This window comes from Ranitomeya imitator, chromosome 5 (genome assembly GCF_032444005.1).
Source record: "Ranitomeya imitator isolate aRanImi1 chromosome 5, aRanImi1.pri, whole genome shotgun sequence".
NCBI lineage: Eukaryota > Metazoa > Chordata > Amphibia > Anura > Dendrobatidae > Ranitomeya > Ranitomeya imitator.
Window position 1 is genome coordinate 314612718 of NC_091286.1, and position 72089 is coordinate 314684806.

Here is a 72089-nt window from a genome sequence, read left to right on the forward strand (position 1 = left end):
ATGGCAACAACCAAGCAGCAGGACCGCTACCTCAGCCTTTGTGCAAGAAGGAACAGGAGGAGCACTGCCAGAGTCCTGCAAAATGACCTCCAGCAGGCCACAAATATGCATGTGTCTGCACAAATGGTTAGAAACAGACTCCATGAGGATGGTCTGCGTGCCCGACATCCACAGATGAGGGTTGTGCTCACAGCCCAACACCGTGCAGGACGCTTGGCTTTTGCCACAGAACACCAGGATTGGCAAATTCGGCACTGGCGCCCTGTGCTCTTCACAGATGAAAACAGGTTCACACTGAGCACAAATTGACAGACATGACAGAGTCTGGAGACGCCGTGGAGAGCGATCTGTTGCCTGTAACATCCTTAAGCTTAACTGGTTTGGCAGTGGGGCAGTAATAGTGTGGGGTGGCATTTCTTTGGAGGGCCGCAGAGCACTCCATGTGCTCGCCAGAGGTAGCCTGAATGCCATTAGGTACCAAGATGAGATCCTCAGACCCTTTGTGAATCCAAATGCTGGTACGGTTGGCCCTGGGTTCCTCCTAATGCAGGACAATGCCAGACCTCATGTGGCTGGAGTGTGTCAGCATTTCCTACAAGATGAAGGCACTGAAGCTATGGACTGGCTCACCCGTTCCCCAAACCTGAATCTGATCGAACACATCTGGGACATCATGTCTCGCACCATCCACCAACGTCACAAAGTCAGGAGACCATCCGTCGCCTCATCAGGAGCATGCCCAGGCATTGTAGGGAGGTCATACAGGCACGTGGAGGCCACACACACTACTGAGCATCATTTCCTTGTCTGGAGGCATTTCCACTGAAGTTGAATAAGCCTGTAACTTCATTTTCCACTTTGATTTTGAGCATCATTACAATTCCAGACCTCCGTGGGATATTAGTTGTGATTTGCTTTGATAATTTTTAGATTTTATTGTTCTCAAGAATCTCAACACATTCTACTATGTAGTAAATAAAGATTTACAACTCGAATATTTAATTCAGTGATATCTAGGATGTGGGATTGTAGTGTTCCTTTTATTTCTTTGAGCAGTGTATATATATGGGGCTGGGGCCATCATACTGTATATATGGAGGAACTGGGGCCATCATACTATATATATGGGGGCTGGGGCCATCATACTATGCATGGGAGAACTAGGGCCATCATACTATATATGGGGGAACTGGGGCCATCATACTATACAGTATTTGGGGAAACTGGGGCCATTATATATGCAGTGATTTTAATTACATCTGATCACATCATGTTCCGACCAACCCATAAATGCAGGTGTTTATATTCACCCATGCATTCAGAGATTAGCCATAGGTAAGTGCTCACAGTGGGCAGTTAGGTCAGGGACCCTTTTGATTCATGAGATTACCTTGACGATGGTGGATGGGCTCACATTATTTGGCTAAATATTGTGCTAAACGTCTCATGTGTATTTTGCCTTAATTTCAAAAGCCATTTTGCTATTCACACTTCATGTATTTCACATTGACGTGCTTTAAGCCCTTTCTGCCATTGGACGTACTATTCCATCCATGTGGCGTTGGCCCTAATTCCCACGGACGGAATAGTACGTGGGAATTATCGCAGCTGAAATCCGGCACTATGTGCCAGGAGCGGTCACGGACCGCTCCCGGCACATTAACCCCCAGCACACCGCGATCAAACATGATCGCGGGTGTGCCGCGGTTCAGGGAAGCATCACGCAGGGAGCAAGCTCCCTGCGTGCTTCCCTGAGACCCCCGCAGCAACACGATGTGATCGCGTTGCTGCGAGGGTCTCTTACCTTCCTCCCTGCAGCAAGGTCCGGATCCAAAATGGCCACGGCATTTGGGTCCTGCAGGGAGGGAGGTGGCTTACCAAGTGCCTGCTCAGAGCAAGCGCTTGGTAAGCATGCAGTGCTGCAAGTCAGATTGCTGATCTGAAAGAGTGCTGTGCAAACTGTCAGATCAGCGATCTGTGATGTCCCCCCTGGGACAAAGTAAAAAAAGTCAACAACAAAAATTTCCACATGTGTAAAAAAAAAAAATAATAATAATTCCTAAATAAAGAAAAAAATATATATTATTCCCATAAATACATTTCATTATCTAAATAAAAAAAAACAATAAAAGTACACATATTTAGTATCGCCGCGTCCGTAACGACCCAACCTATAAAACTTTCCTACTAGTTAACCCCTTCAGTAAACACCGTAAGAAAAAAAAAAACGAGGCAAAAAACGCTTTATTATCATACCGCCAAACAAAAAGTGGATTAACACGTGATCAAAAAGACAGATATAAATAACCATGGTACCGCTGAAAACTTCATCTTGTCCCGCAAAGAACGAGCCACCATACAGCATCATCAGCAAAAAATAAAAAAGTTATAGTCCTCAGAATAAAGCGATGCAAAAATTTCTATAAAATAGTTTTCTATAAAATAGATTTCTATTACATTAAATTTCTATAAAATAGATTTCTATAAAATGGTTTTTATCGTATAAAAGCGCCAAAACATAAAAAAATGATATAAATGAGGTATCACTGTAATCGTACTGACTAGAAGAATAAAACTGCTTTATCAATTTTACCAAACGCGGAACGGTATAAACGCCTCCCCCAAAAGAAATTCATGAATAGCTGGTTTTTGGTCATTCTGCCTCACAAAAATCGGAATAAAAAGCGATCAAAAAATGTTACGTGCCCGAAAATGTTACCAATAAAAACGTCAACTCGTCCCGCAAAAAACAAGACCTCACATGACTCTGTGGACTCAAATATGGAAAAATTATAGCTCTCAAAATGTGGTAACGCAAAAAATATTTTTTTGCAATAAAAAGCGTATTTCAGTGTGTGACGGCTGCCAATCATAAAAATCCGCTAAAAAACCCACTATAAAAGTAAATTAACTCCCCCTTCATCACCCCCTTAGTTAGGGAAAAATAAAAAAATAAAAAAATATATTTATTTCCATTTTCCCATTAGGGTTAGGGCTAGGGTTAGGGTTAGGGTTAGGGCTCGGGTTAGGGTTAGGGCTAGGGTTAGGGCTCGGGTTAGGGTTAGGGCTAGGGTTAGGGTTAGGGCTAGGGTTAGGGCTAGGGTTAGGGTTAGGGCTAGGGTTAGGGCTAGGGTTAGGGTTGGGGCTAGGGTTAAGGCTACAGTTAGGGTTGGGGCTAAAGTTAGGGTTAGGGTTTGGATTACATTTACAGTTGGGAATAGGGTTGGGATTAGGGTTAGGGGTGTGTCTTGGTTAGAGGTGTGGTTAGGGTTACCATTGGGATTATGGTTAGGGGTGTGTTTGGATTAGGGTTTCAGTTATAATTAGGGGGTTTCCACTGTTTAGGCACATCAAGGGCTCTCCAAATGGGACATAGTGTCCGATCTCAATGCCAGCCAATTCTGCGTTAAAAAAGTAAAACAGTGCTCCTTCCCTTCCGAGCTCTCCTGTGTGTCCAAACAGGGGTTTACCCCAACATATGGGGTATGAGCGTATTCAGAACAAATTGGACAACACCTTTTGGGGTCCAATTTCTCCTGTTACCCTTGGGAAAATACAAAACTGGGGGCTAAAAATAATTTTATTTTCACGGCTCTGCATTATAAACTGTACTGAAACACTTGGGGGCTCAAAGTTCTCACAACATATCTAGATAAGGTCCTTGGGGGGTCTAGTTTCCAATATGGGGTCACTTGTGGGGGGTTTCTACTGTTTAGGTACATTAGGGGCTCTGCAAACGCAATGTGATGCCTGCAGACCATTCCATCTAAGTCTGCATTCCAAATGGCGCTCCTTCCCTTCCGAGCCCTCCCATGAGCCCAAACGATGGTTTCCCCCCACATATGGGGTATCAGCGTACTCAGGACAAATTGTACAACAACTTTTGTTGTCCAATTTCTTCTCTTACCATTGGGAAAATAAAAAATTGGGGGTGAAAAGATAATTTTTGTGAAAAAATATGAATTTTTATTTTTACGGTTCTGCATTATAAACTTCTGTGAAGCACTTGGTGGGTCAAAGTGCTCACCACTAGGGTTGACCGAAACAGGTCGGTCATTTTCATAAGTCGCCGACTTTTGGCAAAGTCGGGTTTCATGAAACCCGATCCCTGTGTGGGGTCGGCCATGCAGTACGCGACTTTCGCGCCAAAGTCGCGTTTCAATGACGCGAAAAGCGCCATTTCTCAGCCAAAGAAGGTGGACGCAGAGTGTGGGCAGTGTGATGACATAGGTCTCAGTCCCCACCATCTTAGACAAGGGCATTGCAGTGATTGGCTTGCTTTCTGCGGCGTCACAGGGGCTATAAAGGGGCGTTCCCGCCGACCGCCATCTTACTGCTGCTGATGTGAGCATAGGGAGAGGTTGCTGCCACTTCGTCAGAAGCAGGGATAGCGTTAGGCAGGGTACATTAACCCCCAAACCGCTTGTGCTGTAGCGATTTCCACTGTCCAACACCACCTTTTGTTTGCAGGGACAGTGGAGGCTACATTTTTTTTTCCTCAGCACTGTAGCTCATTGGGCTGCCCTAGAAGGCTCCCTGATCGCTGCATTGCTGTTTGTACACCGCTGTTCAAACCAACTGCTTTTTTCAAAGCACAAATCCTGTTGCTCCTTCCTTTTTGCACAGCTATCTTGTTTGTTTGTCCACACTTTTGACTTTTTTGTGCAGCAGTCTACTCCTTGTTGTTGCTGCCTGCCATACTTTGCTGAGATTACTGCAGGGAGATAGTAATTGTAGGACAGTCCCTTTTTTTTTCGTTATATCTCTTCAAGCCACTTTCTGCCACAGAAAATATACTCTAATACAGTGGCCCAGATTTATTCACCAGTCTCCCTGAAGAAAAAAAAAAAGGGTACAGATTAAAGTTGGCAAATCTGTATCAGTGGCAGTCCTGTGTGTGGCATCTGTGTCTCATTTTCTGGCACAGAAAACATACAGTCTAACAGTGGGCCTGATTTCTTGCCAATTCTCCCATAAATAAAAAAAAATAGTGGGAGATTAAGATTGGCAATTTTGCCTCAGTGCCAGTGCTGTGTGTGGCATCTGTCTCTAATTTTGTGCCACATTAAACCTAGTGTGTAATACTGGGCAAGATTTCTTTTAAACTCTCCCTGAAAAAAAAAATAGTGGGAGATAAAGATTGGCATTTCTGCTTCAGTGCCACTCCTGTGTGTGCCACCTGTCTCAAATTTTGTGCCACATTAAACCTAGTGTGTAGTACTGGGCCAGATTTCTTTTAAATTCTCCCTAAAAAAAAAAAATAGTGGGAGATTAAGATTGGCATTTCTGCTTCAGTGCCAGTCCTGTGTGTGCCACCTGTCTCAAATTTTGTGCCACATTAAACCTAGTGTGTAAAACTGGGCCAGCTTTTTTTTAAATTCTCCCTGAAAAAATAAAAATAGTGAGAGATTAAGATTGGCATTTCTACTTCAGTGCCACTCCTGTGTGTGCCACCTGTCTCAAATTTTGTGCCACATTAAACCTAGTGTGTAATACTGGGCCAGATTTCTTTTCAATTCTCCCTGAAAAAAAAATAGTGGGAGATTAAGATTGGGGGGCAGCTAGAAGAGTACCCGGTGTCCATAATTGGTGAGACCAAACCAGTTTTTTAATAGAGCACAGTTTTCGGCGTGAGCACTATTGTTTGTTGTATTGTTTTGTCCATGTTTTAATAGTATTAGTAAAAGTTACGTTTTATTTTATTGGGTTATACTCTTCTAGCTGTTTCCTATTGTCTACCTCAAGAGTTGTGCAACAGCTTGGTATTCTAAGCTGTAGCTGCTATAATATGAGATTAAGATTGGCAATTCTGCCTCATTGCCAGTGCTGTGTGTGGCATCTGTCTCTAATTTTGTGCCACAGAACATATACTGTATAAGAGTGGGCCACATTTCTTCAATATTCTCCCAGAAAAAATAAAAAGGGGGAGATTTTTATTGGTAGTGTCTGCATCAGCATCAGTCCTGTTAGTGGCATATCTGTCTGCCACTGAAGCTGTGTACTGTTATACACTGGGCCTGATTTTCCCTGCAGTCTCACCCACCTATAAAGGGATATATAAATCCAACAGAAGTTTGAGTTCACCTTGTAACTGGTTTTACAGTAACAAATACCGTTAGTTTGGTTACATTTTTCAAACAATGAGGAAGTCTGGAGGAAGAGGTCGTGGCCGTGGGCGGTCATTGCCAGCTGGTAATGATGGTAGTGGTGGTGGAGCATCAGGTGGTCGTGGGAAAAGCAATATAGCACCTAAGTCTCGAGTTGTTGAGCCAGGTTCGTCGTCTGGCTACACAAGGCCTCGAACGCTCCCTTTTCTGGGAGTAGGAAAACCGCTTTTAAAGCCGGAGCAGCAAGAACAAGTTTTGGCTTTCCTTGCTGACTCAGCCTCTAGCTCTTTTGCCTCCTCTTCTGAAACTGCTAAATGTAAAAGCAGCGCGTCATTAGTGGATGTTCACGGTCAGGGACAAGTCGCTTCCTTGTCTTCTTCATCAAGAACAACAGAGAAGGATGCGTCAGGCGACACAACGGGTTACTCCATGGAGCTCTTAACACGTACCGTTCCTGGGTTAGAAAGTGAAACAGTTAACAGGCCATGCCCATTACAAGTTGAATCGGACATGGAGTGCACAGATGCACAGCCACAGCCAGATTACTATGCTGTTCCTTTGACTCAGACCATAACATTGCCCTCGCAGTGTACTGATCCAGAATCAGACCCTGATGAGACTATGGTGCCTGTTGTGAATTCTGTGGCAGAGCTCCCTCCTGTGGTCACAAGTGGTACTTCGGCTGATTCTCTCTATGAGCTTCCGTTGGTGGAGGAGAGTGGTACTGCGGCTTCTGAGTTTCCTTCCTCAGGTGTGTGGTGAAGTCGTTAGGTGCTGCTCTATTTAACTCCACCTAGTGCTTTGATCCTGGCCTCCAGTCAATGTTCTAGTATTGGACTTGTTTCCTCCTGGATCGTTCCTGTGGCCTGCTGCTCTGCATAGCTAAGTTACGCTTTTGTTATTTTGTTTGCTGTTTTTTTCTGTCCAGCTTGCTTATTTGGTTTTTCTTGCTTGCTGGAAGCTCTGGGACGCAGAGGGTGTACCTCCGTGCCGTTAGTCGGTACGGAAGGTCTTTTTGCCCCCTTTGCGTGGTTGTTTGTAGGGTTTTGTGTTGACCGCAAAGTTACCTTTCCTATCCTCGCTCTGTTCAGAAAGTCGGGCCTCACTTTGCTAAATCTATTTCATCTCTACGTTTGTCTTTTCATCTTAACTCACAGTCATTATATGTGGGGGGCTGCCTTTTCCTTTGGGGTATTTCTCTGAGGCAAGGTAGGCTTATTTTCTATCTTCAGGCTAGCTAGTTTCTCAGGCTGTGCCGAGTTGCATAGGGAGCGTTAGGCGCAATCCACGGCTGCCTCTAGTGTGGTTGGAGAGGATTAGGGATTGCGGTCAGCAGAGTTCCCACGTCTCAGAGCTCGTTCTATGTTTTTGGGTTATTGTCAGGTCACTGTATGTGCTCTGACTTCTATGTCCATTGTGGTACTGAATTATCTAATCATAACAGTACTGGAGGCCAAAAGTACTAATGATTCTCAATGGAGGGAAAAGAGAAGTTCTGAGACCATTTTTTTTTCTCTGCACTGTGTTTTGCCTTTTTTTTCCCTTAGACATTTGGGTGGTTCAGGACACAGGTGTAGCGATGGACATTAAAGGTCTGTCTTCATGTGTGGATCAGCTCACGGCAAGAGTACAAAATATTCAAGACTTTGTGGTTCAGAATTCTATGTTAGAACCAAGAATTCCTATTCCTGATTTGTTTTTTGGAGATAGAACTAAATTTCTGAGTTTCAAAAATAATTGTAAACTATTTCTGGCTTTGAAACCTCGCTCCTCTGGTGACCCAGTTCAACAAGTTAGGATCATTATTTCTTTTTTACGTGGCGACCCTCAGGACTGGGCATTTTCTCTAGCGCCAGGAGATCCTGCATTAAGTAATATTGATGCGTTTTTCCTGGCGCTTGGATTGCTGTACGATGAACCTAATTCAGTGGATCAGGCAGAAAAAAATTTGCTGGCTCTGTGTCAGGGTCAGGATGAGATAGAGGTATATTGTCAGAAATTTAGAAAGTGGTCCGTACTCACTCAGTGGAATGAAGGTGCGCTCGCAGCTATTTTCAGAAAGGATCTCTCTGAAGCCCTTAAGGATGTCATGGTGGGATTTCCTGTGCCTGCTGGTCTGAATGAGTCTATGTCTTTGGCCATTCAGATCGGTCGACGCTTGCGTGAGCGTAAATCTGTGCACCATTTGGCGGTATTATCTGAGCATAAACCTGAGCCTATGCAGTGCGATAGGACTTTGACCAGAGTTGAACGGCAAGAACACAGACGTCAGAATGGGCTGTGTTTCTACTGTGGTGATTCCACTCATGCTATCTCTGATTGTCCTAAGCGCACTAAGCGGTTCGCTAGGTCTGCCACCATTGGTACGGTACAGTCAAAATTTCTTTTGTCCGTTACCTTGATCTGCTCTTTGTCATCTTATTCTGTCATGGCATTTGTGGATTCAGGCGCTGCCCTGAATTTGATGGACTTGGAGTATGCTAGGCGTTGTGGGTTTTTTTTGGAGCCCTTGCAGTGTCCTATTCCATTGAGAGTAATTGATGCTACGCCTTTGGCCAAGAATAAGCCTCAGTACTGGACCCAGCTTACCATGTGCATGGCTCCTGCACATCAGGAGGTTATTCGCTTTCTGGTGTTGCATAATCTGCATGATGTGGTCGTGTTGGGGTTGCCATGGCTACAAGTCCATAATCCAGTATTAGATTGGAAATCTATGTATGTGTCCAGCTGGGGTTGTCAGGGGGTACATGGTGATGTCCCATTTCTGTCTATTTCGTCATCCACCCCTTCTGAGGTTCCAGAGTTCTTGTCTGATTACCGGGATGTATTTGATGAGCCCAAGTCCGATACCCTGCCTCCGCATAGGGATTGTGATTGTGCTATCGATTTGATTCCTAGTAGTAAATTCCCAAAAGGTCGACTGTTTAATTTATCTGTGCCTGAGCACGCCGCTATGCGGAGTTACGTGAAGGAGTCCTTGGAGAAGGGGCATATTCGCCCGTCATCGTCGCCATTAGGAGCAGGGTTCTTTTTTGTGGCCAAGAAGGATGGTTCGCTGAGACCTTGTATAGATTACCGCCTTCTAAATAAGATCACGGTTAAATTTCAGTACCCTTTGCCGCTGTTATCTGATTTGTTTGCTCGGATTAAGGGGGCTAGTTGGTTCACCAAGATAGATCTTCGTGATGCGTATAATCTGGTGCGAATCAGGCGAGGAGATGAATGGAAAACTGCATTTAATACGCCCGAGGGTCATTTTGAGTATCTAGTGATGCCATTCGGACTTGCCAATGCTCCATCAGTGTTTCAGTCCTTTATGCATGACATCTTCCGAGAGTACCTGGATAAATTCCTGATTGTGTACTTGGATGACATTTTGATCTTCTCGGATGATTGGGAGTCTCATGTGAAGCAGGTCAGAACGGTGTTTCAGGTCCTGCGTGCTAATTCTTTGTTTGTGAAGGGATCAAAGTGTCTCTTTGGTGTTCAGAAGGTTTCATTTTTGGGGTTCATTTTTTCCCCTTCTACTATCGAGATGGACCCTGTTAAGGTCCAAGCCATCCATGATTGGACTCAGCCGACATCTCTGAAAAGTCTGCAAAAGTTCCTGGGCTTTGCTAATTTTTATCGTCGCTTCATCTGCAATTTTTCTAGTATTACTAAACCATTGACCGATTTGACCAAGAAGGGTGCTGATGTGGTCAATTGGTCTTCTGCTGCTGTGGAAGCTTTTCAAGAGTTGAAGCGTCATTTTTCTTCTGCCCCTGTGTTGTGTCAACCAGATGTTTCGCTTCCGTTCCAGGTCGAGGTTGATGCTTCTGAAATTGGAGCGGGGTCTGTTTTGTCGCAGAGAAGTTCTGATTGCTCGGTTATGAAACCATGCGCCTTCTTTTCCAGGAAGTTTTCGCCTGCTGAGCGAAATTATGATGTTGGCAATCGAGAGTTGCTGGCCATGAAGTGGGCATTCGAGGAGTGGCGTCATTGGCTTGAAGGAGCTAAGCATCGCGTGGTGGTCTTGACTGATCATAAGAACTTGACTTATCTCGAGTCTGCCAAGCGGTTGAATCCTAGACAGGCTCGTTGGTCGCTGTTTTTTGCCCGTTTTGACTTTGTGGTTTCGTACCTTCCGGGCTCTAAAAATGTGAAGGCGGATGCCCTGTCTAGGAGTTTTGTGCCCGACTCTCCGGGTTTATCTGAGCCGGCGGGTATTCTCAAAGAGGGAGTAATTGTGTCTGCCATCTCCCCTGATTTGCGGCGAGTGCTGCAAAAATTTCAGGCTAATAAACCTGATCGTTGCCCAGCGGAGAAACTGTTTGTCCCTGATAGGTGGACGAATAAAGTTATCTCTGAGGTTCATTGTTCGGTGTTGGCTGGTCATCCTGGAATCTTTGGTATCAGAGAGTTAGTGGCTAGATCCTTTTGGTGGCCATCTCTGTCACGGGATGTGCGTTCTTTTGTGCAGTCCTGTGGGATTTGTGCTCGGGCTAAGCCCTGCTGTTCTCATGCCAGTGGGTTGCTTTTGCCCTTGCCGGTCCCGAAGAGGCCTTGGACACATATCTCTATGGATTTTATTTCAGATCTTCCCGTCTCTCAAAAAATGTCAGTCATTTGGGTGGTTTGTGATCGCTTCTCTAAGATGGTCCATTTGGTACCCTTGTCTAAATTACCTTCCTCTTCTGATTTGGTGCCATTGTTCTTCCAGCATGTGGTTCGTTTACATGGCATTCCAGAGAATATCTTTTCTGACAGAGGTTCCTAGTTTGTTTCGAGGTTTTGGCGTGCCTTTTGTGCTAGGATGGGCATTGACTTGTTTTTTTCCTCGGCTTTCCATCCTCAGACTAATGGCCAGACAGAACGAACCAATCAGACCTTGGAAACATATCTGAGATGTTTTGTTTCTGCTGATCAGGATGATTGGGTGTTCTTTTTGCCTTTGGTTGAGTTCGCCCTTAATAATCGGGCCAGCTCGGCTACCTTGGTTTCGCCGTTTTTCTGCAACTCTGGGTTCCATCCTCGTTTCTCTTCAGGGCAGGTTGAGTCTTCGGACTGTCCTGGTGTGGATACTGTGGTGGACAGGTTGCAGCAGATTTGGACTCATGTAGTGGACAATTTGACCTTGTCCCAGGAGAAGACTCAACGTTTCGCTAATCGCAGATGCTGTGTGGGTCCCCGACTTCGTGTTGGGGATTTGGTTTGGTTGTCTTCTCGTCATATTCCTATGAAGGTTTCCTCTCCTAAGTTTAAACCCTGTTTCATTGGTCCGTATAGGATTTCTGAGGTTCTTAATCCTGTGTCTTTTCGTTTGACCCTTCCAGATTCTTTTTCCATCCATAACGTATTCCATAGGTCATTGTTGCGGAGATACGTGGCACCTATGGTTCCATCTGTTGATCCTCCTGCCCCGGTTTTGGTGGAGGGGGAGTTGGAGTATATTGTGGAGAAGATTTTGGATTCTCGTGTTTCAAGACGGAAACTCCAGTATCTGGTTAAGTGGAAGGGTTATGCTCAGGAAGATAATTCCTGGGTCTTTGCCTCTGATGTCCATGCTCCCGATCTTGTTCGTGCCTTTCATATGGCTCATCCTGGTTATCCTGGGGGCTCTGGTGAGAGTTCGGTGACCCCTCCTCAAGGGGGGGGGTACTGTTGTGAATTCTGTGGCAGAGCTCCCTCCTGTGGTCACAAGTGGTACTTCAGCTGGTTCTCTCTGTGAGCTTCCGTTGGTGGAGGAAAGTGGTACTGCAGCTTCTGAGTTTCCTTCCTCAGGTGATGTGGTGAAGTCGTTAGGTGCTTCTCTATTTAACTCCACCTAGTGCTTTGATCCTGGCCTCCAGTCAATGTTCTAGTATTGGACTTGCTTCCTCCTGGATCGTTCCTGTGGCCTGCTGCTCTGCATAGCTAAGTTCCGCTTTTGTTATTTTGTTTGCTGTTTTTTTCTGTCCAGTTTGCTTATTTGGTTTTTCTTGCTTGCTGGAAGCTCTGGGACGCAGAGGGTGTACCTCCGTGCCGTTAGTCGGTACGGAGGGTTTTTTTGCCCCCTTTGCGTGGTTGTTTGTAGGGTTTTGTGTTGACCGCAAAGTTACCTTTCCTATCCTCGCTCTGTTCAGAAAGTCGGGCCTCACTTTGCTAAATCTATTTCATCTCTACGTTTGTCTTTTCATCTTAACTCACAGTCATTATATGTGGGGGGCTGCCTTTTCCTTTGGGGTATTTCTCTGAGGCAAGGTAGGCTTATTTTCTATCTTCAGGCTAGCTAGTTTCTCAGGCTGTGCCGAGTTGCATAGGGAGCGTTAGGCGCAATCCACGGCTGCCTCTAGTGTGGTTGGAGAGGATTAGGGATTGCTGTCAGCAGAGTTCCCACGACTCAGAGCTCGTTCTATGTGTTTGGGTTATTGTCAGGTCACTGTATGTGCTCTGACTTCTATGTCCATTGTGGTACTGAATTACCTAATCATAACAGGTGCCCCGTCACGAACGCTATACCACCGGCTTACACGGTGACACAGACGAAGTTGCACACGAGATAGAAGAGGAGGTCATAGATGACCCAGTTGTTGACCCCGATTGGCAGCCATTGGGGGAACAGGGTGCAGGCGGCAGTAGCTCTGAAGCGGAGGAAGAGGAGCCGCAGCAGGCATCAACATCGCAACAGGTTCCATCTGCCAGGCCCGTATCTGGCCAAAAACGCATGGCAAAACCAAAACCAGTTGTAGGACAGCATGGCCATCCGGTTAAAGAAGCTCAGTCTGCAATGCCTGAAAAGGTATCCGATGGTAGAAAGAGTGCAGTCTGGCATTTTTTTAAACAACATCCAAATGATCAGCGCAATGTCATCTGTCAAAAATGTTCAACTACTTTAAGCAGTGGTCAGAATCTTAAAAGTCTAAATACAAGTTGCATGCGTAGACATTTAACCACCATGCATTTGCAAGCCTGGACTAACTACCAAACGTCCCTTAAGGTTGTACCACCCTCGGCCAATGAAGCTAGTCAGCAACGCTACATCCCTTCCCTCACTGTAAGCCCACCATTTCCCGCACCACCTGCAGTAAATGTGCAGGTTTCGTCGCCAGGCCAAAGCAATCAGGGAATCACCAGTTTCGTAGTAGGAAACACTGCATGTAGGGCACCAACAAGAATACCATCTCCAACCCTCTCTCAGTCTGCCATGTCCACCGGCACCCCCGCTAGTTCCACGATCTGCAGCTCTCCAGTCCAGCTCACCCTACATGAGACTCTCATTAGGAAAAGGAAGTACTCATCCTCGCATCCGCGTACACAGGGTTTGAACGCCCACATTGCTAGACTAATCTCATTAGAGATGATGCCCTACCGGTTAGTTGAAAGCGAAGCTTTCAAAGCCCTGATGGACTACGCTGTACCACGCTATGAGCTACCCAGTCGACACTTCTTTTCGAGAAAAGCCATCCCAGCCCTCCACCGACATGTAAAAGACTGCATCGTTCATGCACTCAGGCAATCTGTGAGTACAAAGGTGCACCTCACAACAGATGCATGGACCAGTAGGCATGGCCAGAGACGTTACGTGTCCATCAAGGCACACTGGGTTAATGTGGTGGATGCAGGGTCCACAGGGGACAGCGATATTGGGACAGTTCTGCCTAGCCCACGGTCTAGGAAACAGTTGGCTGTAGGCGTTCGCCCCCCCTCCTCCTCCTCGTCTGTTGTGAATTCTGTGGCAGAGCTCCCTCCTGTGGTCACAAGTGGTACTTCGGCTGGTTCTCTCTGTGAGCTTCCGTTGGTGGAGGAAAGTGGTACTGCGGCTTCTGAGTTTCCTTCCTCAGGTGTGTGGTGAAGTCGTTAGGTGCTTCTCTATTTAACTCCACCTAGTGCTTTGATCCTGGCTTCCAGTCAATGTTCTAGTATTGGACCTGTTTCCTCCTGGATCGTTCCTGTGGCCTGCTGCTCTGCATAGCTAAGTTCCTCTTTGCTATTGTTTGCTGTTTTTTTCTGTCCAGCTTGTCAATTTATTTTTTTTCTGCTTGCTGGAAGCTCTGGGACGCAGAGGGTGTACCTCCGTGCCGTTAGTTCGGTACGGAGGGTCTTTTTGCCCCCTTTGCGTGGTTTTTGTAGGGTTTTGTGTTGACCGCAAAGTTACCTTTCCTATCCTCGCTCTGTTCAGAAAGTTGGGCCTCACTTTGCTAAATCTATTTCATCTCTACGTTTGTCTTTTCATCTTACTCACAGTCATTATATGTGGGGGCTGCCTTTTCCTTTGGGGTATTTCTCTGAGGCAAGGTAGGCTTATTTTCTATCTTCAGGCTAGCTAGTTTCTCAGGCCGTGCCGAGTTGCATAGGCAGCGTTAGGCGCAATCCACGGCTGCCTTTAGTGTGGTTGGAGAGGATTAGGGATTGCGGTCAACAGAGTTCCCACGTCTCAGAGCTCGTTCTTGTTTTTTGGGTTATTGCCAGGTCACTGTATGTGCGCTGACCTCTATGTCCATTGTGGTACTGAATTACCTTTCATAACAGTACTGGAAGCCAAAGTACTAATGATTCTCAATAGAGGGAAAAAAGAAGTTCTGAGACCATTTTTTTTTCTTTGCACTGTGTTTTGCCTTTTTTTTCCCCTAGACATTTGGGTGGTTCAGGACACAGGTGTAGTGATGGACATTAAAGGTCTGTCTTCATGTGTGGATCAGCTCACGGCAAGAGTGCAAAGTATTCAAGACTTTGTAGTTCAGAATTCTATGTTAGAACCGAGAATCCCTATTCCTGATTTGTTTTTTTGAGATAGAACTAAATTTCTGAGTTTCAAAAATAATTGTAAACTATTTCTGGCTTTGAAACCTCGCTCCTCTGGTGACCCAGTTCAACAAGTTAGGATCGTTATTTCTTTTTTGCGTGGCGATCCTCAGGACTGGGCATTTTCCCTTGCACCAGGGGATCCTGCATTAAGTAATATCGATTCATTTTTCCTGGCGCTCGGATTGCTGTACGATGAGCCTAATTCTGTGGATCAGGCAGAGAAGAATTTGCTGGCTCTGTGTCAGGGTCAGGATGAAATAGAGGTATATTGTCAGAAATTTAGAAAGTGGTCCGTACTCACTCAGTGGAATGAAGGTGCGCTCGCAGCTATTTTCAGAAAAGGTCTCTCTGAAGCCCTTAAAGATGTCATGGTGGGATTTCCTATGCCTGCTGGTCTGAATGAGTCTATGTCTTTGGCCATTCAGATCGGTCGACGCTTGCGCGAGCGTAAATCTGTGCACCATTTGGCGGTATTACCTGAGCTTAAACCTGAGCCTATGCAGTGCGATAGGACTTTGACCAGAGTTGAACGGCAAGAACACAGACGTCTGAATGGGCTGTGTTTCTACTGTGGTGATTCCACTCATGCTATCTCTGATTGTCCTAAGCGCACTAAGCAGTTCGCTAGGTCTGCCACCATTGGTACGGTACAGTCAAAATTTCTTCTGTCCGTTACCTTGATCTGCTCTTTGTCATCGTATTCTGTCATGGCATTTGTGGACTCAGGCGCTGCTCTGAATTTGATGGACTTGGAGTATGCTAGGCGTTGTGGGTTTTTCTTGGAGTCCTTGCAGTGTCCTATTCCATTGAGAGGAATTGATGCTACGCCTTTGGCTAAGAATAAGCCTCAGTACTGGACCCAGCTGACCATGTGCATGGCTCCTGCACATCAGGAGGTTATTCGCTTTCTGGTGTTGCATAATCTGCATGATGTGGTCGTGTTGGGGTTGCCATGGCTACAAGTCCATAATCCAGTTTTAGATTGGAAATCCATGTCTGTGTCCAGCTGGGGTTGTCAGGGGGTACATGGTGATGTCCCATTTCTGACTATTTCATCATCCACCCCTTCTGAGGTTCCTGAGTTCTTGTCTGATTACCGGGATTTATTTGATGAGCCCAAGTCCGATACCCTACCTCCGCATAGGGATTGTGATTGTGCTATCGATTTGATTCCTGGTAGTAAATTCCCAAAAGGTCGACTGTTTAATTTATCTGTGCCTGAGCACGCCGCTATGCGGAGTTATGTGAAGGAGTCTTTGGAGAAGGGGCATATTCGCCCGTCATCGTCGCCATTGGGAGCAGGGTTCTTTTTTGTAGCCAAGAAGGATGGTTCACTGAGACCTTGTATAGATTACCGCCTTCTAAATAAGATCACGGTTAAATTTCAGTACCCCTTGCCATTGTTATCTGATTTGTTTGCTCGGATTAAGGGGGCTAGTTGGTTCACCAAGATAGATCTTCGTGGTGCGTATAATCTTGTGCGTATTAAGCGAGGAGATGAGTGGAAAACTGCATTTAATACGCCCGAGGGCCATTTTGAGTATCTAGTCATGCCATTCGGACTTGCCAATGCTCCATCAGTGTTTCAGTCCTTTATGCATGACATCTTCCGAGAGTACCTGGATAAATTCCTGATTGTGTACTTAGATGACATTTTGATCTTCTCGGATGATTGGGAGTCTCATGTAAAGCAGGTCAGAACGGTGTTTCAGGTCCTGCGTACTAATTCTTTGTTTGTGAAGGGATCAAAGTGTCTCTTTGGTGTTCAGAAGGTTTCATTTTTGGGGTTCATCTTTTCCCCTTCTACTATCGAGATGGATCCTGTTAAGGTCCAAGCCATCCATAATTGGACTCAGCCGACATCTCTGAAAAGTCTGCAAAAGTTCCTGGGCTTTGCTAATTTTTATCGTCGCTTCATCTGCAATTTTTCTAGTATTGCTAAACCATTGACCGATTTGACCAAGAAAGGTGCTGATTTGGTCAATTGGTCTTCTGCTGCGGTGGAAGCTTTTCAAGAGTTGAAGCGTCGTTTTTCTTCTGCCCCTGTGTTGTGTCAACCAGATGTTTCGCTTCCGTTCCAGGTCGAGGTTGATGCTTCTGAGATTGGAGCAGGGGCTGTTTTGTCGCAGAGAAGTTCTGATTGCTCGGTGATGAAACCATGCGCCTTCTTTTCCAGGAAGTTTTCGCCTGCTGAGCGAAATTATGATGTTGGCAATCGAGAGTTGCTGGCCATGAAGTGGGCATTCGAGGAGTGGCGTCATTGGCTTGAAGGAGCTAAGCATCGCGTGGTGGTCTTGACTGATCATAAGAACTTGACTTATCTCGAGTCCGCCAAGCGGTTGAATCCTAGACAAGCTCGTTGGTCGTTGTTTTTTGCCCGTTTTGACTTTGTGATTTCATACCTTCCGGGCTCTAAAAATGTGAAGGCGGATGCTCTGTCTAGGAGTTTTGTGCCCGACTCTCCGGGTGTATCTGAGCCGGCGGGTATCCTCAAAGAGGGAGTAATTGTGTCTGCCATCTCCCCTGATTTGCGGCGGGTGCTGCAAAAATTTCAGGCTAATAAACCTGATCATAAAGACACAAAAGCGCACAGAGAGGTCAAAAAATACTCTGTTGTAATAAAAAGTCACAGTAATAAGCAAGTGCTAGTCAAAAAATGAAAAAATACAGGGTATTTAGTTAATACGTTTTTTTGCAAAAAAAAGTATGTTAAGCTGCTCCACCAATCGCCAAGGTATACCCATAATAGAGCAGTCCTGTCTAATGTATATAATCCCTATCTGATGTATTTAAAAACCTGATCATCTGTATAGTACTTGTTTTAACAGGGCTCAGAGAGAAAATATCCACGTAGAACATGCGAGATGGAACAGCTACAATGCAAATGACCCACAGAGGAGTGGTGAACTCCCCAGTCTTGTAGAAAAAAGAGAACAATTATAAAACCAAAAACACATGGGCCACCTGCATAGCGAACAAGTCTGTAGAAACCTGTTCACACCACCAAAGAACTTAAAGACACAAAAGCTCACAGAGAGGTCAAAAAATACTCTGTTGTAAAAAAAAGTCACAGTAAATAAGCAAGTGCTAGTCAAAAAATGAAAAAATACAGGGTATTTAGTTAATACGTTTTTTTGCAAAAAAAAGTATGTTAAGCTGCTCCACCAATCGCCAAGGTATACCCATAATAGAGCAGTCCTGTCTAATGTATATAATCCCTATCTGATGTATTTAAAAACCTGATCATCTGTATAGTACTTGTTTTAACAGGGCTCAGAGAGAAAATATCCACGTAGAACATGCGAGATGGAACAGCTACAATGCAAATGACCCACAGAGGAGTGGTGAACTCCCCAGTCTTGTAGAAACAAGAGAACAATTATAAAACCAAAAACACATGGGCCACCTGCATAGCGAACAAGTCTGTAGAAACCTGTTCACACCACCAAAGAACTTAAAGACACAAAAGCGCACAGAGAGGTCAAAAAATACTCTGTTGTAAAAAAAAAAAGTCACAGTAAATAAGCAAGTGCTAGTCAAAAAATGAAAAAATACAGGGTATTTAGTTAATACTTTTTTTGCAAAAAAAAGTATGTTAAGCTGCTCCACCAATCGCCAAGGTATACCCATAATAGAGCAGTCCTGTCTAATGTATATAATCCCTATCTGATGTATTTGAAAACCTGATCATCTGTATAGTACTTGTTTTAACAGGGCTCAGAGAGAAAATATCCACGTAGAACATGCGAGATGGAACAGCTACAATGCAAATGACCCACAGAGGAGTAGTGAACTCCCCAGTCTTGTAGAAACAAGAGAACAATTATAAAACCAAAAACACATGGGCCACGTGCATAGCGAACAAGTCTGTAGAAACCTGTTCACACCACCAAAGAACTTAAAGACACAAAAGCGCACAGAGAGGTCAAAAAATACTCTGTTGTAAAAAAAAAAAGTCACAGTAAATAAGCAAGTGCTAGTCAAAAAATGAAAAAATACAGGGTATTTAGTTAATACGTTTTTTTGCAAAAAAAAGTATGTTAAGCTGCTCCACCAATCGCCAAGGTATACCCATAATAGAGCAGTCCTGTCTAATGTATATAATCCCTATCTGATGTATTTAAAAACCTGATCATCTGTATAGTACTTGTTTTAACAGGGCTCAGAGAGAAAATATCCACGTAGAACATGCGAGATGGAACAGCTACAATGCAAATGACCCACAGAGGAGTGGTGAACTCCCCAGTCTTGTAGAAAAAAGAGAACAATTATAAAACCAAAAACACATGGGCCACCTGCATAGTGAACAAGTCTGTAGAAACCTGTTCACACCACCAAAGAACTTAAAGACACAAAAGCTCACAGAGAGGTCAAAAAATACTCTGTTGTAAAAAAAAGTCACAGTAAATAAGCAAGTGCTAGTCAAAAAATGAAAAAATACAGGGTATTTAGTTAATACGTTTTTTTGCAAAAAAAAGTATGTTAAGCTGCTCCACCAATCGCCAAGGTATACCCATAATAGAGCAGTCCTGTCTAATGTATATAATCCCTATCTGATGTATTTAAAAACCTGATCATCTGTATAGTACTTGTTTTAACAGGGCTCAGAGAGAAAATATCCACGTAGAACATGCGAGATGGAACAGCTACAATGCAAATGACCCACAGAGGAGTGGTGAACTCCCCAGTCTTGTAGAAACAAGAGAACAATTATAAAACCAAAAACACATGGGCCACCTGCAACCTGCATAGCGAACAAGTCTGTAGAAACCTGTTCACACCACCAAAGAACTTAAAGACACAAAAGCGCACAGAGAGGTCAAAAAATACTCTGTTGTAAAAAAAAAAGTCACAGTAAATAAGCAAGTGCTAGTCAAAAAATGAAAAAATACAGGGTATTTAGTTAACACTTTTTTTTGCAAAAAAAAGTATGTTAAGCTGCTCCACCAATCGCCAAGGTATACCCATAATAGAGCAGTCCTGTCTAATGTATATAATCCCTATCTGATGTATTTAAAAACCTGATCATCTGTATAGTACTTGTTTTAACAGGGCTCAGAGAGAAAATATCCACGTAGAACATGCGAGATGGAACAGCTACAATGCAAATGACCCACAGAGGAGTGGTGAACTCCCCAGTCTTGTAGAAACAAGAGAACAATTATAAAACCAAAAACACATGGGCCACCTGCATAGCGAACAAGTCTGTATAAACCTGTTCACACCACCAAAGAACTTAAAGACACAAAAGCGCACAGAGAGGTCAAAAAATACTCTGTTGTAAAAAAAAGTCACAGTAAATAAGCAAGTGCTAGTCAAAAAATGAAAAAATACAGGGTATTTAGTTAATACGTTTTTTTGCAAAAAAAAGTATGTTAAGCTGCTCCACCAATCGCCAAGGTATACCCATAATAGAGCAGTCCTGTCTAATGTATATAATCCCTATCTGATGTATTTAAAAACCTGATCATCTGTATAGTACTTGTTTTAACAGGGCTCAGAGAGAAAATATCCACGTAGAACATGCGAGATGGAACAGCTACAATGCAAATGACCCACAGAGGAGTGGTGAACTCCCCAGTCTTGTAGAAACAAGAGAACAATTATAAAACCAAAAACACATGGGCCACCTGCATAGCGAACAAGTCTGTAGAAACCTGTTCACACCACCAAAGAACTTAAAGACACAAAAGCGCACAGAGAGGTCAAAAAATACTCTGTTGTAAAAAAAAAAAGTCACAGTAAATAAGCAAGTGCTAGTCAAAAAATGAAAAAATACAGGGTATTTAGTTAATACGTTTTTTTGCAAAAAAAAGTATGTTAAGCTGCTCCACCAATCGCCAAGGTATACCCATAATAGAGCAGTCCTGTCTAATGTATATAATCCCTATCTGATGTATTTAAAAACCTGATCATCTGTATAGTACTTGTTTTAACAGGGCTCAGAGAGAAAATATCCACGTAGAACATGCGAGATGGAACAGCTACAATGCAAATGACCCACAGAGGAGTGGTGAACTCCCCAGTCTTGTAGAAACAAGAGAACAATTATAAAACCAAAAACACATGGGCCACCTGCATAGCGAACAAGTCTGTAGAAACCTGTTCACACCACCAAAGAACTTAAAGACACAAAAGCGCACAGAGAGGTAAAAAAATACTCTGTTGTAAAAAAAAGTCACAGTAAATAAGCAAGTGCTAGTCAAAAAATGAAAAAGTACAGGGTATTTAGTTAATACGTTTTTTTGCAAAAAAAAGTATGTTAAGCTGCTCCACCAATCGCCAAGGTATACCCATAATAGAGCAGTCCTGTCTAATGTATATAATCCCTATCTGATGTATTTAAAAACCTGATCATCTGTATAGTACTTGTTTTAACAGGGCTCAGAGAGAAAATATCCACGTAGAACATGCGAGATGGAACAGCTACAATGCAAATGACCCACAGAGGAGTGGTGAACTCCCCAGTCTTGTAGAAACAAGAGAACAATTACAAAACCAAAAACACATGGGCCACCTGCATAGCGAACAAGTCTGTAGAAACCTGTTCACACAACCAAAGAACTTAAAGACACAAAAGCGCACAGAGAGGTCAAAAAATACTCTGTTGTAAAAAAAAGTCACAGTAAATAAGCAAGTGCTAGTCAAAAAATGAAAAAATACAGGGTATTTGGTTAATACGTTTTTTTGCAAAAAAAAGTATGTTAAGCTGCTCCACCAATCGCCAAGGTATACCCATAATAGAGCAGTCCTGTCTAATGTATATAATCCCTATCTGATGTATTTAAAAACCTGATCATCTGTATAGTACTTGTTTTAACAGGGCTCAGAGAGAAAATATCCACGTAGAACATGCGAGATGGAACAGCTACAATGCAAATGACCCACAGAGGAGTGGTGAACTCCCCAGTCTTGTAGAAACAAGAGAACAATTATAAAACCAAAAACACATGGGCCACCTGCATAGCGAACAAGTCTGTAGAAACCTGTTCACACCACCAAAGAACTTAAAGACACAAAAGCGCACAGAGAGGTCAAAAAATACTCTGTTGTAAAAAAAAGTCACAGTAAATAAGCAAGTGCTAGTCAAAAAATGAAAAAATACAGGGTATTTAGTTAATACGTTTTTTTGCAAAAAAAAGTATGTTAAGCTGCTCCACCAATCGCCAAGGTATACCCATAATAGAGCAGTCCTGTCTAATGTATATAATCCCTATCTGATGTATTTAAAAACCTGATCATCTGTATAGTACTTGTTTTAACAGGGCTCAGAGAGAAAATATCCACGTAGAACATGCGAGATGGAACAGCTACAATGCAAATGACCCACAGAGGAGTGGTGAACTCCCCAGTCTTGTAGAAACAAGAGAACAATTATAAAACCAAAAACACATGGGCCACCTGCATAGCGAACAAGTCTGTAGAAACCTGTTCACACCACCAAAGAACTTAAAGACACAAAAGCGCACAGAGAGGTCAAAAAATACTCTGTTGTAAAAAAAAAAAGTCACAGTAAATAAGCAAGTGCTAGTCAAAAAATGAAAAAATACAGGGTATTTAGTTAATACGTTTTTTTGCAAAAAAAAGTATGTTAAGCTGCTCCACCAATCGCCAAGGTATACCCATAATAGAGCAGTCCTGTCTAATGTATATGATCCCTATCTGATGTATTTAAAAACCTGATCATCTGTATAGTACTTGTTTTAACAGGGCTCAGAGAGAAAATATCCACGTAGAACATGCGAGATGGAACAGCTACAATGCAAATGACCCACAGAGGAGTGGTGAACTCCCCAGTCTTGTAGAAACAAGAAAAACCAAAAACACATGGGCCACCTGCATAGCGAACAAGTCTGTAGAAACCTGTTCACACCACCAAAGAACTTAAAGACACAAAAGCGCACAGAGAGGTCAAAAAATACTCTGTTATAAAAAAAAGTCACAGTAAATAAGCAAGTGCTAGTCAAAAAATGAAAAAATACAGGGTATTTAGTTAATACGTTTTTTTGCAAAAAAAAGTATGTTAAGCTGCTCCACCAATCGCCAAGGTATACCCATAATAGAGCAGTCCTGTCTAATGTATATAATCCCTATCTGATGTATTTAAAAACCTGATCATCTGTATAGTACTTGTTTTAACAGGGCTCAGAGAGAAAATATCCACGTAGAACATGCGAGATGGAACAGCTACAATGCAAATGACCCACAGAGGAGTGGTGAACTCCCCAGTCTTGTAGAAACAAGAGAACAATTATAAAACCAAAAACACATGGGCCACCTGCATAGCGAACAAGTCTGTAGAAACCTGTTCACACCACCAAAGAACTTAAAGACACAAAAGTGCACAGAGAGGTCAAAAAATACTCTGTTGTAAAAAAAGTCACAGTAAATAAGCAAGTGCTAGTCAAAAAATGAAAAAATACAGGGTATTTAGTTAATACGTTTTTTTGCAAAAAAAAGTATGTTAAGCTGCTCCACCAATCGCCAAGGTATACCCATAATAGAGCAGTCCTGTCTAATGTATATAATCCCTATCTGATGTATTTAAAAACCTGATCATCTGTATAGTACTTGTTTTAACAGGGCTCAGAGAGAAAATATCCACGTAGAACATGCGAGATGGAACAGCTACAATGCAAATGACCCACAGAGGAGTGGTGAACTCCCCAGTCTTGTAGAAACAAGAGAACAATTATAAAACCAAAAACACATGGGCCACCTGCATAGCGAACAAGTCTGTAGAAACCTGTTCACACCACCAAAGAACTTAAAGACACAAAAGCGCACAGAGAGGTCAAAAAATACTCTGTTGTAAAAAAAAGTCACAGTAAATAAGCAAGTGCTAGTCAAAAAATGAAAAAATACAGGGTATTTAGTTAATACGTTTTTTTGCAAAAAAAAGTATGTTAAGCTGCTCCACCAATCGCCAAGGTATACCCATAATAGAGCAGTCCTGTCTAATGTATATAATCCCTATCTGATGTATTTAAAAACCTGATCATCTGTATAGTACTTGTTTTAACAGGGCTCAGAGAGAAAATATCCACGTAGAACATGCGAGATGGAACAGCTACAATGCAAATGACCCACAGAGGAGTGGTGAACTCCCCAGTCTTGTAGAAACAAGAGAACAATTATAAAACCAAAAACACATGGGCCACCTGCATAGCGAACAAGTCTGTAGAAACCTGTTCACACCACCAAAGAACTTAAAGACACAAAAGCGCACAGAGAGGTCAAAAAATACTCTGTTGTAAAAAAAAGTCACAGTAAATAAGCAAGTGCTAGTCAAAAAATGAAAAAATACAGGGTATTTAGTTAATACGTTTTTTTGCAAAAAAAAGTATGTTAAGCTGCTCCACCAATCGCCAAGGTATACCCATAATAGAGCAGTCCTGTCTAATGTATATAATCCCTATCTGATGTATTTAAAAACCTGATCATCTGTATAGTACTTGTTTTAACAGGGCTCAGAGAGAAAATATCCACGTAGAACATGCGAGATGGAACAGCTACAATGCAAATGACCCACAGAGGAGTGGTGAACTCCCCAGTCTTGTAGAAACAAGAGAACAATTATAAAACCAAAAACACATGGGCCACCTGCATAGCGAACAAGTCTGTAGAAACCTGTTCACACCACCAAAGAACTTAAAGACACAAAAGCGCACAGAGAGGTCAAAAAATACTCTGTTGTAAAAAAAAGTCACAGTAAATAAGCAAGTGCTAGTCAAAAAATACAGGGTATTTAGTTAATACGTTTTTTTGCAAAAAAAAGTATGTTAAGCTGCTCCACCAATCGCCAAGGTATACCCATAATAGAGCAGTCCTGTCTAATGTATATAATCCCTATCTGATGTATTTAAAAACCTGATCATCTGTATAGTACTTGTTTTAACAGGGCTCAGAGAGAAAATATCCACGTAGAACATGCGAGATGGAACAGCTACAATGCAAATGACCCACAGAGGAGTGGTGAGGAGTTGTTTTTGGTTTAATAAACCTGATCGTTGCCCAGCGGAGAAACTGTTTGTCCCTGATAGGTGGACGAATAAAGTTATCTCTGAGGTTCATTGTTCGGTGTTGGCTGGTCATCCTGGAATCTTTGGTACCAGAGAGTTGGTGGCTAGATCCTTTTGGTGGCCATCTCTGTCGCAGGATGTGCGCACTTTTGTGCAGTCCTGTGGGATTTGTGCTCGGGCTAAGCCCTGCTGTTCTCGTGCCAGTGGGTTGCTTTTGCCCTTGCCGGTCCCGAAGAGGCCTTGGACACATATCTCTATGGATTTTATTTCAGATCTTCCTGTCTCTCAAAAGATGTCAGTCATTTGGGTGGTCTGTGATCGCTTCTCTAAGATGGTCCATTTGGTACCCTTGTCTAAATTGTCCTCCTCCTCTGATTTGGTGCCATTGTTTTTCCAGCATGTGGTTCGTTTGCATGGCATTCCGGAGAATATCGTTTCTGACAGAGGTTCCCAGTTTGTTTCGAGGTTTTGGCGAGCCTTTTGTGGTAGGATGGGCATTGACTTGTCTTTTTCCTCGGCTTTCCATCCTCAGACTAATGGCCAGACCGAACGAACCAATCAGACCTTGGAAACATATCTGAGATGCTTTGTTTCTGCTGATCAGGATGACTGGGTGTCCTTTTTGCCTTTGGCTGAGTTCGCCCTTAATAATCGGGCCAGCTCGGCTACCTTGGTTTCACCGTTTTTCTGCAACTCTGGGTTCCATCCTCGTTTCTCTTCAGGGCAGGTTGAGTCTTCGGACTGTCCTGGTGTGGATACTGTGGTGGACAGGTTGCAGCAGATTTGGACTCATGTGGTGCACAATTTGACTTTGTCCCAGGAGAAGGCTCAACGTTTCGCTAATCGCAGACGCTGTGTGGGTCCCCGACTTCGGGTTGGGGACTTGGTTTGGTTATCTTCTCGTCATATTCCTATGAAGGTTTCCTCTCCTAAGTTTAAACCTCGTTTTATTGGTCCGTATAGGATTTCTGAGGTTCTTAATCCTGTGTCTTTTCGTCTGACCCTTCCAGATTCATTTTCCATACATAACGTATTCCATAGGTCATTGTTGCGGAGATACGTGGCACCTATGGTTCCATCTGTTGATCCTCCTGCCCCGGTTTTGGTGGAGGGGGAGTTGGAGTATATTGTGGAGAAGATTTTGGATTCTCGTGTTTCAAGGCTGAAACTCCAGTATCTTGGTAAGTGGAAGGGTTATGCTCAGGAAGATAATTCCTGGGTCTTTGCCTCTGATGTCCATGCTCCCGATCTTGTTCGTGCCTTTCATATGGCTGATCCTGGTCGTCCTGGGAGCTCTGGTGAGGGTTCGGTGACCCCTCCTCAAGGGGGGGGGGGGTACTGTTGTGAATTCTGTGGCAGAGCTCCCTCCTGTGGTCACAAGTGATACTTTGGCTGGTTCTCTCTGTGAGCTTCCGTTGGTGGAGGAAAGTGGTACTGCGGCTTCTGAGTTTCCTTCCTCAGGTGATGTGGTGAAGTCGTTAGGTGCTTCTCTATTTGACTCCACCTAGTGCTTTGATCCTGGCTTCCAGTCAATGTTCTAGTATTGGACCTGTTTCCTCCTGGATCGTTCCTGTGGCCTGCTGCTCTGCTTAGCTAAGTTCCTCTTTGCTATTGTTTGCTGTTTTTTTCTGTCCAGCTTGTCAATTTGTTTTTTTCTGCTTGCTGGAAGCTCTGGGACGCAGAGGGTGTACCTCCGTGCCGTTAGTTCGGTACGGAGGGTCTTTTTGTCCCCTTTGCGTGGTTTTTGTAGGGTTTTGTGTTGATAGCAAAGTTACCTTTCCTATCCTCGCTCTGTTCAGAAAGTTGGGCCTCACTTTGCTAAATCTATTTCATCTCTACGTTTGTCTTTTCATCTTACTCACAGTCATTATATGTGGGGGCTGCCTTTTCCTTTGGGGTATTTCTCTGAGGCAAGGTAGGCTTATTTTCTATCTTCAGGCTAGCTAGTTTCTCAGGCCGTGCCGAGTTGCATAGGCAGCGTTAGGCGCAATCCACGGCTGTCTTTAGTGTGGTTGGAGAGGATTAGGGATTGCGGTCAACAGAGTTCCCACGTCTCAGAGCTCGTTCTTGTTTTTTGGGTTATTGCCAGGTCACTGTATGTGCGCTGACCTCTATGTCCATTGTGGTACTGAATTACCTTTCATAACACTCGTCCTCCTGCAGGAGCGAGAGCTCGTCCACAGACCGCAGTCGCACAACCACTCCATCTGCAGCTGCCACTGTGCCATTATGGGACAGCTAGTGGCAAGCGTCAGCAGGCTGTATTGGCATTGAAGTGTTTGGGCGACAACAGACACACCGCGGAAGTTCTGTCCGAGTTCTTGCAGAAAGAAACTCAGTCATGGCTGGGCACTGTACATCTTGAGGCAGGCAAGGTAGTGAGTGATAACGGAAGGAATTTTATGGCTGCCATAGCCATTTCCCAACTGAAACACATTCCTTGCCTGGCTCACACTTTAAACCTGGTGGTGCAGTGCTTCCTGAAAAGTTACCCGACCTGCTCCTCAAAGTGCGCAGACTTTGCACGCATATCCGCTGTTCGTCCGTACACTCCAGCCGTATGCAGAACCATCAGCGGTCTTTGAACCTTCCCCAGCATCGCCTAATCATCGACGTTGCAACAAGGTGGAACTCCACACTGCACATGCTTCAGAGACTGTGCAAACAGAGGCATGCTGTTATGTATTGGTGGGAGGATACACATACACGGGCAGGCAGTTGGATGGCAGACATGGAGTTGTCAGGTGTTCAGTGGTCGAAGGTACAAGACCTGTGTCAAGTCCTTCAGTGTTTTGAGGAATGCACACAGCTGGTTAGTGCAGACAACGCCATAATACGCATGAGCATCCCCCTAATGCGTCTGCTCATGCAAAGTTTGACGCACATAAAGGAGCAGGCGTCTGCAGCCGAGGAAGAGGATAGCCTTTATGACAGTCAGCCATTGTCTGGTCAGGGCAATCTACAGGACGAGGTAGCGGGCGAAGAGGAGGAGGACGAGGAGGATGATGGGGATGAGTATTTTTTGAATGAGGAGGCTTCTCCGGGGCCAATAGAAACTGGTGGCGTTGCAAGGCCGGGTTCAGGTTTTTTTAGGGAGACAAGTGACGTAGATTTGCCTGAAACTGCCCCTCAACCCAGCACAACCGCAGATTTGACAACTGGAACTTTGGCCCACATGGCGGATTATGCCTTACGTATCCTGAAAAGGGACCTACGCATTATTAAAATGATGACCGATGACTGGTTGGCCTACCTCCTTGATCCTCACTATAAAGGCAAATTGCAAAATATCATGCCACATGAGAACCTCGAACAAATATTAGCAACCAAACAAACAACTCTTGTAGACCGTTTGATTCAGGCATTCCCAGCACACAGCGTCGGTGATGGTTCTCACACGAGCTGCAGGGGGCAACAGGGCAGAGGTGTTAGAGGTGCACAAATCAGAAGTGGCGTTGGACAGAGGAGTTTTCTGACCAGGTTGTGGAGTGATTTTGCAATGACCGCTGACACGACAGGTACTGCAGCATCAATTCAAAGTGACAGGAGACAACATTTGTCCAGTATGGTTACTAACTATTTTTCATCCCTTATCGATGTTCTCCCTCAACCGTCATTCCCATTTGATTACTGGGCATCCAAAATAGACACCTGGCCTGAATTGGCAGAATATGCATTGCAGGAGCTTGCTTGCCCAGCAGCTAGTGTGCTATCAGAAAGAGTATTCAGTGCTGCTGGTTCAATATTGACCAAAAAAAGGACTCGTCTGGCTACCCAAAATGTTGATGATCTAACCTTCATTAAAATTAACCACTCATGGATTTCAAATTATTTTGCCCCACCTTTCCCGGCTAACACCTAGCTTTCCTATAAAAATGTCTCGCTTGTGGACTGGTCTTACTGACTGTTCCAATCTCTTAATTTGCAGCAGCTGTTTGTCCAGCATACGACATGTTTACACCTCTCTAAATGGGCTAACTCCCCCCACGGGGCCGTGGTCTCGCCACTTGGCGCAAGCACCCGTGAGAGTGCCATTTGTCTGAAGAGGTGGGTGTGCCCGTTTTTGGTCGACGGCACTGCCACTGGGTCCCTCATAGTACAATAAAGTGTCTCTGGCGGTGGTGGCACGCAACCAACGTCAGACACACCGTTGTAACATGAGGGGCCCTGGGCCTGTACCGCCGGCCACAAGAGAGTTTTCCCCCCCAGCTCAAACACTGTTCTACCATTTGCAAAATTATCTCTCACAGCTCCACCAATGTTTAGTCTATGCGCTGACATCCTTCAATGCCTGGCACTGGCAATACCAATTTGTTGACATGTATGATGCTAGTTAAAATAGTCAGGGTCAGTGTCCTATATTGACACCAGTAAATACTTAGTGCCAAATTACTATGTCTGAAACTCAGCAGAGGAGCCCACCCCTGTACCTAAGTATACCACCCTTTTGTTTTTTTTTTTTTTTTGTTTTGCGAGACATTAACCTCTATTTATTTTTTGGGAGTACTAACTGTGTCAGACACTCCTTCCAATCGTCCTCCGCTGACCACACCAATGCTGCCTGTGTACCCCTGCAAGATAATTCAAACTGCATTGAGCCTATTTTTTTTTATTTTAGGCCTACTAAGTCTGTCTGCGGTCCCTCCTTCCAATTGTCCTCCGCTGACCACACCAATGCTGCCTGTGTACCCCTGCAAGATAATTCAAACTGCTTTGAGCCTATTTTTTAAAATTTTAGGCCTACTAAGTCTGTCTGCGGTCCCTCCTTCCATTTGTCCTCCGCTGAGCACACCAATGCCGACCGTGTACCCATGTAACTTTTTTTCATCCTGCAGTGAGCAGGACCACTTTGTGGTGTAAGGCCTACTAGCAGTGTCTGTCTGCGCCACTTAATACAGCTGTCCTCCTCTAAAAAAAAAAAAGGCTGATTTTCAGCTTGTCAGAATTATAAAACTGCATTGGGGCCACAAGTTTCGTTGTGGTCTACAAACTGAGTCATCCGCTCCAAGGTGTTCTCTCTGTTGCCTCTCCCTCGCTTCTATCTTGAAGCTCTTGTTAAGTAGTTGTTGAAACAACACTGCATTAGGCCTACAAGTTGGGTCTGGGTTGTAGAGACGGTGTCTGCCGCTCCAAGGTGTTCTCCTGGTTGCCTTTCCTGAGCTTCAATCTTCAGGCTCTTGTTAAATAGTTTTTTAATCGAACAACTGCAGTGGGGCTACTAGTTTGGTTGCGGCCTACTAACGGTGTATGCCGCTCCATGCTGTTCTCCAGGTTCCCTGTCCTCAAATTCCATTTTCAGGCTCACGTTAAGTAGTTGTTGAAACAACACTGCATTAGGCCTACAAGTTGGGTCTGGGTTGTAGAGATGGTGTCTGCCGCTCCAAGGTGTTCTCCTGGTTGCTTTCCTGAGCTTCAGTCTTCAGGCTCTTGTTAAATAGTTTTTTAATCGAACAACTGCAGTGGGGCTACTAGTTTGGTTGGGGCCTACTAACAGTGTCTGCCGCTCCAAGGTGTTCTCCTGTTTGCCTTTCCTGAGCTTCAATCTTCAGGCTCTTGTTAAATAGTTTTTTAATCGAACAACTGCAGTGGGGCTACTAGTTTGGTTGGGGCCTACTAACAGTGTCTGCCGCTCCAAGGTGTTCTCCGGGTTGCCTTTCCTGAGCTTCAATCTTCAGGCTCTTGTTAAATTGTTTTTTAATCAAACAACTGCAGTGGGGCTGCTAGTTTGGTTGGGGCCTACTAACAGTGTCTGCCGCTCCAAGGTGTTCTCCTGGTTGCCTTTCCTGAGCTTCAATCTTCAGGCTCTTGTTAAATAGTTTTTTAATCGAACAACTGCAGTGAGGCTACTAGCTTGGTTGTGGCCTACTAACGGTGTATGCAGCTCCGTGCTGTTCTCCAGGTTTCCTGTCCTGAAATTCCATTTTCAGGCTCTCGTTAAGTAGTTGTTGAAACAACACTGCATTAGGCCTACAAGTTGGGTCTGGGTTGTAGAGAAGGTGTCTGCCGCTCCACGGTGTTCTCCAGGTTGCCTCTCAATAGCTTCTATCTTGAAGCTCTCGTTAAGTAGTTGTTGAAACAACACTGCATTAGGCCTACAAGTTGGGTCTGGGTTCTAGAGACGGTGTCTGCCGCTCCAAGGTGTTCTCCAGGGTGCCTCTCCCTAGCTTCTATCTTCAAGCTCTTGTTAAGTAGTTGTTGAAACAACACTGCATTTGGCCTACATGTTGGGTCTGGGTTGTAGGGAAGGTGTCTGCCGCTCCAAGGTGTTCTCCAGGTTGCCTCTCCCTAGCTTCTATCTTGAAGCTCTTGTTAAGTAGTTGTTGAAACAACACTGCATTTGGCCTACAAGTTGGGTCTGGGATGTAGGGACGGTGTCTGCCGCTCCAAGGTGTTCTCCAGGTTGCCTCTCCCTAGCTTCTATCTTTGAAGCTCTCGTTAAGTAGTTGTTGAAACAACACTGCATTAGGCCAACAAGTTGGGTCTGGGTTCTACAAACGGTGTCTTCCGCTCCAAGGTGTTCTCCAGGTTGCCTTTCCCTAGCTTCTATCTTCAGGCTCTCGGTAAATTGTTTTTAATATAACACTGCATTTGGCCTACTTGTTTTGTTGGCCCTACTAACGGTGTCTGCCGCTCCTTGATTTTCTCCTACACTGAACAAACCAGTGCCACCTGTTTACTTCTGTTACCAATTTTGAACTGCATTTAGCCTACTTACTGATTTGGGCCTACTCACTGTGTCAGCCTCTCATTACAGTTGTACTCCACTGAACAAAGCAATGCCCCCTGGTTAGTCCTGTTACCAATTTTGAACTGCATTTAGCCCACTTTTATTATCTGTGTTTCCTCCTCATCCTGCCCATTGCCCAGCCAGTGATAGATGAGTCTGCTGGTACATTGACCCAGAACGCTACATTCCCCATGCACGCTACACAGCCAGAATGTGACCCTGCTGAAAGTCAGGTTCCCCTTCCCGCATACCATACCACCTTACACGGGGACAAAGAGGAAGGTGCAGATGAAAGTGCAGGTTCCTTCATCAGGTGGGGGGGAATACTCGTTGGCGACGTCACTGGCACAGGGCCCCTCATAGTACGCAAAAGTGTCGCTGCCGGTGGGAGGCGCCCCCGCCGTGCAAGCACACCGCCGTACTTTGAGGGCCCTGTGCCAGTGCCAATGCCAAGCAGTGGGCCCCCCTGCTTGCTCAGGATCACAGCACTTGCAAAGTTTAAATACTTACCTCTTCCTGCTCCACTGCCGTGACGTGGTCCAGATTTCCTGGGCCCACTAAATACTTGAACCAGCCCTACCCCCCACAACTTTAGCCAAATGACCCCCAATTTCCAATGCCTTACTATTATTATAAGGTAAATTAAGATTGACAAGCTTCAGTAACAAGAATGGATGTTTTTGTCATTAAAATGGGCACTGTAGGTGTTTTCCTGGCCTCCACTCACTGCCGACTATGCTCCCCCATTGACTTGCATTGGGTTTCGTGTTTCGGTCGATCCCCGACTTTTCGTGATAATCGGCCGATTCCACTCGACTCGACTTTTGAGATAGTCGGGTTTCGCGAAACCCGACTCGACCCTAAAAAACTATAAGTCGCTCAACCCTAATCACCACACCTCTAGATAAGTTCCTTAGGGGGTCTACTTTCCAAAATGGTGTCACTTGTGGGGGGTTTCAATGTTTAGGCACATCAGTGGCTCTCTAAACGCAACATGGCGTCCCATCTCAATTCCTGTCAATTTTGCATTGAAAAGTCAAACGGAGCTCCTTCTCTTCCGAGCTCTCCCAAGCGCCCAAACAGTGGTTTACCCCCACATATGGGGTATCAGCATACTCAGGACAAATTGTACAACAACTTTTCAGGTCTAATTTCTTCTCTTACCCTTGGGAAAATAAAAAATTGGGAGCAAAAAGATAATTTTTGTGAAAAAATATGATTTTTTATTTTTACGGTTCTGCATTATAAACTTCTGTGAAGCACTTGGTGGGTCAAAGTGTTCACTACACCTCTAGATAAGTTCCTTATGGGGTCTACTTTCCAAAATGGTGTCTCTTGTGGGGGGGTTTCAATGTTTAGGCACATCAGCGGCTCTCCAAACGCAACATGGCGTCCCATTTCAATTCCAGTAAGTTTTGCATTGAAAAGTCAAATGGCACTCCTTCGCTTCCGAGCTCTGTCATGAGCCCAAACAGTGGTTTACTCCCACATATGGGGTATCGGCGTACTCAGGACAAACTGTACAACAACTTTTGGGGTCCATTTTCTCCTGTTACCCTTGGTAAAATAAAACAAATTGGAGCTGAAGTAAATTTTTTGTGAAAAAAAATTAAATGTTAATTTTTATTTAAACATTCCAGAAATTCCTGTGAAACACCTGAAGGGTTAATAAACTTCTTGAATGTGGTTTTGAGCACTTTGAGGGGTGCGGTTTTTAGAATGGTGTCACACTTGGGTATTTTCTATCATATAGACCCCTCAAAATGACTTCAAATGAGATGTGGTCCTTAAAAAAAATGGTGTTCTAAAAATGAGAAATTGCTGGTCAAGTTTTAACTCTTATAACTACCTAACAAAAAAAAATTTTGGTTCCAAAAATGTGCTGATGTAAAGTAGATATGTGGGAAATGTTACTTATTAAGTATTTTGTGTGACATATCTCTGTGATTTAATTGCATAAAAATTCAAATTTGGAAAATTGCGAAATTTTCAAAATTTTCGCCAAATTTCCATTTTTTTCACAATTAAACGCAGGTAATATCAAAGAAATTTTACCACTATCATGAAGTACAATATGTCTTGAGAAAACATTGTCAGAATCACTGGGATCTGTTGAAGCGTTCCAGAGTTATAACCTCATAAATGGACAGTGGTCAGAATTTTAAAAATTGGCCTGGTCATTAACATGCAAACCACCCTTGGGGGTAAAGGGGTTAACACTATTGAGTGCAACAATTTTTTGGTATGCACCTATTCAGACTAGTTCTCATTGTTTCAGTCAGTTTTTCTGTTACTTTTATGGGACGAACTGGGACCATCATACTATTTATATATACTGAATATATGGGGAAACTGGGGCCATCCTACTATATACTGTATATGGGAGAACTAGGGCCATCATACTATATATGTGGTGAAAATTGGGGCCATGTATAGGGGCAGTGGGGACAATGATATTATATACAGGGGGCAGTGGGGCCCATCATACTATATATACAGGGCAGTGGGGACATCACATTGTATATAGGGGCTATGTAACCATTTTACTATATGGGGAGCTATGAGGTCCTCAATGTATAATAAAGGGCTTTGGGGACCACCATACCATATTGTGTATTGGGGGCAGTGAGACCATCATTCTGTATATGCAGAGCTGTGTGGGCACTCAGGACATTATTTGTTATAAATTGGGACATTAATAGTTTTGATAGGGGCACTCAGGTTCCAGTATTTTTTTGGGGTGGGGACATTGATAACTTGAAATGGACACTCAAGGGTATTTCTTGCTGGAAGGGGGCACTTGGGATATTATATCCTTCAAAGGAGCATACAGACCTTTGCACATTGGGGGTATTAATACTTTCAATGGACACTTTAATTTTGGAAGAGGGAGTAATCATAGTAATGACACAGTTTTTTAAATATTGGGGTCAGTATTCTATGCCTCAGGTGCATGCAGAGTGGGGAGTTTTTGCAGGTTGGGAATAGATGGAGACATCACTAGAAATGTGAGAAGTCAAATGTGTCTTTGTTGTAATCTGTGCAGACAAGTTGTGGCTGGAGAAGTGGTAATGGAGAAATGGGTGAGATGCAAAAGACGGGAAAAGTGAGCGACCCAAATCAGAAAGATCGTCAGCTGTAAGTTACTATATATAACTGTACAGTACTCGCGTGTATGTTCTGCGGGACTAGGTGATAATATTGCTCTTTTTAGTAGTCTTTTTTTTTTTTTTTATTTAGCAACAGCTAAATTTGTTTCAGTCATTATGTAGTAGAAGGTGTATGGTGGTGTCATTGGTCTCTATATAGTGTTTTGTTATGTAAAGGTAATGGTCATATTATATTATATTATGTGTTCACTGTGTAGTGGTGATGGTGGTGGACTTTGAGTAGTTTTATTGTTTTGGTCTTTTATAGTAATAATTTTGATATTATTGGTCTTTGCATTGTATGTTTTTGGTTAGCAACAGTGGTATACTGTAATTATATATGTATAGATGCTCTTTTAAATGGCTACAGGGGGGTTAGATGGGGAGACATGCACTTTGGGCTTGGACCTCTGATTTTTTAGAATTTTAGAACCCTAGCAATGTTTCTGGCGGACGCCTGTGTGTGTGCGCGTAGTCTGTGAGTGTTAGTCTGAGTGTAATCCATGTGTGTATGGTGTGTGTAATATTTGTGTGTGAGGTATCTGTAGTGTAATACTTGTTGTGCATGAAGTATATGTAGTGTGTGTGTGTGTGTGTGTAATGTGTGTACAGTATCTGTAGTGTATGAGTGTGTGTGTGTTATCTGTAGTTTGAGTGTAATCCATGTGTGTATGCTGTGTGTGTGCGGTATCTGTAGTGTAATACTTGTGTATGATGTATCTGTAGTGTGTGTGCGGTATCTGTAGTGTAATACTAGTGTATGAGGTATCTGTAGTGTGTGTAATGTGTGTGCGGTATCTGTAGTGTAATACTTGTCCATTATCACAGTCCTAATTATTGATGGCTCAAAAAGTCACTCCAACGGGTATATAACAATCATAATCCTCTAAGGGGTATACCAGGCAGAGGATAAGAAGTGAGATGAACAATAAATAAAGTTAAAATAACTGTTTATTAATACATAAATTACAAACGGGGGGGGGACCAAAAAATTGACATAAAAAAGACACAAAATGGGACCTCCAAGTGGTAAGGGGAGAGAGAAGCCAGCAAAATAAATGCTTAGTATTATAAAGTTGTATATGTGCCGCATGAACTAAGACCCCCTCCAAACCAGGATATTGGTGGTCTATAGAGCACGAGTGTGGCTACCAGAGTATGGCTTTCTGGACCAACAGGCGTACATTTCCACCTAAAAATATTATCTCATATATGACGTATATGATAAAGAGGCCAGAGACAGTGCAATAGTAAGGGGTATTCCAGTATACAAAGACCGCTGATGCTTAAATGGTTAAAAATCTACTCATAAGGCTAATGAGGGAATCCCTATTTGGTCACTGTATCAGTGGCTGAAGAGAGTATAAATAGCGTTATAAAGTGGATGTTTTTACCTGTGCAATATCGTGGAGGAGATAGAGGCGAGTGCCAGGGGGGTCAGGCAGGCATACAGAGGCGTGTGGCTGCGCTCTCCCGACGCCCGATGAGCGCCGTTTCGCAAGGATGCTTCTTCCGGGGGCGGGTACAGGAGTTTAGAAGAGGCCGGTGTTTTATGGGGAAGGACGTGTGCTGATAGGGAAAGAGGTGTACGGAGGTGGGGCTGTCAGAGCCAATGTGAGCGCAGGCATCAGGAAACACCCCCTGTTGCTAAGGGGACCTCCGGAAATGTGCTCCTGTGGCACGCAGTGGAACGCACTGCGGTCACAGAGTGGAGCGCTTCCAGGGGTCAAAGGGGGCTAAGAATTTCCCAGCGCATGCGCATCAAGGCAGCAGCAGAAAGCACCGAGTTAGGACAATGTAAGGGGCGTGGTATGAAAAAGTGTGGAGACGCCCATAAAGGGGTGGTCAGAGCCGTACATTATGATGCTCGTGGTAAGAGCGGGAGCTCCTGGGGACAAAAGGATAGTTCTGAAATTGGAACTAATGACTGGGGAGGGAGGAGGTTTGTGGTCAGGATAGAGGGAAAAAGGAGGGCAGACACGGAACGATAAATTATTAATAAGATGGGCATAAGAGGAGCTGCGGATCCAGCGCATGCGCCCGGGGGTATCCCTATAAATGCATGATGCCGTGGCAGAGATAAAGGAGACAAAGGGAAATAAGGTTCGTATATTAGGCAAGTGGGTGTAGGCGATGAAGGGAAATGGACAAAAGGAATGGGAATATGATGAAGTGTGTGTGTGTGTGTGTGTATCTGTAGTCTGAGTTTAATCCATGTGTGTATGGTGTTTGTAATACTTGTGTATGCAGTATCTGTAGTGTAATACTTGTGTATGAGGTATCTGTAGTGTGTGTAATGTGTGTGCGGTATCTGTAGTGTAATACTTGTGTATGAGGTATCTGTAGTGTGTGTAATGTGTGTGCGGTATCTATTGTGTAATACTTGTGTATGAGGTATCTGTAGTGTGTGTGTGCGGTATCTGTAGTGTAATACTTGTGTATGAGGTATCTGTAGTGTGTGTAATGTGTGTGCGGTATCTGTAGTGTAATACTTGTGCATGAGGTATCTGTAGCATGTGTGTGTGTGAGTAATGTGTGGGCGGCATCTGTAGTGTAAAACTTGTGTATGAGGTACCTATAGTGTGTGTGCAGTATCTGTAGTGTGTGTTATCTGTAGTGTGTGTGTAATGAGCCTGTGTTGTCCAGCATGTATGATGTGTGCAGGGCCGGACTGGGACCAAAAAGCAACCCTGGCACAAAAAAAAATTCACCAGCCCACATACAATGAATTACATACACTTCATATAGTCACACACATTATACATGTACACCGCACACTTGCTGGACAACACAAGCTCATTACATACACATCAAATAGTCACACAGATACACACATACATGTACACAGCACACATGCTGGACAACACTGGCTCATTACATACACTTCATATAGTCACACAGACACACACATCATACACGTACACAGGCTCATTACATATACATCATATAGTTGCACACATCATACATGTACAAAGCACACATGCTGGACAACACAGGCTCATTACATACACATCATATAGTCACACACATCATACACGTACACATCCCACATGCTGGACAGCACAGACTCATTACATATACATCATATGTATATGTATATGTACACACATCCAGGGCCAGACTGGCCATCTGGAAATTCTGGCAAATGCCAGAAGGGCCTATCTGGTTGTGGGCTGCCTTGTCTGCTATGTTGTTAACAGAATCGGTTTTCTCAAGATACCCATACTGTTAAGAGTTGTGATGGAGCACAAAGTTGCTGATTCCGTCACTTACTCAAGCAGGCCACGAGTATCATTAGAAATATTGGTCTTGTTGAAAATCTTCCTTTCCTCCATCAAGGGTAATATTAGTAATATATCCCATCTGGTTCATGGGGACGGGGACAACATGGACCTGTGTGATTTCAAATGCCAGGACTGAATTTCAGCCCCAGTCCATACTTTCTTCCGTGGTGCAGAGGAGGCTGATGTCCATGTGCAGCTCTTCAGGTTCTAGTGCTCACAGCAGCTCTGTACCGGCACCTCCCCGGTCTTTCCTTCTCTGCCGGGAATGAAAGCAGATCAGAGCAGGAGATAATGTCACCACGCTGACAGTGTGCTTCCAGGGAGAGCTAGGTAAGCAGTTCCTCAGGCAGGCATTACCTTTTATCTTGTATGCTGCTGGTTCTCTCCACTGTTCTCTGACGTTGGTACTTGCCAGCATGCGCCAATCGAGCGGCCCACTACAAGCACCGGCCGTTCTGGCCCTTCTGTGTGTTTACTTGTCAGTGTTTCTAGGGATATACGTATGTTTGTAAGTTCATGAATGAAAAAAGTATTACAGAATGCTGAAGATTATTGATAGTTAAAGATGAGCAATTTGATTTATGCTTCCTTGGTCAGAAGTCCAATCCAGTCAACTGTGATAGTCAGTCTTCACTTCTGTGCCCTCCATACTTAGCCTGGCTTTCTGTACTCCTCTTAGTCTTCCTAGGACCTTAACCCCTCTCTGACCTCAGACATACTATCCCGTCGAGGTGCCCTGGGCCTATCTGACCTTCGATAGGATAGTACGTCATAGCGATCGGCCGCGCTCACGGAGGGAGTGTGGCCGATCGCAGCCGGGTGTCAGCTGCCTATTGCAGCTGACATCCGGCACAATGTGCCAGGAGCGGTCACGGACCGTCCCCGGCACATTAACCCCCGGCACACCACGATCAAACATGATCGCGGTGTGCTGGCGGTATAGGGAAGCGTCGCACAGGGAGGGGGCTCCCTGCGGGCTTCCCTGAGACCCCCGCAGCAACGCGATGTGATCGCGTTGCTGCGAGGGTCTCTTACCTTCCTTCCTCGCTGCAGGCCCGGATCCAAAATGGCCGCGGCATCCGGGTCCTGCAGGGAGGGAGGTGGCTTACCAAGTGCCTGCTCAGAGCAGGTGCTTGGTAAGCCTGCAGTACTCTAAGTCAGATCACTGATCTGACAGAGTGCTGTGCAAACTGTCAGATCAGTGATCTGTGATGCAGAAATCCAAAAAGAGAAAAACCGCACCCTATGTCCATACAGCTTCCATTCGCATATTGGCGCAAGTCAATGCCAAGGGGTCCAGCCCGGCTGCAAGTCCATATCCCAGAATAGAAGAAAGACAGCGCCACAACGGTCAGTGATGAAGACCTTACGTGTTTAATCTGCCTCCTGCGGCGACGTTTCGGTACAATAACCTTTATCAAGCACAGTGTAACACATGTTCCAACCACCATTATATACAAATAGCACCACCCCCTATTTAGCGGTACACCAATAGGGATACAGCACCATACTGAAAAAAGACATATACATATAAATACATATCAAAATCACATTACAAATACTTTAACAATGACAATATCTAATCTAACAAAGATCTACTAGCTCCGATCGCTCTAATGTCAGAAATCCAGCCCACAATAGCACAGAAAGCTTCCCCACCTTACAGTTGTAAACAAATGACGTTCCTCCAACAGACATGCAGCATTCCCCGTAACCAGGATACCAGCCAACCCCCAAGATGACCTCAGAACGGCTGCTGTCCAATCATATTCACAGTTCCTTGTCATGTGATCGCAAAAGTTCCAGCATACAGAGTGTATTACTGCGCAGGTCCAGTCTTCTCTCCTTGTTGTCCTGACAAAAATATCCACTGCGCCTGACTGAAATGGTGTCCGTGTGGGACCAAATCAAGAGCGGTACTGCGCAGGCTCCAAGTCCTCACCAAGCGCTCGTATACTTTGAAGGGCAGAGGCAACAGTGCACATGTCCCACATACATCAGGTGCATCGTAGAATAATCAGACATCTGCAGATGTACTTTACTAATGTCTTTACTTCCACAGTAATAGAGAATCCAGCAGCGCAGGAGTCTGTTAGCATTAAACCTGGAAACTCATGATAAAGAAGCAATGATAGCAAGAATGCTAATAAAAAAAAAAAAGGCACAGGCAAATCTATATAGAACAGCACCAACACATCAATAATAAATATAAGCATATATATGTATATATAGAGAAATCGAGCATTTATCATATTATCACAGTCTTATACATATAAAAAACACTTATATCATTATACGATGTGGATAAAAGGCTAAGGAGATATTATACATGTCTGTAACCATACCAACATAACCAATAGCCTTCTCTCAAGGAAAAAGGCAACAAAATGATGAAGGAAAAAGGAAAGAAAAAGGGTATAGCAGCACATTTTCAAAAGTGAAGAACACTATTTCATATAGAGGAGAACGTCTATTATATATAGTCCAAATTTCTTGGTCGGCTGAACTCCCAAAGCGAGCAATCATCAATACAAATAGAGTAAGTATACTACAGCTCATAAAGAATGAGACTCCTAAAACAAGAATAGAAAAGTATATAACATAGTTAAAAACAATATACTAAAAAGGATACTGCAGAGAATATAAAACGGATGCTAAAGACAACAGCTCTGTTGGTACTCTATGTTCATTCCCCTAGGATGCAGGGTGTCAAGCTCAAAAATCCATCTCAGTTCTTTTCTCTTCAAAAGTGCAATACGGTCTCCACCCCGTCGCATCACCGGTACATCATCAATAACTCTGTATCTTAATTGGTTGACTGAATGACCCATTTCGTGAAAATGTCTCGGTACAGGTAGTTCCAATATTTGAGTCCTAATTGTACTCTTGTGTTTGCTGATCCTAGCCTTGACCTCCATTGTGGTCTCCCCCACATAGAAGAGACCACAAGGGCAGGTCAAGACATATATCACAAAATTGCTCCTACATGTGTACCGTTTCCTGATCTCATATCTTTTACCGGTATAAGGATGACAAAACGAAGCCCCCTTAATCATATTACTGCAAGATGCACAGCCTAGGCACGGAAAGTTGCCAAGACTAGGTTGGCTTAATGTCATTTGTAGGTCTCTCTTGGAACTCCCAGTATCAGATAAAACCAATTCATCTCTCAAGTTCTTATTCCTCCTATAAGAAAACAATGGAGGTGTTTGAAATCCGGCAACATTAGAGTGGCCCCTGCTCAACAAAGGCCAATGCCTATGTATAATGTCTGAGACCCTAGAACTCATGCCACCATAAGTGGTTACAAAAAGGATTCTTTTATTCGACTCAACCCTTTCTTTAGGGGCCAAAAGATCTTCACGTCTAACGGTCAAAGCCCGCTGTTTAAATTTCTCAAGGTCTACCCTCGAGTAACCCCTTGATAGAAATTTCCGGCACATTTCCTCTAATCTATCATCGATACGAGTTTTACATGACACAATCCTCCTCACCCTCAACAGTTGGCTCCAGGGCAGGGACTCAACCATCCTACGTGGGTGTGCGCTAGAAAAATGCAAGAGGTTATTCCTATCCGTTTCTTTAACATAAAGATCCGTATGTAAACACCCTCCAGACTTGTATACACAGTGATCTGTGATGTCCCCCCAGGGACAAAGTAAAAGAGTTAAAAAAAAATTTCCACATGTGTAAAAAAAAAAAAAAAAAAATTCCTAAATAATGAAAAAAAAAAAAAATATTATTCCCATAAATACATTTCTTTATCTAAATAAAAACAAACAAACAATAAAAGTACACATATTTAGTATCGCCGCGTCCGTAATGACCCAACTTATAAAACTGTCCCACTAGTTAACCCCTTCAGTAAACACCGTAAGAAAAAAAAAAACGAGGCAAAAAACAACGCTTTATTATCATACCGCCGAACAAAAAGTGGAATAACACGCGATCAAAAAGACAGAAAAATCGCGATCAAAAAACGAGCCACCATACAGCATCATCAGCGAAAAATAAAAAAGTTATAGTCCTCAGAATAAAGCGATGCAAAAATAATTATTTTTTCTATAAAATAGTTTTTATCGTAAAAAAGCGCCAAAACATAAAAAAATAATATAAATGAGGTATCGCTGTAATCGTACTGACTAGAAGAATAAAACTGCTTTATCCATTTTACCAAACGCAGAATGGTATAAACGCCTCCCCCAAAAGAAGTTCATGAATAGCTGGTTTTCGGTCATTCTGCCTCACAAAACTCGGAATAAAAAGCGATAAAAAAAGTCACATGCCTGAAAATGTTACCAATTAAAACGTCAACTCATCCCGCAAAAAACAAGACCTCACATGACTCTGTGAACTCAAATATGGAAAAATTATAGCTCTCAAAATGTGGTAATGCAAAAAATATTTTTGCAATAAAAAAGCGTCTTTCAGTGTTTGACGGCTGCCAATCATAAAAATCCGCTAAATAACTTGCTATAAAAGTAAATAAAACCCCACTTCATCACCCTCTTAGTTAGGGAAAAATAAAAAAAATGTATTTACTTCCATTTTCCCATTAGGGTTAGGGTTAGGGCTAGGGTTAGGGCTAGGGTTAGGGTTAGGGCTAGGGTTAGGGTTAGGGCTAGGGTTAGGGTTAGGGCTAGGGTTAGGGTTGGGGCTAGGGTTAGGGTTGTGGCTAGGGTTAGGGCTAGGGTTAGGTTTAGGGCTAGGGTTAGGGCTAGGGTTAGGGCTGGGGTTAGGGTTGGGGCTAAGGTTAGGGCTAGGGTTAGGGTTAGGGCTAGGGTTAAAGGGAACCTGTCACCTGAATTTGGCGGGACTGGTTTTGGGTCATATGGGCGGAGTTTTCAGGTGTGTGATTCACCCTTTCCTTACCCGCTGGCTGCATGCTGGCTGCAATATTGGATTGAAGTTCATTCTCTGTCCTCTGTAGTACATGCCTGCACAAGGCAAGATTGCTTTGCGCAGGCGTGTACTATGGAGGACAGAGAATGAACTTCAATCCAATATTGCAGCCAGCATGCAGCCAGCGGGTAAGGAAAGGGTGAATCAAGCACCCAAAAACTCCGCCCATATGACCCAAAACCAGTCCCGCCAAATTCAGGTGACAGAGTCCCTTTAAGGCTATAGTTAGGGTTGGGGCTAAAGTTAGGGTTAGGGTTGGGGCTAAAGTTAGGGTTAGGGTTTAGATTACATTTACGGTTGGGAATAGGGTTGGGATTAGGGTTAGTGGTGTGTCTGGGTTAGAGGTGTGGTTAGGGTTACCATTGGGATTAGGGTTAGGGGTGTGTTTGCATTAGGGTTTCAGTTATAATTGGGGGATTTCCATTGTTTAGGCATATCAGGGGCTCTCCAAACGCGACATGGCGTCCGATCTCAATTCCAGCCAATTCTTTGTTGAAAAAGTAAAACAGTGCTCCTTCCCTTCCGAGCTCTCCCGTGTGCCCAAACAGGGGTTTACCCCAATATATCGGGTATCAGCGTACTGAGGACAAATTGGACAACTTTTGTCGTCCAATTTCTCCTGTTACCGTTGGGAAAATACAAAACTGGGGGATAAAAAATAATTTTTGTGGGAAAAATAAGATTTTTTATTTTCACGGCTCTGCGTTATAAACTGTAGTGAAACACTTGGGGGTTCAAAGTTCTCACAACACATCCAGATAAGTTCCTTGAGGGGTCTAGTTTCCAATATGGGGTCACTTGTGGGGGGTTTCTACTGTTTAGGTACATTAGGGGCTCTGCAAACGCAATGTGACGCCTGCAGACCAATCCATCTAAGTCTGCATTCCAAATGATGCTCCTTCTCTTCCGAGCTCTGCCATGCGCTCAAACGGTGGTTCCCCCCCACATATCGGGCATGAGCGTACTCAGAACAAATTGGACAACAACATTTAGGGTCCGATTTCTCCAGTTACCCTTGGAAAAATACAAAACTGGGGGCTAAAAATAATTTTTGTGGAAAAAAAAATATTTTTTGTTTGCACGGCTCTGCGTTATAAACTGTAGTGAAACACTTGGGGGTTCAAAGCTCTCACAACACATCTAGATGAGTTCCTTAGGGGGTCTACTTTCCAAAATGGTGTCACTTGTGGGGGGTTTCTACTGTTTAGGTACATTAGGGGCTCTGCAAACGCAAATGGCGCTCCTTCCCTTCCGAGCCCTCCCATGCGCCCAAACGGTGGTTCCCCCCCACATATAAGGTATCAGCGTACTCAGGACAAATTTGTCAACAACTTTTGGGGTCCAGCCCTGTGCTCACCCACTCCTAACAGCGACTAAGCGCTGTTGTATAGCTCTCGGTTCTCTGCCTCTGCAGGACCTTGCGTGACGTCACGGTCATGTGATTGCTCACGTGACTTGCTATGGATAGCGTTGTGGACCAATTTCCTACGCATTTCGGAATAGGGCGTATTCCTTCATCAGGGATGGTCCATTCTGGATGTTCTCCACCTATATAGCCCGCATTGTTATGAAAGGTAATTCAGTACCACAATGGACATAGAGGTCAGTGCACATACAGTGACCTGGCAATAACCCAAAAAACAAGAACGAGCTCTGAGACGTGGGAACTCTGTTGACCACAATCCCTAATCCTAACCAACCACACTAGAGGCAGCCGTGGATTGCGCCTAACGCTGCCTATGCAACTCGGCACGGCCTGAGAAACTGGCTGGCCTGAAGATAGAAAATAAGCCTACCTTGCCTCAGAGAAATACCCCAAAGGAAAAGGCAGCCCCCACATATAATGACTGTGAGTTAAGATGAAAAGACAAACGTAGAGATGAAATAGACTTAGCAAAGTGAGGCCCAACTTTCTGAACAGAGCGAGGATAGGAAAGGTAACTTTGCGGTCAACACAAAACCCTACAAAAACCACGCAAAGGGGGCAAAAAGACCCTCCGTACCGAACTAACGGCACGGAGGTACACCCTCTGCGTCCCAGAGCTTCCAGCAAGCAGAAAAAACAAATAAACAAGCTGGACAGAAAAAAAACAGCAAACAAATAGCAAAGAGGAACTTAGCTATGCAGAGCAGCAGGCCACAGGAACGATCCAGGAGGAAACAGGTCCAATACTAGAACATTGACTGGAAGCCAGGATCAAAGCACTAGGTGGAGTTAAATAGGGTAGCACCTAACGACTTCACCATATCACCTGAGGAAGGAAACTCAGAAGCCGCAGTACCACTTTCCTCCACCAACGGAAGCTCACAGAGAGAATCAGCCGAAGTACCACTTGTGACCACAAGAGGGAGCTCTGCCACAGAATTCACAACAGTACCCCCCCCTTGAGGAGGGGTCACCGAACCCTCACCAGAGCCCCCAGGACGACCAGGATGAGCCATATGAAAGGCACGAACAAGATTGGGAGCATGGACATCAGAGGCAAAGACCCAGGAATTATCTTCCTGAGCATAACCCTTCCACTTAACCAGATACTGGAGTTTCCGTCTAGAAACACGAGAATCCAAAATCTTCTCCACAATATACTCCAACTCCCCCTCCACCAAAACCGGGGCAGGAGGATCAACAGATGGAATCACGGGTGCCACGTATCTCCGCAACAATGACCTATGGAATACGTTATGTATGGAAAAAGAATCTGGAAGGGTCAGACGAAACGACACAGGATTAAGAACCTCAGAAATCCTATACGGACCAATAAAACGAGGTTTAAACTTAGGAGAGGAAACCTTCATAGGAATATGACGAGAAGATAACCAAACCAAATCCCCAACCCGAAGTCGGGGACCCACACAGCGTCTGCGATTAGCGAAACGTTGAGCCTTCTCCTGGTACAAGGTCAAATTGTCCACTACATGAGTCCAAATCTGCTGCAACCTGTCCACCACAGTATCCACACCAGGACAGTCCGAAGACTCAACCTGCCCTGAAGAGAAACGAGGATGGAACCCAGAGTTGAAGAAAAATGGTGAAACCAAGGTAGCGAGCTGGCCCGATTATTAAGGGCGAACTCAGCCAAAGGCAAAAAGGACACCCAGTCATCCTGATCAGCAGAAACAAAGCATCTCAGATATGTTTCCAAGGTCTGATTGGTTCGTTCGGTCTGGCCATTAGTCTGAGGATGGAAAGCCGAGGAAAAAGACAAGTCAATGCCCATCCTACCACAAAAGGCTCGCCAAAACCTCGAAACAAACTGGGAAACTCTGTCAGAAACGATATTCTCTGGAATGCCATGTAAACGAACCACATGCTGGAAAAACAATGGCACCAAATCAGAGGAGGAAGGCAATTTAGACAAGGGTACCAAATGGACCATCTTAGAGAAGCGATCACAGACCACCCAAATGACTGACATCTTTTGAGAGACGGGAAGATCTGAAATAAAATCCATAGAGATATGTGTCCAAGGTCTCTTCGGGACCGGCAAGGGCAAAAGCAACCCACTGGCACGAGAACAGCAGGGCTTAGCCCGAGCACAAATCCCACAGGACTGCACAAAAGTACGCACATCCCGTGACAGAGATGGCCACCAAAAGGATCTAGCCACTAACTCTCTGGTACCAAAGATTCCAGGATGACCAGCCAACACCAAACTATGAACCTCAGAGATAACTTTATTCGTCCACCTATCAGGGACAAACAGTTTCTCCACTGGGCAACGATCAGGTTTATCAGCCTGAAATTTTTGCAGCACCCGCCGCAAATCAGGGGAGATAGCAGACACAATTACTCCCTCTTTGAGGATACCCACCGGCTCAGATACACCCGGAGAGTCGGGCACAAAACTCCTAGACAGAGCATCCGCCTTCACATTTTTAGAGCCCGGAAGATATGAAATCACAAAGTCAAAACGGGCAAAAAACAACGACCAACGAGCTTGTCTAGGATTCAAGCGCTTGGCGGATTCGAGATAAATCAAGTTCTTATTATCAGTCAAGACCACCACGCGATGCTTAGCTCCTTCAAGCCAATGACGCCACTCCTCGAATGCCCACTTCATGGCCAGCAACTCTCGAATACCCACATCATAATTTCGCTCAGCAGGCGAAAACTTCCTGGAAAAGAAGGCGCATGGTTTCATCACCGAGCAATCAGAACTTCTCTGCGACAAAACGGCTCCTGCTCCAATCTCAGAAGCATCAACCTCGACCTGGAACGGAAGCGAAACATCTGGTTGACACAACACAGAGGCAGAAGAAAAACGACGCTTCAACTCTTGAAAAGCTTCCACAGCAGCAGAAGACCAATTGACCACATCAGCACCTTTCTTGGTCAAATCGGTCAATGGTTTAGCAATACTAGAAAAATTACAGATGAAGCGACGATAAAAATTAGCAAAGCCCAGGAACTTTTGCAGACTTTTCAGAGATGTCAGCTGAGTCCAATTATGGATGGCTTGGACCTTAACAGGGTCCATCTCGATAGTAGAAGGGGAAAAGATGAACCCCAAAAATGAAACCTTCTGGACACCAAAGAGACACTTTGATCCCTTCACAAACAAAGAATTAGCACGCAGGACCTGAAACACCGTTCTGACCTGCTTCACATGAGACTCCCAATCATCCGAGAAGCTCAAAATGTCATCTAAGTACACAATCAGGAATTTATCCAGGTACTCTCGGAAGATGTCATGCATAAAGGACTGAAACACTGATGGAGCATTGGCAAGTCCGAATGGCATTACAAGATACACAAAATGGCCCTCGGGTGTATTAAATGCAGTTTTCCACTCATCGCCTCGCTTAATACGCACAAGATTATACGCACCACGAAGATCTATCTTGGTGAACCAACTATCCCCCTTAATGTGAGCAAACAAATCAGATAATAATGGCAAAGGGTACTGAAATTTAACAGTAATCTTATTTAGAAGGCGGTAATCTATACAAGGTCTCAGAGAACCATCCTTCTTGGCTACAAAAAAGAACCCTGCTCCTAATGGCGACGATGACGGGCGAATATGCCCCTTCTCCAAAGACTCCTTCACATAACTCCGCATAGCGGCGTGCTCAGGCACAGATAAATTAAACAGTCGACCTTTTGGGAATTTACTACCAGGAATCAAATCGATAGCACAATCACAATCCCTATGCGGAGGTAGGGTATCGGACTTGGGCTCATCAAATATATCCCGGTAATCAGACAAGAACTCAGGAACCTCAGAAGGGGTGGATGATGAAATAGTCAGAAATGGGACATCACCATGTACCCCCTGACAACCCCAGCTGGACACAGGCATGGATTTCCAATCTAATACTGGATTATGGACTTGTAGCCATGGCAACCCCAACACGACCACATCATGCAAATTATGCAACACCAGAAAGCGAATAACCTCCTGATGTGCAGGAGCCATGCACATGGTCAGCTGGGTCCAGTACTGAGGCTTATTCTTGGCCAAAGGCATAGCATCAATTCCTCTCAATGGAATAGGACACTGCAAGGGCTCCAAGAAAAACCCACAACGCCTAGCATACTCCAAGTCCATCAAATTCAGAGCAGCGCCTGAGTCCACAAATGCCATGACAGAATACGATGACAAAGAGCAGATCAAGGTAACGGACAGAAGAAATTTTGACTGTACCATACCAATGGTGGCAGACCTAGCGAACCGCTTAGTGCGCTTAGGACAATCAGAGATAGCATGAGTGGAATCACCACAGTAGAAACACAGCCCATTCAGACGTCTATGTTCTTGCCGTGCAACTCTGGTCCAAGTCCTATCGCACTGCATAGGCTCAGATTTAAGCTCAGGTAATACCGCCAAATGGTGCACAGATTTACGCTCGCGCAAGCGTCGACCGATCTGAATGGCCAAAGACATAGACTCATTCAGACCAGCAGGCATAGGAAATCCCACCATGACATCCTTAAGGGCTTCAGAGAGACCTCTTCTGAAAATAGCTGCGAGCGCACCTTCATTCCACTGAGTGAGTACAGACCACATTCTAAATTTCTGACAATATACCTCTATCTCATCCTGACCCTGACACAGAGCCAGCAAATTCTTCTCTGCCTGATCCACTGAATTAGGCTCATCGTACAGCAATCCGAGCGCCAGAAAAAACGCATCAACATTACTCAATGCAGGATCCCCTGGCGCAAGGGAAAATGCCCAGTCCTGAGGATCGCCACTCAAAAAAGAAATAACAATTCTCACTTGTTGAACTGGATCACCAGAGGAGCGACTTCTCAAGGCCAGAAACAGTTTGCAATTATTTTTGAAATTCACATACTTCGCTCTATCACCATAAAACAAATCAGGAATAGGAATTCTTGATTCTAACATAGGCTTCTGAACCACCAAATCTTGAATCTTTTGTACATTTATAACGAGATTATCCAATGAAGAGCACAGACCCTGAATATCCATGTCCACACCTGTGTCCTGAACTACCCAAATGTCTAGGGGAAAAAAAAGGCAAAACACAGTGCAAAGAAAAAAAAATGGTCTCAGAACTTCTTTTTTCCCTCTATTGAGAATCATTAGTACTTTTGGCTTCCAGTACTGTTATGAAAGGTAATTCAGTACCACAATGGACATAGAGGTCAGTGCACATACAGTGACCTGGCAATAACCCAAAAAACAAGAACAAGCTCTGAGACGTGGGAACTCTGTTGACCGCAATCCCTAATCCTAACCAACCACACTAGAGGCAGCCGTGGATTGCGCCTAACGCTGCCTATGCAACTCGGCACGGCCTGAGAAACTGGCTGGCCTGAAGATAGAAAATAAGCCTACCTTGCCTCAGAGAAATACCCCAAAGGAAAAGGCAGCCCCCACATATAATGACTGTGAGTTAAGATGAAAAGACAAACGTAGAGATGAAATAGACTTAGCAAAGTGAGGCCCAACTTTCTGAACAGAGCGAGGATAGGAAAGGTAACTTTGCGGTCAACACAAAACCCTACAAAAACCACGCAAAGGGGGCAAAAAGACCCTCCGTACCGAACTAACGGCACGGAGGTACACCCTCTGCGTCCCAGAGCTTCCAGCAAGCAGAAAAAACAAATAAACAAGCTGGACAGAAAAAAAACAGCAAACAAATAGCTAAGAGGAACTTAGCTATGCAGAGCAGCAGGCCACAGGAATGATCCAGGAGGAAACAGGTCCAATACTAGAACATTGACTGGAAGCCAGGATCAAAGCACTAGGTGGAGTTAAATAGGATAGCACCTAACGACTTCACCATATCACCTGAGGAAGGAAACTCAGAAGCCGCAGTACCACTTTCCTCCACCAACGGAAGCTCACAGAGAGAATCAGCCGAAGTACCACTTGTGACCACAAGAGGGAGCTCTGCCACAGAATTCACAACACCGCATTAGTCATGTGTCCACATTATATATTGAAAGCAAATAGCTCAATCTCACTATTCAAGCTCTTCGGTGCCAAAGTGTCCAGTTGAAATATCATTTTTGTTTCCTCCCTGGACATCTGCTGGATGTAATTTCCTCTCCGCCAACTTTTACTAACGATTTTGAGGCTTGTAATTAAAGTACCCCCAATTGCGCCATTGTGGTGAGCGCAAAAGTGTTTTGACAGCGAATGGCCTTGAAATTTTTTATTAATATTCCTCAAATGCTCATTAATCCTTACTTGCAAAGGTCGTTTAGTTCGACCTATGTATAACTTATTGCAGGGGCATTTGATAGAATAAATAACCCCTGTCGTATTGCAAGATATAAAATCTTTTATTTGCCATTCCGTGCTTCCGTTAGTAAGCGAAAGTTGTTTTTTTGTTTTTAGTAATTTACACGATTTGCACTTCATACAGGGGTAGAACCCATGATCTTTAGACATAAGGGGATATTTATTTGCACCATAGACGTGTGGAACCGTAGGGGCTATTTTATTTCAAAAATTATTAGCCTTAATGTAAATAAACAAAGGGTGCTCAGGAAGTTTATCCCCCATAATTTTGTCTTCTTTGAGAATGTCCCAGTGTCTTTTTACTATCTTCTTAAGAAGATAAGTATTCACATTATATTGTGTAATAATGGGGACTATTTCTAGAGGTGACTGTTTCTCACTTTTTTCTTTTATTTGAAATAATTCCGATCTGGGTATCTCTTCCACTGCGTTTTTTACCAAAGATAGGGAGCACAAAAAATAGCCTTTTTTAATAAATTTATTAGTGAGAAATTCTGCTTCTTGATTGAAATCATGGGCTTGAGAGCAGTTTCTATGTGCCCTAATTAGCTGACTCTTGGGTACATTCAATAGCCAGCTAGGAAGATGACAGCTGTCTAGCGAGATGTAATTGTTCGTGTCCGTGGGTTTGTGGAAAGTTTTGGTATGAATTTTCCCATTACTAATAAAAATATTGAGATCTAAAAAATTAATAGATTCAGTACTGATGGTTCCAGAAAAATTTAAAAAATATGAATTTTTATTTAAATTAGTAATAAAATCTGATAATAAATTTGGACCACCAGACCAGATAAAAACAATATCATCAATAAATCTTTGCCAGAGTAACAGGTTCGCACCAAGATGCCCTCCATCATAGATGGTATGGTGTTCCCATCTACCCACGTACAGATTAGCATAACTTGGCGCGAACCTGGTACCCATAGCAGTACCCCACTGCTGGGAGTAGTAGTTCGCTTCATATTTAAAATAATTATGAGTCAATATAAAATGCATACATTCTAAAATAAAAGAGACCTGTTTTTTGGAAGAATTGCCTGTTGTTCCATAAAGAATTTTGCCGCCTCACACCCTTTCTCATGTTGAATGACGGTATACAAAGAGGTAATGTCCAATGTACCCTATATAGGTGGAGAACATCCAGAACGGACCATCCCTGATGAAGGAATATGCCCTATTCCGGAACGCGTAGGAAATTGGTCCACAACGCTATCCATAGCAAGTCACGTAAGCAATCACATGACCGTGACGTCACGCAAGGTCCTGCAGAGGCAGAAAACCGAGAGCTATACAACAGCGCTTAGTCGCTGTTAGGAGTGGGTGAGCACAGGGCTGGTTGCCGTCGGCTGGGGCACTGTCTGGAGCCCGCTCACGGGAAAGCGGAAGAAGAAATAAACTCCACTGAAGCCGCACTCTTCCACATTTGGACTTGTATAAAGATTGACTAAATGGAACTGAGGACCTTACCATTTATACTGCACCAGGGATGCGCGGATTGTTTATATATATTTGTTTATAGCTACTAATACAGAGGGGTGGCACTGTATTTGTATCCGCTGCAGGATTCAGAGTTACTGAAGAGCTAGTGGTGTGTTTAATTTTATCCTTATGAAAAGTCAAATTGCCCTCCTTCGCTTCCGAGCTCTGTCATGCGCCCAAACAGTGGTTTACCCCCACATATGGGGTATCGGCGTACTCAGGACAAATTGTACAACAACTTTTGGGGTTCATTTTCTCTTGTTACCCTTGGTAAAATAAAACAAATTGGAGCTGAAGTAAATTTCTTGTGAAAAAAAGTTAAATGTTCATTTTTATTTACACATTCCAAAAATTCCTGTGAAACACCTGAAGAGTTAATCAACTTCTTGAATGTGGTTTTGAGCACCTTTAGGGGTGCAGTTTTTAGAATGGTGTCACACTTGGGTATTTTCTATCATATAGACCCCTCAAAATGACTTCAATTGAGATGTGGTCCCTAAAAAAAAAATGGTGTTGTAAAAATGAGAAATTGCCATTATAACTTCCTAACAAAAGAAAATTTTGGTTCCAAAATTGTGCTGATGTAAAGTAGATATGTGGGAAATGTTACTTATTAAGTATTTTGTGTGACATATCTCTGTGATTTAATTGCATAAAAATTCAAAGGTGGAAAATTGCAAAATTTTCAAAATTTTCGCCAAATTTCCATTTTTTTCACAAATAAACGCAGATAATATCAAAGAAATTTTACCACTATCATGAAGTACAATATTTCCTTTCTAGGCGCTTCCGGAAGACAAGGATAATTTGAAGGTTGAGATAATTTGCTCAGTACCAAATTTATTAGGACACTTTAATAAGAACAAAACAACGCGTTTCAGCCCACAACGGCCTTCATCAGGTAATATATAAAAGCACATATAATACCTGATGAAGGCCGTTGTGGGCTGAAACGCGTTGTTTTGTTCTTATTAAAGTGTCCTAATAAATTTGGTACTGAGCAAATTATCTCAACCTTCAAATTATCCTTGTCTTCCGGAAGCGCCTAGAAAGGAAATTTTTTTTTTTCTCTAACCATTGTATTCACATGCAATCCTTGGATCAAGGCTGGCATAGTTCCTGCAATAGTGCTGCATACCGGAATATTATAAGACATGGATCCATCATACGGATCAATTGAATGTACATACAAGACATCCAAAGGGTGAGTGCAACAATATATATTTCTTGCTGTGAATATACATCTACACTTAGACTCTGCGCCCCTTGTCTCCCTTTTTATATCTCCTTCCGATATCCTTATGACGTACAATATGTCATGAGAAAACAATGTCAGAATCACCAGGATCCGTTGAAGCGTTCCAGAGTTATAACCTCATAAAGGCACAGTGGTCAGAATTGTAAAAATTGGCCTGGTCATTGACGTGCAAACCACCCTTGGGGGTAAAGGGGTTAACCATAATGTTTCAGGATCTAGTAAAATGTAGAGGTGCCCATGATGTCAGATCAAGGATGTTGGTCTCAGAATTGAAGCGTGGCTGCCACAGAAGACCTCACTGGATGTCGGAGCAGGGCAACGTAAAGTAAATTGCTCATCTTTTTCGACTGCCTATCCTATTAAGCCTTTAATATGGAAAAACACTTTAAGGGCTCATTCTCACATGCGAGAAACTCGGATGAGTCTCGCACGTCAATACCCAGCACTGCCCCCGCACTCGGATCGGAGCGTGCGGCCGCGTAGCAATACATGCAGCCACATGCTCCACTCCTGAGTGCCGGGTGCAGTGCTGGGTTTTGACGTGCAAGACTCATCCAAGTTTCTTGCATGTGAGTATGAGCCCTTACTGTCACCTTAACGGGGCACCAGGCTATATATGATTATGAAATGAAAGCTAATTCTGTGAGAAGAGTGCTGGGATATTCACACAATGCAGGTCTTATAACGCAAGGCAGGTCTTGTAAGCTAGTTACTGAGCAGACAATCACTGTTATGGTAGCCATTGTTTGGTGCTCTGGAGTCAAGCAGTCCGCTAAAGCACATTATTTCACCTCAAATAATAAAGCATCTAATATTTTTTTTGTTGGTGCAGAATGTGATTAGAGTTTAGGGATCTTTGTGCATCTGATAATTGACAGGTGTATAAGAAAAGAATAGAATGGTGCAGGATATAACAGCCGCTATCTGCTATAGTATGGAAACCACAGTGTAAGGCAGAATAAAGGGAGCAGAAAATGTTTTATTGTGTGCAGTATATATTGTTTTTGTACAGAATTACTGTTGAGTTAGATATTTCTTCTTGGACCGGGGTTATTCTTGCAAAACACAATAGTATACATAGCATGCATGAACCTTGCAGATTAGCTTTAGCCTTCATTATGTCCGAAAGACAACAGGAGAAATTCAGCTATTCAACTCATGAATCTTTTTCTGTTGTAAATGGAATATTACTACTATGAGAATTTATTTAAGAAAGAATTTAGAATTTGCCATTTCTATTATATACTGGTTTGTAGCTCTTTTGGGAAGCTGAGGATCATATGTGAGTCCTCCAAGCCCAATGTTTAGACAATGGTTTAGGGGTTAATGATTGTCAAGGCTGAAACCTTGCAGTTATTATATCACACGCAAATGCTGTTGCAGCATCCAGTTTCCATGTAGCTGGATTTCACACCATAAAGTGACATTTCTGGTAAGCGTGGTGGATACAGCCTGGGTATGAGCAAAGTTGTTAGTGAGCGCAAGTGTGTGCACAGATTGTGCTTGCATAGGTGGGAGCTTGGGGAACCAATCCATACAAAATGTCCAAAAGAAACCTCGGCACTCACTCCAATGTGCCAGATGTTTGGAAAACAGATTAGCAATGAATAATTGCCTAGGTTGCAAACTTGTAGTTATGTAACACACAAATGCTGTTGCAACATGCAGCATCCAGCTACCAAGGACCTGACGTTCACACTATAATGTAACAGACTCTTTATTAGACAGGCTAGAGTAGGAAACACAGCCTGGATGGAGAGTGTATGGGGAAATTGTTATTGTGAGTGCAAGTCCAAAAATTGTCTGTGCTGCTCAGTCAGACCAAAATCAGAGAAGTCAGAGACTAGTTCAACCTGTAAATGATCTACGATGTACATTTTCCACCTTGGCCAACGATAAGGAATGTATTAGGCTGGTCCAGGAGCTGAGCCTGTTTCATACCAGGCAGATGTCGGCTGTGTTACACATGGTTGTATGCAACTAAAGTGGTCGGAGTAAGCTCTAATCACTGTAATCTAACCCTTTAAATGCCACTGTCAATTTCTGACAATGAAAAGGAAAGTGGGCACCACAAGGATAAATGAAAACGGGGTGTTACACAACCTTACATGCAAACATTAGGCCATGTTCACACAGTGCGTTTTTTACCGCGGAACCGCGGCGGTTTTGCCGCTGCGGTTCCGCAGCTGTTTTCCATGCAGGGTACAGTACACTGTACCCTATGGAAAACAGGACACACTGTGCACATGGTCCGGAAATTGTAAAAAAAAAGACGCGCTGAATAGCTCCCGGAAAAAAGAAGGAGCATGTCAATTCTTTTTCCGGAGCCGCAGCGGTTCTGCACCCATAGACCTCCATTGTGAGGTCCAAACCGCAGTAAAACCCGCAGATCAAAAATATATCTGCGGGTTTTACTGCGGTTTGATGTGCAGAACCGCTGCAGCAGGAAGTGCGGGGAGCGGGCGGAAGTGCGTGGGCGGAGTGTGGCTGCCCCCCCCGTGTTCCGATCCCGCCCCCCCCGTGCTCCGATGCCCCCCCCCCAGTGCTCCGATGCCCCCCCCCAGTGCTCTGATGCCCCCCCCGTGCCCTAATCTCCCCCCCTTATACTCACCCGGCGTCCCGGTGTCCGTCCGGCCGTCTTCTCCCTGGGCGCCGCCATCTTGCAAAATGGCGGGCGCATGCGCAGTGCGCCCGCCGAATCTGCCGGCCGGCAGATTCGTTCCAAAGTGCATTTTGATCACTGAGATATAACCTATCTCAGTGATCAAAATAAAAAAATAGTAAATGACACCCCCCCCACTTTGTCACCCCCATAGGTAGGGACAATAAAAAAAATAAAGAATTTTTTTTTTTTTTTTTCACTAAGGTTAGAATAGGGGTAGGGGTAGGGTTAGGGGTAGGGTTAGGGTTAGGGGTAGGGTTAGGGTTAGGGGTAGGGTTAGGGGTAGGGTTAGGGGTAGGGTTAGGGGTAGGGTTAGGGTTAGGGGTAGGGTTAGGGGTAGGGTTAGGGGTAGGGTTAGGGTTAGGGGTAGGGTTAGGGGTAGGGGTAGGGTTAGGGTATTTTCAGCCATTTTAACCCTAAAAAAATTCCTAGAAAACACACAGACTCTGGCTAGAAAACTGCATCAAAAAAACGCATCAAAAAACGCATCAAAAAACGCATCAAAAACGGACCAAAAAAGGACCAAAAAAAGGACCTGCGTTTTCTGCCAAGAGCTGCAGTTTTTTAAAAAACAGTCAGGAAAAAAAAAGGATGGAAATCCTGAACGTGTGAACATACCCTTAGCAGGAAGGAAAAAGGGAAAGTCTGTGAGGAGAAAAAGTATGAACACCCATTATTTATTTAACTTGCTATTTTATTCAAAAATAGCATAAGATATGACAACACAGACAGAGACATATTCATGAAAAAGAATTAAAAAAGATGAGAACTGGTTGGCATGGGAAGTGATAATCTACAGATTTCCCCTCCCTAAGGTAATATCGGAAGTATATACAAAATCAACCCACTTTAAATATAAATCACATTATTGCAGTTGCTGGAAAGATATAAACCTTTGCACCGTGTTAGCGAGTAGTTAGAAAAATATTACTATTTGTGAGTCCTCAGTGGTTGATACCTTTTAGTGGCTATCTGAAAAGATGGTAACTATTTGCAAGCCTTCGAGACTACACAGGTCTCTTCATCAGGCCATTATACACCCAAAGTAGTATTATCATAGTATCATACCTATTTAATGGGAACCTGTCACCCCCAAAATCGCGGGTGAGGTAAGCCCATCGGCATCAGGTGCTTATCTACAGCATTCTGGAATTCTATAGATAAGCCCCCGATGTATCCTAAAAGATGAGAAAAAGACGTTAGATTATACTCACCCAGGGGCGGTCCCGCTGTTGGTCCGGGTGTGGCGCCTCCCATCTTCATCAGATGATGTCCTCTTCTGGTCTTCACGCTGTGGCTCCAGCGCAGGCGTACTTTGTCTGTCCTGTTGAGGGCAGAGCAAAGTACTGCAGTGCGCAGGTGCTGGGCCTCTCTGACCTTTCCCGGAGCCTGCACATTGCACGCCGGCATCTGAAGGCACGGGAGCACCGCCTTACAAGACAACTACCCCAGGTTCAGCACACAGGGCAGCACACCACGACTGGCCACATACCGCCTTATCTGCTAATAGCACCACTTATACCCGTAAGCAAGGAATTCGCTATGTGTACCTACCATTGCTTTACTAAGCGATATTATGATTAAGGCTCAGGAGAGCCGAAACGTCAATTGAATTGTTACTACAAGTGGTCACCTATTCTTGAATTGTACATTGCTCCCATGTGTCACTAATGTGTAGTGTTATATTTAATACATTTTGCACAATTTGCATAAATATCTATTAAGAGTGTGCTGTGTCTTCTAAACTTTACTTGTACGGGGACTCTTTAGTCCATGACACCTGCACCTCACCTTCCAAACTGACTGAGTGCACACCATTGTACCTTATGGATTGTTTAAAGGGCATGAAAATTTGAAGCTTGAAAATTGCGCAGTTATAAAATTTTGGTCAAATTCTGAGATTTTCATAAATAAGAGCTTTGGTGGGAGCAGGTTAATATCATGTTTGCACGGATCTGCACAGAGCGATAAGTAATAGCTTGTTCTGTGTGCATTGGCTGTCATTGTCCTTGGCAGTACATGTCCTGTTTCCATAGGACAATGTGCTGTCAAAATATGATTTTTTTTAAGCCGTACAAAATATCATTTCACCAGACGAACGAGCCTATTGCTCATTTGTAAGATGACCAACAGCTTGTTTACTCTGCATAATTATTGTGAAAAGTACATTGCTAGGTTACTAGGAAAGCTGATAATCATCCAGGATCAAATGTACCATAACAGTCACATTATATCATTTATATAACATTTTATTTTATAGTTTAGCATCTTATTTACATCTTATTTCTCACTGAAAGATGAGAGCAAATTACAATTCCTCATCTGTGTCTGAGACAGAGAATACATTCAGTTTCAAACATTTCATATCTGTTAGATGAGACTGTTGAATCTGAAGACACAAGCTTTAATCATTTCCAAAAACACAGATAAAGAGTTCAGCTCTTGGAAAGGTTCACCTCTGTCAACCTGTGGCCTGTCTGAAACCCTTAATTAGTTATAGAGATCATGATATAGAGCCACTTGAAGGCGGAACGAGTGGTAGTTCGTTGTGGAGAAAGAGAACAACCTTTTGTACCTGGTAATTTAAAGAGTAGCAACAGGCTAATATACAGACAACAGAGGGTGTAGCATGTGGTGTGGTTCTCATCAGAACAGCAGGCCTCTAATGAGGCCTAGTAGTGGATAGCAGCTGGTAAACTCTCTACTCAAAATACATGCCTCACAGAGCCTTTATTAGATAACAAAAGATAGCAAATTGCTCAAAGTCCTAAGTAGGCAGTGAGAACATGGTTATGTGTTGAACCTGAACATGTGACTGAAAATTAAATTTGACAGTAAATATTCCCAACATTATTAAAATAGTATTATTCATAAAAAAATATGTCTATGCATTTTACAATTTTAACTCTTAGTTAAGTCATCATATTAAAAAAATGATTAAAATACATGTAAAGCAAAGTAATTAATATGAATATTTCTAGTATTATTGGCTGTTAGTCATAGTGATTTAGACTTAGAGAATAGAGGAGACAGGCAGCTTCCATATATCTGGTCCATGGTTAGTACTGCAGCTTTGCAGCACTGGGGTCCTGGGTTCAAATCCCACCAAGGACAACATCTGCAAGGAGTTTGTATGTTCTACCCATGGTTGTGTGGGTTTCCTCCCACACTCCAAATGCATACTAATAAGGAATATAGATTGTAAGCCCCAATGGAGACAGTATTGTCTATAAAGCACTGTGGAATTAATGGCACTATATAAGTGAGTAAAATAAATGCATGATAATCCCTCAAGGATAGGAAGCCAGGGAAAAAAGTTCTGTGGTCGTTGCCTTATTGGGCCCTGGTTTTGTACCCTATATTTTTGTTACTTTTTTACCAACAGATTATTTCTATAGTTATAGTTGTGTTTTTATGCTGATTAAAGGAATTTTATTCTTGGCATCTGTAATGCAGTAACCTTGTATAGCCAAAAATATGTTCACATGTGCTCATACTTATGCAGTAAAAATACCCCCAAATACAACATTTAAAAAGAAATGTCGAGGGCCATCCCTTTAATGGGTGATGATGCCATGTGTGCTGCTATCTCATGTGTCTTTTCACCCCTCCCTTCAATCATAGCTTGGCAGTGTTTGAGATTGCTGGTTTGCTTGATTAGCTGCCAAGCTGTGGTTGGCAACATCTGGAAGGTTGGGATAAATGTGCACACCCCCTGTGACTCTGAATAAATGCCCAGTTAAACTACAAGTAAAAATTTCACATACTGCACTCCAAGAGCAACAAATGTGAATATCTCTATAAGGTCTCATACCCATCACACTAAAAAAAATGGTCCGATTTTGGTCCAGTAAAGTGGAACGAGTTTCATGCAAGTATAATGCAATTTTCTTGTGAGTACAGTCCAATTTTTAACACCTAGCACCCAACTAACATCCAATTCACATGCAAATGCGATCTGATTGCAATGTGACTTTAACATGAGCTTTTACATAGAGCAATTATCTATGTAATTTACACATAGTTTTCAAGGAAAAAGTCATCAAGATGACATATATATATATATATATATATATATATATATATATACTAGATGGTGGCCCGATTCTAACGCATCGGGTATTCTAGAGTATGCATGTCCACATAGTATATTGCCCAACCACATAGTATATTGCCCAGCCACGTAGTATATTGCCCAGTGACGTAGTATATTGCTCAGCGACGTAGTATATTGCCCAACCACATAGTATATTGCACAGTCAAGTTGTATATTGCACAGCCACGTAGTATATTGCACAACCACGTAGTATATTGCCCAGCCACGTAGTATATTGCCCAGCCACGTAGTATATTGCCCAGCGACGTAGTATATTGCCCAGCCACATAGTATATTGCCCAGCCACGTAGTATATTGCCCAACCACGTAGTATATTGCCCAGTGACGTAGTATATTGCCCAGTGACGTAGTATATTGCCCAGCTATGTAGTATATTTCCCAGTTACGTAGTATATTGCCTAGTGACGTAGTATATTGCGCAGCCACGTAGTATATTGCCCAGTGACGTAGTATATTGCCCAGTGACGTAGTATACAGCACAGAGCCATGTAGTATATTGCCCAGTTACGTAGTATATTGCCCAGTGACGTAGTATACAGCACAGAGCCACGTAGTATATTGCCAAGTTACGTAGTATATTGTCCAGTGACGTAGTATACAGCACAGAGCCACGTAGTATATTGCACAACGACGTAGTATACAGCACAGAGCCATGTAGTATATTGGCCAGTCACGTAGTATATTGCCCAGCTACGTAGTATATTGCCCAGCCAGGTTTGTCACAGGTTAAAAAATAAAAAATAAACATATACTCACCTTTCCAAGGGCCCCTTGTAGTCCACGGCAGCTATCGGTCCCAGGGTTGGTATGCGTGCAGGGCCTGTGATGATGTCACGGTCACCTGACCGTGACATCATGGCAGGTCCTTCTTGCGCAGGCGTGCAGGGCCTGTGATGACTTCGCGGTCACATGACCGTGACGTCATGGCAGGTCCTCTGTTGTGAATTCTGTTGTCGGGCTCCCTCCTGTGGTCATGAATGGTACTTCGGCTGGTTCTGTCCATGGACTTCCTCTGGTGGGTGTTTCTGAGCTTCCTTCCACAGGTGACGAGGTTAATTCGTTAGCTGGCTGCTCTATTTAACTCCACTTAGATCTTTGCTCCATGCCACCTGTCAATGTTCCAGTATTGGTCTAGTTCACTCCTGGATCGTTCTTGTGACCTGTCTTCCCAGCAGAAGCTAAGTTCCAGCTTGTATTTCTTTGGTTTGCTATTTTTCTGTCCAGCTTGCTATTTTTATTGTTGTCTTGCTTGCTGGAAGCTCTGGGACGCAGAGGGAGCGCCTCCGCACCGTGAGTCGGTGCGGAGGGTCTTTTTTGCGCCCTCTGCGTGGTCTTTTGTAGGTTTTTGTGCTGACCGCAAAGTAACCTTTCCTATCCTCGGTCTGTTCAGTAAGTCAGGCCTCACTTTGCTAAATCTATTTCATCTCTGTGTTTGTATTTTCATCTTTACTCACAGTCATTATATGTGGGGGGCTGCCTTTTCCTTTGGGGAATTTCTCTGAGGCAAGGTAGGCTTTATTTTTCTATCTTCAGGGCTAGCTAGTTCCTTAGGCTGTGCCGAGTTGCATAGGGAGCGTTAGGCGCAATCCACGGCTATTTCTAGTGTGTTTGATAGGATTGGGGATTGCGGTCAGCAGAGTTCCCACGTCCCAGAGCTCGTCCTTTATTATCAGTAACTATCAGGTCTTTCCGTGTGCTCTTAACCACCAGGTCCATTATTGTCCTGACCACCAGGTCATAACAGTCCTCCTCCCATATCATCCTTGCCACCGGAACCTGCAACAGAAGATTGCGGCCAGCGCGAGCGACTACAGAGGGTGAGTATAGCAGGTTTTTTTTTTAATTATTATTTTTAACATTACATTTTTTACTATTGATGCCGCATAGGCAGCGTCAATAGTAAAAAGTTGGGGACACACAGGGTTAATAGCGGCGGTAACAGAGTGCGTTACCCGTGGCATAAAGCGGTCCGTTACCACCGACATTAACCCTGTGTTAGCGGTGACCGGAGGGGAGTATGCGAGCGACAGGCACTGACTGCGGGGAGTAAGGAGCGGCCATTTTCTTCCGGACTGTGCCCGTCGCTGATTGGTCGCGGCAGCCATGACAGGCAGCTGGCGAGACCAATCAGTGAATGACTAGCTGTGACAGACAGAAGGACAGACGGAAGTGACCCTTAGACAATTATATAGTAGATACTATATAATTGGAAAAACGCCTAAAAAAATTCTACATTTCTGGGGCTTTTTTTCAGTCAAGATGAGGTGCAGAGTGTACATTAATGAGAAAAAAATGAGCTTTCTGCACCCACTGTATGTATGTGTATATATATATATATATAAATATTTATTTATACAATGCCTACAAGTAGTATTCAACCCCCTGCAGATTTAGCAGGTTTAATAAGATGCAAATAAGTTAGAGCCTTCAAACTTCAAACAAGAGCAGGATTTATTAACAGATGCATAAATCTTACAAACCAAAAAGTTTTGTTGCTCAGTTACATTTTTATACATTTTAAACATAAAAGTGTGGGTCAATTATTATTCAACCCCTAGGTTTAATATTTTGTGGAATAACCTTTGTTTGCAATTACAGCTAATAATCGTCTTTTATAAGACCTGATCAGGCCGGCACAGGTCTCTGGAGTTATCTTGGCCCACTCCTCCATGCAGATCTTCTCCAAGTTATCTAGGTTCTTTGGGTGTCTCATGTGGACTTTAATCTTGAGCTCCTTCCACAAGTTTTCAATTGGGTTAAGGTCAGGAGACTGACTAGGCCACTGCAACACCTTGATTTTTTGCCTCTTGAGCCAGGCCTTGGTTTTCTTGGCTGTGTGCTTTGGGTCGTTGTCTTGTTGGAAGATGAAATGACGACCCATCTTAAGATCCTTGATGGAGGAGCGGAGGTTCTTGGCCAAAATCTCCAGGTAGGCCGTGCTATCCATCTTCCCATGGATGCGGACCAGATGGCCAGGCCCCTTGGCTGAGAAACAGCCCCACAGCATGATGCTGCCACCACCATGCTTGACTGTAGGGATGGTATTCTTGGGGTCGTATGCAGTGCCATCCAGTCTCCAAACGTCACGTGTGTGGTTGGCACCAAAGATCTCGATCTTGGTCTCATCAGACCAGAGAACCTTGAACCAGTCAGTCTCAGAGTCCTCCAAGTTATCATGAGCAAACTGTAGACGAGCCTTGACATGATGCTTTGAAAGTAAAGGTACCTTACGGGCTCGTCTGGAACGGAGACCATTGCGGTGGAGTACGTTACTTATGGTATTGACTGAAACCAATGTCCCCACTGCCATGAGATCTTCCCGGAGCTCCTTCCTTGTTGTCCTTGGGTTAGCCTTGACTCTTCGGACAAGCCTGGCCTCGGCACGGGAGGAAACTTTCAAAGGCTGTCCAGGCCGTGGAAGGCTAACAGTAGTTCCATAAGCCTTCCACTTCCAGATGATGCTCCCAACAGTGGAGACAGGTAGGCCCAACTCCTTGGAAAGGGTTTTGTACCCCTTGCCAGCCTTGTGACCCTCCACGATCTTGTCTCTGATGGCCTTGGAATGCTCCTTTGTCTTTTCCATGTTGACCATGTATGAGTGCTGTTCACAAGTTTGGGGAGGGTCTTAAATAGTCAGAAAAGGCTGGAAAAAGAGATAATTAATCCAAACATGTGAAGCTCATTGTTCTTTGTGCCTGAACTACTTCTTAATACTTTAGGGGAACCAAACAGAATTCTGGTGGGTTGAGGGGTTGAATAATAAATGACCCTCTGAAAAGACTTTTCACAATTTAAAAAAAAAATAAACAAAGAAATAACATTCTTTTTTGCTGCAGTGCATTTCACACTTCCAGGCTGATCTACAGTTCAAATGTCACAATGCCAAGTTAATTCCAAATGTGTAAACCTGCTAAATCTGCAGGGGGTTGAATACTACTTGTAGGCACTGTATATATATATATATATACATACATACAGTGGGTGCAGAAAGCTCATTTTTTTCTCATTAATGTACACTCTGCACCTCATCTTGACTGAAAAAAAGCCCCAGAAATGTAGAATTTTTTTAGGTGTTTTTCCAAACAAGGTGTGTTTTAAAGGATTAAGGAGCTTACTGGTCTCACTCCCAGCCCCTATTGGTAACAGCTACATGTTGTGACCTACTTGGATAATTAGTCCGTATTTATATCTGTTGGGAGTTTTACACCCCTCTTGCTGTGTCTCTTTTCATCCCTTCAACTGTGATAATTCTTTTTCTGTGCAAGCTAGGGATTTATAAGAGCCACACAGGGTGAGCATTCGGTGAACAGAGGAGCCAATTTGCATTTCAAACTAGGGTGCCAAACTGCACAGTAAAGGTACCTTCACACTGAGCAACTTTAGAACGACAATGATAGCGATCCGTGACGTTGCAGCGTCCTGGATAGCGATATCGATGTGTTTGACATGCAGCAGCGATCAGGCCCCTGCTGTGACATCGCTGGTCAGAGCTAGAAGGCCAGAACTTTATTTAGTCGCTGGATCACCCGCTGACATCGCTGAATCGGCGTGTGTGACGCCGATCCAGCGATGTGTTCACTTGTAACCAGGGTAAACATCGGGTTACTAAGCGCAGGGCCATGCTTAATAACCCGATATTTACCCTGGTTACCATTGCAAATGTAAAAAAAAAAAACACTACATACTTACATTCCAGTGTCTGTCGCGTCCCCCGGCGTCAGCTTCCCTGCACTGTGTCAGCCCCGGCCGGCCATAAAGCAGAGCACAGCGGTGATGTCACGGCGCTTACACAGTGCAGGGAAGCTGATGCCAGGGGACGCAACAGACACCGGAATGTAAGTATGTAGTGTTTTTTTTTTACATTTACAATGGTAACCAGGGTAAACATCAGGTTACTAAGCGCGGCCCTGCGCTTAGTAACCCGATGTTTACCCTGGTTACCCGGGGACTTCGGCATCGTTGGTCGCTGGAGAGCTGTCTGTGTGACAGCTCTCCAGCAACCACACAATGACTAAACAGCGACGCTGCAGCGATCGGCATCGTTGTCTATATTGCTGCAGCGTCGCCTAATGTGACGGTACCCTAAGGCAGGGTTGTCTTTGGGGTAAGATCAGGGTGAGTGATAATTCTACCTTGTTATTTTGTACCTTTCCTGTCTCATTTTGACAGGCTTTTTGTAATCTAGGACTATTAAGCCCGTTTCATGCCCTTTTGTCCTTTAGCCAGAGTGTTGTTTGTGCCCGATTGGGTAATTCACTGCACCTTTAGTCTATTTGATTTTTAATACCCTAAAAAGTAACTTTTATTAAACGCATTTGTTTTTGATTTACTTCTTTCTACTATTCTCTCTTAACAAAGTTTTGGTAAGCCTCCCCCTATAATTATTAACCAGCTAGGCAGGCAGCTGTGGGCTGATAATATCCAAGGAAGGGGCGATGGATATTGGCCCCATCCAAGACTAAAAACATCAGCTCTCAGCCACCCCAGAAATGGCGCATCCATAAGATGCACCAATTCTGGCACCTAGCTTCATTCTTCCCACTTACCCTGGCACGTTGTCAAGTGGGGTGATAGTTGGGGGGGTTAATGTCACCTTTGTATTGTCAGATGACATCAAGCTCAGAGGTTAGTAATGGAGAAAAGTCTATAAGAAACCACCATTACTAACCCCATAGTAATATGGTATTAAAAAAAGCACACTCAGAATTTTACATTTACCAAAACCACATATACTCAGCACAATGCCCAATCACTGAAGCCAAAATCTTCTGTAACAGAATAAAAATTGTCTAGTTCTACCACATCCAGATGGAGATGGCAGGCAGCATTGTTGTATAATGCGACTATACAGCCTGTCACCCAGCAGAGACCCTGAACTGTACGTGCTTGCTCACGTCGCGGTGAACTCCTTTCACCCCATTGACCTCACCAGAAAGTTCTGATCATGGTCCCATCAGAAAGGTCCTGACTCCTTGGAGTTAACAACTGAGCTGAACTCAGCTCAACTCACTGGCATCAGCGCAGGTGCCGTTAGAGCTTTTCCCACAGCACTGACGTCAGTGAGTTGAACTGTTATTGTTGGCTTCAGTGGATTGGGCATTGATGTAAGTATAAGTGTTTTCGATAAATGTAGAATAATTAAATAGTCTGTGTCATTATTTCAATTAAAGGACTTTATTCTGTTTTTTTATTTTATATAATAACGCTATGGGTTTAGTAATGGGGGTGTCTTATAGACACCTCTCTCTTACTAACCTCTGGGCTTGATGTCACCTGACATTACAAAGGTGACATCAATCCCCCCCAACTATTACCCCACTTGCCCCAGCACCAGACCAAGTGGGAAGAGTGAGGCTAAGTGCCAGAATTTGCACATCTTATGGATGTGCCTTTTCTGGGGTGGCTGAGAGCTGATGTTTTCAGTCTGAGAGGGAGCCAAAATCCATGGCCACTTCTTAGGCTATTAATATCAACCAGCAGCTGCCTGCCAAGCTTGTTATTAATTATAGGGGAAGGCTTACTGAAAATTTGTGAAGTGGGATTAGTAGAAAGAAGAAATTTAGGGGGATCCCACGCCATTTTTCATTGTTTGTTCTCATTCTCATTATTGGCAAGGGATTGAATATTACTTTCAATAATAATTTTAAGGAATTCAATGGAACAGGTAGTGGCCACCATGGACCACCTTTTGATCAAAGATTCATCACCTAATTCAAAAGTAGGAAAAAACTGCACGTGTAAACCTCTTGGTACTATCTGATTACTAACATAATTCTCCAATGATGTTTTAGTCCACCAAATCCTTGTTTTTTTGTACGTGACATTTTTATATTGTTTAAAACATTCTTTGTCTGATATGGAAGTGTCCTTAGTTGACATAGAAGCACCCGTACTGAACATATTAGAAGCTTTTTGGCGCCAGGCAGATTCTCTGGCTTTCTAATCCATTATAAAAACTCAGACACTTTATTTAAAAACAGAAAATAAATGTGTATACATATCAGTCCTCAAAAATCACCTAAACATCATAGGTCACACTCCATACATGACTGATTTTACACAGATACTGCAGTATCGGCACACCACACAGGTAATATGATGTGATCCCATGCACCTTATTTGAGACTAGATGGTGGCCTGATTCTAACGCATTGGGTATTCTAGAATATGCATGTCCACGTAGTATATTGCACAGCCCACGTAGTATGTTGCCCAGCCACGTAGTATATTGCCCAGCCACGTAGTATATTGCACAGCGACGTAGTATACAGCACAGAGCCACGTAGTATACAGCACAGACACATAGTATATTGGCCAGTCATGTAGTATATTGCCCAGCCACGTAGTATATTGCCCAGCCACGTAGTATATTGCCCAGTCACGTAGTATATTGCCCAGTCACGTAGTACTGTATATTGCCCAGCCACGTAGTATATTGCCCAGTCACATACTATATTGCCCAGCGACGTAGTATATTGCACAGCCACGTAGTATATTGCCCAGTCACGTAGTATATTGCCCAGTCACGTAGTACTGTATATTGCCCAGCCACGTAGTATATTGCCCAGTCACATACTATATTGCCCAGCCACGTAGTATATTGCCCAGCCACGTAGTGTATTGCCCAGTCACGTAGTATATTGCCCAGTCACGTAGTACTGTATATTGCCCAGCCACGTAGTATATTGCCCAGTCACATACTATATTGCCCAGCGACGTAGTATATTGGACAGCGACGTAGTATACAGCACAGAGCCACGTAGTATACTGCCCAGTCACGTAGTATATTGCCCAGTCACGTAGTACTGTATATTGCCCAGCCACGTAGTATATTGCCCAGTCACATACTATATTGCCCAGCCACGTAGTATATTGCCCAGCCACGTAGTATATTGCCCAGTCACGTAGTATATTGCCCAGTCACGTAGTACTGTATATTGCCCAGCCACGTAGTATATTGCCCAGTCACATACTATATTGCCCAGCGACGTAGTATATTGCACAGCGACGTAGTATACATCACAGAGCCACGTAGTATACTGCGCAGTCACGTAGTATATTGGCCAGTCACGTAGTATATTGCCCAGCCACGTAGTATATTGCCCAGACACGTATGTAACAAGTTAAAAAATAAAAAATAAACATATTCTCATCTTCCGAGGGATCCCTTGTAGTCCTGTCGCCTGTATGCGGTGCATGCGGCAGCTTCCGGTCCCAGGGTTGGATGAGCGCAGGACCTGTGATGACGTCACGGTCACATGACCGTGACGTCATGGAAGGTCCTTCTCGCATAGCATCCTTAGCACCGGAACCCGCCGCTTGCACTGCCGAGGACAGCGCCACATCGGAGGGTGAGAATAACCTTTTTTTTATTATTATTATTTTTAACATTAGATCATTTTACTATTGATGCTGCATGCGCAGCATCAATAGTAAAAAGTTGGTCACACAGGGTTAATAGCTGCATTAATGGAGTGCGTTACACCGCGGCATAACGCGGTCCATTAACGCTGCTATTAACCCTGTGTGAGGGCTGACTGGAAGGGAGTATGGAGCGGGCACTGACTGCAGGGAGGAAGGAGCGGCCATGTTGCCGCCGGACTGTGCCCGTCGCTGATTGGTCGTGGCAATGGTCGTGGACGTTTTGCCACGACCAATCAGCGACTTGGATTTCCATGACAGACAGAGGCCGCGACCAATGAATATCTGTGACAGACAGAAAGACAGACAGAAAGACAGACAGACAGACGGAAGTGACCCTTAGACAATTATATAGTAGATTGAACAAAGTAGCACTATGCACACTTTATTATATCATGTTTGTGAATGGTGACTAGTATTAATTGATGGTTTAACCATCTAATCATTGAAAATGGTATTGTGACTGATATCAGGTTAGGTTGATGTGTTTGCTTCTACGCTTACTTGTGTGATCACCATCTGCTTAGGAGATATACCTTTATGTGAATGAGTGTGTCATTCTGTTATTTGTCTTTGGTCGTTTTTTGAGGCATCCATTATATACTTTGACTATTTTATGGATAGTTATTTGAAATAAACCTTATTATTGTTTTGTATACACTTCATGTGCCTTTATTTTTGGTTCTGAATAAAATCAGTCATGTACGGCGTGTGACCTATGATGTTTAGATGATTTTTGAGGACTAATATGTATACACAAAAGCTGTAATATATATATCACTGACATCTTTATATTTATCTATTCTACTAGATGGTTGCCCGATTCTAACGCATCGGGTATTCTAGAATATGTACTGTATGACCACGTAGTATATTGCCCAGTCACGTAGTATATTGCCCAGTCACGTAGTATATTGCCCAGCCACGTAGTATATTGCCCAGCCACATAGTATATTGCCCAGCCACGTAGTATATTGCTCAGCCACGTAGTATATTGCTCAGCCACGTACTGTAGTATATTGCTCAGCCATGTAGTATATTGCTCAGCCATGTAGTATCTTGCCCAGCCACGTAGTATATTGCCCAGCCACGTAGAATACTGCTCAGCCATGTAGTATATTGCTCAGCCACGTAGTATATTGCCCAGCTACGTAGTATATTGCCCAGCCACGTAGTATATTGCCCAGCTACGTAGTATATTGCTCAGCCACATAGTATATTGCCCAGCTATGTAGTATATTGCCCAGCCACGTAGTATATTGCCCAGCCACGTAGTATATTGCCCAGCCACGTAGTATATTGCCCAGTCACGTAGTATATTGCCCAGCTACGTAGTATATTGCCCAGCCACGTAGTATATTGCCCAGCCACGTAGTATATTGCTCAGCCACGTAGTATATTGCCCAGCCACGTAGTATATTGCCCAGCCACGTAGTATATTGCCCAGTTACGTAGTATATTGCCCAGTCATGTAGTATATTGCTCAGCCACGTAGTATATTGCCCAGTCATGTAGTATATTGCTCAGCCATGTAGTATATTGCCCAGCTACATAGTATATTGCCCAGCCACGTAGTATATTGCCCAGTTACGTAGTATATTGCCCAGCCACGTAGTAGATTGCTCAGCCACGTAGTATATTGCCCAGTTATGTAGCATATTGTCCAGTGACATAGTATATTGCCTACAGCACAGAGCCACATAGCATATTGCACAGCCCACGTAGTATATTGCCCAGCTTGTAGTATATTGGCCAGCTATGTAGTATACTGCCCAGCCACGTATGACACATGTTAAAAAAATAAAAAATAAACACATACTCACCTTCCGCAGGCGCGTTGTAGCACTGTCCATGGATTATCGCTGGCGGTGGCCATCTTCCGGAGGTCATGCGTGCGCAGATGGTAATGCTCGGCTTCCCGGGGCTTCAGGAAAATGGCCGCGGGATGCCGCGCGTGCGCAGATGGAGATCGCGGTGGCCATTTTCCTGAAGCCGAGTTCCATTGCAAGTCCCAGGGCTGGTGTGAGCAGGACCTATGATGACATCGCGGTCACATGACCGTGACGTCACGGCAGGTCCTTGCCGCACACCAGCCCTGGGACGGGACCTGAAGCTGCCGCTTGCAATGGAGCGGTCCCAGGAGCGTGGCGAGGAGCGAGAAAGGCGGCGGAGGGTGAGTATAGCAGGTTTTTTGTTTTTTTATTATTTTAAACATGACATATTTTTACTATTGATGCTGCATAGGCAGCATCAATAGTAAATAGTTGGGGACACACAGGGTTAACAGCAGCGGTAACGGAGTCCGTTACACCGCGGGCCGTTACCGCTGCCATTAACCCTGTGTGAGCGTAGGGTATTACGGAACGGGCGCCGGGCAGTGAGTGCAGGGGAGTAGTGGAGGGACTAATTGGACTGTGGCCATCACTGATTGGTCGCGGCAGCCATGACAGGCAGCTGCCGAGACCAATCAGCGAACGAATAACCGTGACAGAAGGACAGACAGACAGACGGAAGTACCCCTTAGACAATTATGTATATAGATATGTATATATCTATTCTATCCTATTTTGTCGGCTCATGCTGTGATTTTGCCTTACGCGGCAGATGAATTTCAAAGGATATGGGTGTGTAAAAATCAGACGGCACTTGCATGGTCCGAGTGTTGTTCGATTTTTTATACTTTATTACACCCATTAACTTGCATTGGTGAGTCTCATCAAAGATACGAGGACATAGCAGCATGCTGCAATTTTTTTTTTCCATCTCAATCTGAGCTAATAAAAGATCACAGATGCGCAGGGACTCATAGATTAACATTGGTGAGAGTGCAACCTGATTTTTTTTATTGGATTGAACTCGTGTATTGCAGAAGAGTATGAGCCCTAAGGCAATGACACAGCCCAAATGGTTTTGTTTGTTTTTTAGCAAGTGGCAGATTCTCCTTAAAGCTAAATGTGCAAAAAAAAAAAAAACTATATTTAATCACTTGCATCATATTTATTATTTGTTTTACATAGTGTAAACAAACACTGGCGCTCCACGTGCAAGTAAGAGAAAGAGAAATGGGATATTGTATAGAGAGCTGCTGGTGTTTAAACAGGTTCTGTGTATACCTGCTAAAATTCAAAAGCTAGTGAAAAACAATAATAATTCCATTTATCTACTGTATATAATCGTCTAAGGGTCACTTCTGTCTGTTTGTCTGTCACGGAAATCCAGCGTCACTGATTGGTCGAGGCCGGCCGCAACCAATCAGCGACAGGCACAGTCCGGCCGCGAATTCGCCCTTCCCTACACCCCTCCAGTCAGTGCCCCCTCCATACTCCCCTCCAGTCAGTGCCCTCATAGCGGTTTAGCAGTCTGTTTAACGGACTGCGTTACGCCGCGGCATAATGCGGTGTAACGCAGTCCGTTAACACTGCTATTAAACCTGTGTGACCAACTTTTTACTATTGATGCTGCCTATGCAGCATCAATAGT